At 45.0% G+C, this 53,620-nt stretch overlaps 13 non-coding genes across 13 annotated transcripts; all 13 read right to left on the bottom strand.

The window, feature by feature from the left end:
* Window positions 1–34,631: 34,631 nt before the first annotated feature.
* On the bottom strand, window positions 34,632–34,717 carry LOC119351114. Its single transcript, XR_005169651.1, has one exon. It is a non-coding gene; the product is annotated as a small nucleolar RNA snoR8a (small nucleolar RNA).
* Window positions 34,718–34,950: 233 nt separating this feature from the next.
* LOC119351486 lies at window positions 34,951–35,071 on the bottom strand. Its single transcript, XR_005169975.1, has one exon. It is a non-coding gene; the product is annotated as a small nucleolar RNA SNORD14 (small nucleolar RNA).
* Window positions 35,072–35,207: 136 nt separating this feature from the next.
* On the bottom strand, window positions 35,208–35,387 carry LOC119351634. The gene has a single exon (XR_005170073.1). It is a non-coding gene; the product is annotated as a small nucleolar RNA Z112 (small nucleolar RNA).
* Window positions 35,388–35,444: 57 nt separating this feature from the next.
* On the bottom strand, window positions 35,445–35,525 carry LOC119351077. Its single transcript, XR_005169618.1, has one exon. It is a non-coding gene; the product is annotated as a small nucleolar RNA snoR77Y (small nucleolar RNA).
* Window positions 35,526–35,606: 81 nt separating this feature from the next.
* LOC119351043 lies at window positions 35,607–35,703 on the bottom strand. The gene has a single exon (XR_005169589.1). It is a non-coding gene; the product is annotated as a small nucleolar RNA snoR31/Z110/Z27 (small nucleolar RNA).
* A 44-nt stretch (window positions 35,704–35,747) lies between these two features.
* LOC119351130 lies at window positions 35,748–35,841 on the bottom strand. Its single transcript, XR_005169665.1, has one exon. It is a non-coding gene; the product is annotated as a small nucleolar RNA snoR31 (small nucleolar RNA).
* Window positions 35,842–35,887: 46 nt separating this feature from the next.
* On the bottom strand, window positions 35,888–35,983 carry LOC119351500. The gene has a single exon (XR_005169988.1). It is a non-coding gene; the product is annotated as a small nucleolar RNA R30/Z108 (small nucleolar RNA).
* Window positions 35,984–36,062: 79 nt separating this feature from the next.
* On the bottom strand, window positions 36,063–36,166 carry LOC119351065. Its single transcript, XR_005169607.1, has one exon. It is a non-coding gene; the product is annotated as a small nucleolar RNA Z107/R87 (small nucleolar RNA).
* A 58-nt stretch (window positions 36,167–36,224) lies between these two features.
* On the bottom strand, window positions 36,225–36,311 carry LOC119351120. Its single transcript, XR_005169656.1, has one exon. It is a non-coding gene; the product is annotated as a small nucleolar RNA U31b (small nucleolar RNA).
* Window positions 36,312–36,402: 91 nt separating this feature from the next.
* LOC119351627 lies at window positions 36,403–36,498 on the bottom strand. Its single transcript, XR_005170069.1, has one exon. It is a non-coding gene; the product is annotated as a small nucleolar RNA Z43 (small nucleolar RNA).
* Window positions 36,499–36,589: 91 nt separating this feature from the next.
* On the bottom strand, window positions 36,590–36,683 carry LOC119351576. The gene has a single exon (XR_005170052.1). It is a non-coding gene; the product is annotated as a small nucleolar RNA snR60/Z15/Z230/Z193/J17 (small nucleolar RNA).
* A 68-nt stretch (window positions 36,684–36,751) lies between these two features.
* Window positions 36,752–36,828, bottom strand: LOC119351082. The gene has a single exon (XR_005169623.1). It is a non-coding gene; the product is annotated as a small nucleolar RNA U83 (small nucleolar RNA).
* A 207-nt stretch (window positions 36,829–37,035) lies between these two features.
* On the bottom strand, window positions 37,036–37,131 carry LOC119351626. Its single transcript, XR_005170068.1, has one exon. It is a non-coding gene; the product is annotated as a small nucleolar RNA Z43 (small nucleolar RNA).
* Between the last annotated feature and the right edge of the window lie 16,489 nt (window positions 37,132–53,620).

Consider the following 53,620-nt stretch of genomic DNA (forward strand, 5'->3'; position numbering starts at 1 on the left):
ATTATATTTCCTTCCTTGTAACCGACTCCGTGTAAACCCTAGCCCTCTCCGGTGTCTATATAAACCGGAGAGGTTGGTCCTTAGAAGGCCGATCACAATTACAATCATACCATCATAGGCTAGCTCCTAGGGTTTAGCCTCTACGATCTCGTGGTAGATCTACTCTTGTACTACTCCTATCTTCAATATTAATCAAGCAGGAAGTAGTGTTTTACCTCCATCGAGAGGGCCCGAACCTGGGTAAACATTGTGTCCCTTGCTTCCTGTTACCATCAGCCTAAGACGCACAGATCCGGACCCCCTACCCGAGATCCGCCTGTTTTGACACCGACATTGGTGCTTTCATTGAGAGTTCCTCTGTGTCGTCGCTTCGAGGCTTGATGGCACCTTCAATCGTCAACAACACGGTCCAGGGCGAGACTTTTCTCCCCGGACAGATCTTTGTGTTCGGCGACTTCGCACTGCGGGCCAATTCGCTTGGCCATCTGGAGCAGATCGATAGCTACGCCCCCGGCCACTAGGTCAGGTTCAGAAACCTGAACTACACAGCCGATATCCACGTAGACTTGATCTTCGGCGGCATCTGGCCTGTGCCAGGAGCGCCGGACAGTCACGACGAGCACGGCCTAGACTTGTTGTCGGACAATGCTCGGGATATCACCCCTGCAGTGGCCCCGGACCTAAATCCGGAGCAGACTGCGTGACCCAAGGACGGGTGGATGGACCCCGCTCTGCAGGCCGCACACTCATCGGCGATAGAGCCGAACCCAATCCTCACCCCTAGGGACGCCTGTGATTCCGTACCCCCGGACTCGTATCCGGTTGTAGGTTCCAGTTCACGCGCTCTCGAGCCCGCCGAGCCTGGCTGGGCTCCGGTTATGGAGTTCACCATTGCGGACATCTTCCAGTACTCGCCCTTTGGCGACATGCTGAACTCATTAAAGTCTCTTTCTTTGTCAGGAGGCTCTCGGCCGAACTATGTCCGGCTCAGGTGGGAAGCTAGCGACGAAGGAATTTGTTGCCCACCCACCACCCACTTCATAGCCACGGTCGATGATTTGACCGACGTGCTTGACTTCGACTCCGAAGACATCGACGATATGGACGACGATGCAGGAGAAGTACAGGAGCCACCGCTCACAGGGCGGTGGACAGCCACCTCTTCATACGATATATATATATATATATATATATATATATATATATATATATATATATATGGTGGACACTCCGAAGGAAACCAATGGCGACGAGGCAACGGAGGATAACCCCTCAGGGAGAAAAGCATAGCATGGGCGCCGTCGGCGCCACTCCAAGCCCCACCACAGCAATACCGGCCCCGGAGATGAAAGCAATCCAGATGGTGCTGAAGAGGAATACAACCCTGACCAGCCCACCTTCGAGCAGGCCGAACAGGAAGATGAGCAGGTCAGCTCAGACGAACAGGTGACCAACAGATATCCGGAGGAGGACAATTATATGCCCCCCTCCGAAGACGAGATTAGCCTCGATGACGACGAGTTCGGCGTACCCAAGGATCCCGTGCAGCAGGAGCGCTTCAAGCGCTGGCTTATTGCCACCGTGAGGACCCTGAAGAAGAAGCAACAGCAACTCCAGGCTAATCAAGACCTACTCACAGATAGATGGACTAAAGTCCTGGCAGCCGAGGAATACGGACTCGAGCGCCAAACGGCTGACCGGCCACCCCGTGGTCGGGATAAAATGGGATATGAGCCCGAATACCAGCCCGCACCCCCACGCCAATACACTACGGCCCGGGGCAACAGGCAAGACCTGCAAGACATACTGGAAAACAAAGCAGGACAGCCAAGATCGATCTACGGATCGCGGGGGCATGCCCCAGCGCGCGACGATGACCGTCACGCCGGACACATTATTAACAAGTCCGGCCGGGCCGAATACAGCAACCCAGACCAATCCGAACTGCATAGCCACATAGCCCAGCACAGAGGCGCCGCACACCCCGTCTGCTTCACTGACAAAGTGATGGATCATGAATTCCCAGAAGGGTTCAAACCCGTAAACATCAAATCATATGATGGCACAACAGACCCTGCAGTATGGATCGAAGATTTTCTTCTCCACATTCACATGGCCCGCGGAGACGATCTACATGCCATTAAGTATCATCCCCTTAAGCTCAAGATGCCAGGCCCACGTGGGGTCATAACAGTCAACGGAAACATGGACCGCTCTCTCCGTACAGAAGAGCATACTGCAGCCCTCGCGGCAGAAGTACAATGCGGCCTCCTCCGGCAAACCACCAATCTGGCGACGACAACCTCAAGCACCGTCAAGCGAGTCCGGAGCACCCCGCAACAGGATCACCAGGCACGCCAAGAGCGCGACTAGAAGTCCGGCCTCCGCTCAAATCCCATCAAAGCAGCATTCGCGCCACGCGTACACAATTACACACTCAAAATACCATGGGCACAGGCGGAGGCGCAGCAGTGGCTCAGTCAACAGTGCGGTATCACCGCAACATACCTTCATAACCTTTCCTTTTACCTTTCTGGACATTGCTTTAGTGCAGCCTCTTCAGAAGAGCCAGATTGACGGACTTACATAGGAGAAAAACAAGGAGGCAACAGGCTTTGTGCACAGAAGGAAAGACCCAGGTGGAATCTATTTACGATCGTTATACCTGTTTTATCTATCTGTACATGGCTTGCCCCTGGATAGGATATGTCAAATAGTCCTATTTATCTCCGCTTAATGCATTCATTGTAAACATACGCTTAAACGTATTATTCATCAATGGGAGATCATATATAGTGTCAGCTTATTATTCTTATTTGAGAATTTTTTTCTTACAAATGTTTTATATTGCATCCGTACACCTTGGTACGTTCAGTTTGCCAGGGGCTTCTTATGGTGCCCCATAATACGGCAAGACAAGTCCGAACACTTTCAACAGTGCGGCACCCCGAACTTATAGCACTATATGCATCAGCTCTGAATCATATCTTGGGTCTACAGTTGGGTGAGCCTGGCTCCCTTGTTTTGGTACCTTACATTCCGTTATATCGGCTAAGTTAGCGCAGGGAGAACTACTGCGATTGTGTCTCGGTTCTTCCGGACGAGCACCTCAGTAGAGAAAGCCAAAAACTGACCGGCATGATGTGGCGAGAGCTAGTCGCTGTTCGAGAGGTCTTAAAATCCTTAAAGATTTTTCCGCTTTAGGCGATAAATCAGCTTCGTCCGATCTAGGCGTATATAGCGCCCCAATTCGGCCTTCTGGATTCTAGGGGCTTCGTCGAAATTTAAAATTGTAGACTTCTGTGGCTAAGTGAAAGTTATAAAGCCGCATAGTCCGATTGCCTTGTTCGCTGTGCCGGACACCTCCTTAAGGGACCAAACATTTGGATAAAGAGTGTCTGGGTTTTCCACGAACACCCCAGTACTAGTTGCATGGGGGCGGAAGCCGACGACTGGCCTACTTTCAGAATTTTATAAACAGCCGCACAGAAGGTAATATTTTAAATCAAAAAGTGCTACATAGCGCAAGTAACTTTGTCCTTATATTACAAACATGATAGAAGTGAATTCGTTCTAAAATTGTGTCCCTGGTACATTCATCGGCCACGAGACGAGCGCCCTTCATAACTCCTTCATAATATTTCTCGGGATAGCGATGCGCCTTGCCCTCCGGCGGCCCGTCCTTCACCAGCTTCTCCGCATCCAGCTTGCCCCAATGCACCTTCGCACGGGCAAAGGCCCGGCGGGCACCCTCAATGCAAACGGATCGTTTGATCCCTTCAAGCTGTGGACAGGCATTCACCATCCGCTTGATCCGGCCGAAGTAGTTGGTGGGAAGGGGCTCACCAGGCCACATCCGGACTATGAAATCCTTCATAGCCACTTCGGCCGCCCTATGGAGTTCAACCAACTGCTTCAGTTGGTCACTCAGAGGCGTTGGATGTTTGGCCCAGCATACTGGGACCAGAACAGCTTCTCTGTTGAGCTCCCCTCCTGGGCACAGTAGAACTCCGCGGCATCTGATACGCTGCATGGCAGATCTGCGAATGCCCCTGGAGAGCTCCGAACTCGGGTAAGTAAAAGAAACGCCTCCTCCACATGTTTGCTTTGCATAAAGAATTTCTTACCCGCCGCTACCTTTTTGGCCTCCTGGATTTCCTGTTGTGCCTTCTCGGCTTCGGCCTTGGCGTCTTTTATACTTGCAAGGGCCTTCACAAGCTCGGCCTCTTTCGCCTTAAGCTCATGCTCCATGGACTCGAACTTTTTGCCGAGCTCCTGGAGCTCTTGTTATACCTCGCCCACTTTAGCATCTTGCTTTTCGCGCTCCTTGCATTCCAAGGCCACCATGTGTTCGGCCTCGGATAGCGCTTTCTTCAGATACGCCACTTCGGTGGCGGCCCCTGTTACAAAATCATGACACTTCATTGTTAGAATAACCAATTTTATCTATCCTTCATTATATGAGAGCGGGGCTCTTCGAGCTGCCTCCTCGTGAGGTCGAGCTCTCCCTACGCCTGCTCCAGGTCCTGTTTTAGTCCGGCGATCTCGGACGTACGGACAGCAGCGGCAAGCAGCACAGCCTGCTTATTCACATTCAAACTTATTGTTAGACTCCTGCGGATTATAATTGACCCTCTGTTTGGTCTTTCTTTCCGAACACCAAACAGAGTATCAGGGGCTACTACCTATCGGGTGGTAATTTCACACATTTTTATTACTTGCCTCAAAGCCTGTTAGGAGGTTGGTGCAAGCTTCGGTTAGTCCGCTCTTGGCGGACAAAACCTTCTGAATCACCACACTCATAAGAGTACGGTGCTCTTCATCCATGGAAGCGCCGCGAAGCGCTTCCAGCAGACAATCCAACGCCTCGGGCATAGCAGAAGTCCTCGGCACAGACGGCTCGCCCTCCTTAACGAGGGGCTGCCCGCCTGAGTCCGGAACCATGGGAGGTTCTGGAACAGTGTTCGGCTGAGAGTCCGGATTACTGCGGCTCTCATCAACATGATCCGCGGGGATCTTGAACCCCGTGTGTCCGACGTACGGAATGCCGCCTTGGGGCACCTCTAGAGCCACCTCCCCCCGCTGTGGGAGCCTTTGGGACAACACCTCTGTGTCATCTGCAGGCTGAGGAGTAGTGGCCGTCTGGAGTGAGTTCATCGCCGAATCGCTCAAGGACCCATCCGAAGACGACACCTCGGGATGGACCCTGGCCGGACTACATACAAGTTCAGCATTATAACAAAACTATGAAGCAAAATTACGATAGAGTGTGGATACTTACGATCGTACTAAGGGCTTCTTCCTGGGCAGCCACCCCTCCTCGCTATCGGCGGCGGTGGTGGAGTAGTCCGGAAGGGACACCTTTCCCTTCTTGGACGTCCCAGCCTCCCACTCCGGGGCGGCCTTCCTCTTTTTCTCCCCCCCAATACGGGGAGGTGGAGTTTCTTCTTGTTTTCCCCCGCCTCCACGGGAGGAATCTGCCTCGTCGTCATCGGACGACGAGGGTATGACGGCCTTGCACCGGGGGCCTCTCCTGGCCCCCTGGTCTACCCTCTCAGGCCCCCCGTCCTCTCCGGATGGGGCGGCCTCCTCTTCTTCTTCTTCTTCCCCTTCGGGGGAGGAGTGTGCCTCGTCGCCTTCAAATGAGGCCTCTGCTACGACTTTACACCGAAGACCCTTCCTGGTCCCCGGGGCCTTCTTCTCGGCCTTTTTCTCGGGTGCCTTGTAGGGCGCCAGAACCAGCATCTCCGTCAGGAGGGCATTGGCTGTACCTTCGGGCAGTGGAGCCGGATAGTCGATCTGCTCCGCTATCTCCACATAATTCTGATCAAATATGCACAATTACTTAAAGACTCCCCCACGAATACATTAAACTGAATCCGGTGGTAGTCAGAAAACTCACCGGACGAGGAAGCTGTGCGGCGTGAAGTCCACGGTCCTCAGATATGGGAGGAGGTACTTCGGAGGACTTGAACAGTGCCTTCCACGCATCTTTGTGCTTCATGCCATAGAGCTTTCGAAGCGTCTGGTGTTCGGACAGAACGAACTCCCGCAGATTAAACACCTGCCTTTGGCATGGAAGAATCCGGCGAACGAGCATGACCTGGATCACGTTGACAAGCTTGATGTTCTTGTCCTTAATATTCTTGATACAGTTTTTGAGTCCGGTCAGCTCCGCAGGTTCGCCCCAGGCCAGGCCCTTCTTTTCCCAGGAAGTGAGCCGCGTGGGGGTTCCGGATCGGAATTCGGGGGTCGCCGCCCAATTGGCGTCACGCGGCTCGGTGATGTAGAACCACCCCGATTGCCACCCTTTTATGGTCTCCGCGAAGGAGCCGTCAAGCCAGGTAACGTTAGGCATCTTGCCCACCATGGCCCCTCCGCACTCCGCTTGTTGGCCACTCATGATCTTCGGCTTCACGCTGAAGATTTGCAGCCACAAGCCAAAGTGAGGCTGGATGCGGAGGAAGGCCTCGCACACGATGATGAACGTCGAGATATTGAGGAAGGAGTTGCGGGGAAGATCATGAAAATCTATCGCATAGTAATACATGACTCCGCGAACGAATGGGTGAAGGGGAAACCCGAGCCCGCGGACAAAATGGGGAAGGAACACGACTCTCTCGTAAGGCTCCAAAGTAGGGACAACCTGTCCCGCCGGTGGGAGACGGTGGCCAATCTTCTTGGCCAGATACCCACCTTCCCGGAGCTTCTTAATATCCTTCTCCCGGACGGTAGAGGCCATCCATCTGCCTCCTGCTCCGGATCTGGACATCTTTGGAAAACCTCTCTTCAATGGAAAAGAAGAGTGCTTGGGCGTTAGGGCTCGAGCAGAGGGGAGTGAGCTAGTGGAAGGAGAAGGCGTGGGTAAAGAGGAAGAGACCTTATCTCTTTATAGAGATGGTAAAAGCTTTTTGCGCCTCCCCACTTGCCTGGTGGAACCCACCCACCTCCCACTCGCCGCGATTAGCGGTGTGGTTGGATTACCCATACCCATATAGATGAGAATCCCGTAATAAGGGGACATGATCTATGCTTCGACAAGACGTGTCAAAGAAACCGCCTTGCAATATGCGTTGTGGCTGGTTGAAGGAAAACGGTTCGAGTAATGACCCTACCATAATGACATGTTACGTCTAAAAAGTTGTCGGCGGAGTACATTTGTGAAGTATTGTTCTCTCTACGGTGATATATGAAGATCATTTTGCAGATCTGGACACGGTCTACGTGTTCGATAATTACCTTGGAGTATTCGGAGAAGGAACCCGCCTTGCAATGCCGAAGACAAGACTGCGCGCCGGACTCATCGTCATTGAAGCCTGGTTCAGGGGCTACTGAGGGAGTCCTGGATTAGGGGGTATCCGGACAGCCGGACTATATACATCGTCTGGACTATTGGGGCGTGAAGATACAAGACTCAAGACTTCGTCCTGTGTCCAGATGGGACTCTCCTTTGCGTGGAAGGCAAGCTTGGCGTTCCGGATATTATATTTCCTTCCTTGTAACCGACTCCGTGTAAACTCTAGCCCTCTCTGGTGTCTATATAAACCGGAGAGGTTGGTCCTTAGAAGGCCGATCACAATTACAATCATACCATCATAGGCTAGCTCCTAGGGTTTAGCCTCTAAGATATCGTGGTAGATCTACTCTTGTACTACTCATATCTTCAATATTAATCAAGCAGGAACTAGGGTTTTACCTCCATCGAGAGGGCCCGAACCTGGGTAAACATTGTGTCCCTTGCTTCCTGTTACCATTAGCCTAAGACACACAGATCGGGACCCCCTACCCGAGATCTGCCGGTTTTGACACCGACAATGGGAGCCAAGGACCAGAGGGGAAACCCTTCTCCCATCTAGGGAGAAGGTCAAGGAAGAAGAAGAAGAAGAAGAAGAAGAAGAAGGGGGGCTCTCTCCCCCTTGCTTCCGATGGCGCCAGAACACCGCCAGGGCCATCATCATCACCGCGATCTACACCAACAACTTCACCTCCTTCATCACCAACTCTTCCCTCCTCTATGCAGCGATGTAACCCCTCTTTTACCCGCTGTAATCTCTACTTAAACATGGTACTCAACGCTATATATCATTTCCCAATGATGTATGGCTATCCTATTATGTTTGAGTAGATCCGTTTTGTCCTATGGGTTAATTGATGATCGTGATTTGTTTGAGTTGCATGTTTTATTATTGGTGTTGTCCTATTGTTCCCTCCGTGTCGCGCAAGCGTGAGGGATTCCCGCTGTAGGATGTTGCAATACGTTCATGATTCACTTATAGTAGGTTGCTTGAGTGACAGAAGCATAAACCCGAGTAAGGGGGTTGTTGCGTATGGGATAAAGGGGACTTGATGCTTTAATGCTCTGTTTGGGTTTTACCTTAATGATCTTTAGTAGTTGCGGATGCTTGCTAGAGTTCCAATCATAAGTGCATATGATCTAAGAAGAGAAATTATGTTAGCTTATGCCTCTCCCTCAAATAAAATTGCAATAGCGATTACCGGTCTAGTTATCGATTGCCTAGGGACAAATAACTTTCTCGTGACAAAAAGCTCTCTACTAAAACTAACTTAGTTGTGTCTTCTTATAAACAGCCCCTGCTTTTTATTTACGTGCTCTTCATTATCTTGCAAACCTATCCAACAACACCCACAAAGTACTTCTAGTTTCATACTTGTTCTAGATAAAGCGAACGCTAAGCGTGCGTAGAGTTGTATCGGTGGTTGATAGAACTTGAGGTAATATTTGTTCTGCCATTAGCTCCTCATTGGGTTCGACACTCTTACTTATCGAAAGAGGCTACAATTGATCCCCTACACTTGTGGGTTATCAACTCATATTCCCTGAAAACATCCGGGAGCACCATAGATCGGGAGTTTAGCCGCTGCAAGCCTGTGTAGCCACCAAAAACCTCTCGGGAGACTGTTCCAGCACCCTGCCGGAGGGGGGATCCCTCACCGGTGGCCATCTTCATCATACCGGCGCTCTCCATGACAAGGAGGGAGTAGTTCACCCTCGGGGCTGAAGGTATGTACCAGTAGCTATGTGTTTGATCTCTCTCTCTCTCTCTCTCTCTCTCTCTCTCTCGTGTTCTTGATTTGGCACGATCTTGATGTACCGCGAGCTTTGCTATTATAGTTGGATCTTATGATGTTTCTCCCCCTCTACTCTCTTGTAATGGAATGAATTTTCCCTTTGAAGTTATCTTATCGGATTGAGTCTTTAAGGATTTGAGAACACTTGATGTATGTATTGCATGTGCTTATCTGTGGTGACAATGGGATATCACGTGATCTACTTGATGTATGTTTTGGTGATCAACTTGCGGGTTCAGTGACCTTGTGAACTTATGCATAGGGGTTGCACACCTTTTCGTCTTGACTCTCCGGTAGAAACTTTGGGGCACTCTTTGAAGTTCTTTGTGTTGGTTGAATAGATGAATCTGAGATTGTGTGATGCATATCGTATAATCATACCCACGGATACTTGAGGTGACATTGGAGTATCTAGGTGACATTAGGGTTTTGGTTGATTTGTGTCTTAAGGTGTTAATCGAGTACGAACTCTAGGATAGATCGAACGGAAAGAATAGCTTCGTGTTATTTTACTACAGACTCTTGAATAGATCGATCACAAAGGATAACTTTGAGATGGTTTCGTACCATACAATAATCTCTTCGTTTGTTCTCCGCTATTAGTGACTTTGGAGTGAATCTTTGTTGCATGTTGAGGGATAGTTATATGATCCAGTTATGTTATTATTGTTGAGAGAACTTGCACTAGTGAAAGTATGAACCCTAGGCCTTGTTTCAACGCATTGCAATACCGTTTATGCTCACTTTTACCACTTGCTACCTTGCTGTTTTTATATTCATATTATAAAAACCTATATCTACCATCCATATTGCACTTGTATCACCATCTCTTTGCCGAACTAGTGCACCTATACAATTTACCATTGTATTGGGTGTGTTGGGGACACAATAGACTCTTTGTTATTTGGTTGCAGGGTTGCTTGAGAGAGACCATCTTCATCCTACGCCTCCCATGGATTGATAAACCTTAGGTCATCCACTTGAGGGAAATTTGCTACTGTCCTACAAACCTCTGCACTTGGAGGCCCAACAACGTCTACAAGAAGAAGGTTGTGTATTAGACATCAAGCTCTTTTCTGGCGTCGTTGCCAGGGAGGTGAGTGCTTGAAGGTATATCGTTAGATCTTGCAATCGAATATTTTAGTTTCTTGTTTTATTACTAGTTTAGTTTATAAAACAAAACTACAAAAAAATGGAATTGAGGGTGCCTCATATGCTTCATCTTTTTAATGTCTTCCGTGAAAATAAGGATTCCGATATTTGTGCTCAATTACTAGAGGAAGAGTGCATTAAAATGTTTGGCACTAAATATTTGAATGATGAGCATGATTGAAATGTTGTTAGTATGAATTCCTTGAATATCCATTATGCTAATGATATACAAAGCCACAAGCTTGGGGATGCTATGTTTGATGAAGATGATATTTTTTGTCCCCCAAGTTTTGATGAGCAAATTTATTTTCATGATAGCATGCCTCCTATTTATGATGATTATAGTGATGAAAGTGGGTTTGGAAGAGTGTCAACTTTAGGAAGTAATGATCCCACTATTTTGGAGGATGTTGAATATTATTATGATAATTATGAAAGTGGATTTGGAGAGGTCATGACTTTATTTAGTGATGAATCCACTATTTCGGAAGAGGTTCCAATTGATTATGAGAACAAAGTTGCTATCTATGATGATTATTGTGATGGCTTGTATGCTATTAAGAATAATGATAACCATGAAACTTGTCATCATGATTTTAGTTTTCAATTGGATTATGCCTCACATGATAATTATTTTTGTTGAGTTTGCTCCCATTACTATTCATGAGAAGAAATTTGCTTATGTGGAGAGTAGTAAATTTTCTATGCTTGTAGATAATGAAAAGAATGCTTTATGTGATGGTTATATTGTTGGATTCATTCATGATGCTAATGAAAATTATTATGAGGGAGTAACATATGCTTGTAGGAATTGCAATAATATCAAGTTTCCTCTCTATGTGTTGAAAATCTTGAAGCTATGCTTGTTTTGCTTTCCTCTGCTAGTTGATTCTTGCCATAAGTTGTTTTCTCACAAAATACCTATGCATAGGAAGTGGGTTAGGCTTAAATGTTTTAGTCATATTCTTCATGATGCTCCCGTTATGTTTCAATTCTTATCTTTTATGTGAGCATCATTGAAATCATCATGCCTAGCTAAAAGGCATTAAAGAAAAGCGCTTGTTGGGAGACAACCCAATATTACCCCTACTGTTTTTGTGTGTTCACATGATTAAGCTACTGTAGTAATCATGTTTTATAGCTTTTGTTTCAATAAAGTGCCAAGTAGAACCTTTGGGAAGACTTGGGTGAAAGTTAATGTGATCTTTCTGTAAAAAAACAGAAACTTTGCCCTCGCGAGATTAGCTGCCATTTTTTACTGGAGAGCGATTTTAAGTTTATTATTTTTTAATAAGATTAATAGACAAATTCCTCACGTCCACCAATTTATTTCAGAATTTTTTGAGTTACATAAGTATTCGAAAGTTACAGATTACTACATACTGTTCTGTTTTTGACAGATTCTGTTTTCTATGTGTTGTTTGCTTATTTTGATGAATCTATGAGTAGTATCGGAGGGTATGAACCATAGAGTAGTTGGAATACAGTATATATTACACCAATATGAATTTAGAATGAGTTCACAATAGTAACTAAGTGGTGGTTTTATTTTCTTATACTAATGGAGCTTACGAGTTTTCGGTTGAGTTTTGTATTGTGAAGTTTTCAAGTTTTGGGTAAAGAGTCGATGGACTATGGAATAAGGAGTGGCAAGAGCCTAAGCTTGGGGATGCCCAAGGCATCCCAAGGTAATATTCAAGGACAACCAAGATCCTAAGCTTGGGGATGCCCCGGAAGGCATCCCCTCTTTCGTCTTCATTCATCGGTAACTTTACTTGGAGCAATATTTTTATTCACCACATGATATGTGTTTTGCTTGGAGCGTCAATCTATTTTATTTTGTTTTGCTTGCTGTTTGAATAATATCCCAAAATCTTAAATTCTTAAATGTTAGATAGTCTTCATATAGTTGCATAATTATTCGACTACTCATTGATCTTCACCTATATCTTTCGGAGTAGTTTGTCATTTGCTCTAGTGCTTCACTTATATCTTTGGGATATTTAAATTAGTGCCCCTGGTTCCATAGTTGTGCTCACTTTTCCCCATGCTCCAAACGTTTGCTCACTTTTCCCCTCTTCCTTAGCTGAAACTCTCACAAATGCTCATAGAGGGCATTTGCCGTCTTGACCGTCCATTGACCGTTAATTGTTGATGAGTGGGGCCGAGTCTTCATCTGACTGTTGCTTGCTGACGGGTGGGACCGCAAGGAGACACGTATTGGGCAGCTTGTCTGAATCTGAAACAGATCTAGACAGGCCGCACTGCACCGTGCTGCCCCGCCCCCTCCGCCGGCGTCGTGCCGTGTCCACCGCAGTTGTTTCCTCCACCCTATGCCCTATTCCATTCGTCGGCGACGCCGCGTTCCGCCAGATATAGCCCACCTCCCCATCTGGGATTACATAGCGATGTTGAGTGAGGACGCCCGGAATGCAGTCGACCGTGGAGAGGTGGGTCGAATCCGCGGCAGATAATTCATGGCTTAAACCTGGGTAAGCATTGTTTCCTCTTGAATTGACGTTCTAAGTCGTATTATAGGCCGTATTTGACTTCTGTTTGCTTGAATCGTTCGAATTTGTGCTCGATTTTACCCGGCTAACTGAAGCCTTTGTTTCCTTCCCCCAACAAAATAGGATTGATCCCGCGCTGGCTTTCCGGCTGGCGATTAGAATGGAAACTAGTGTGCTGCGTGGTACTAAACCGCATTTGATTTCATCATTTTTCTGTCCCAAAGTGGTAGAAACCAGCATATCTTTCAAAGATTTGCGAGCTGAGCTCTGAAACACCTATCCCTGGAGTGATGCCGATGTTGTTAAACTGAATTACTTCAGCAGTGACAAGCAAAGATTTCTCCAACTAACTTGCGACGATCATATGTCGTTGCTTTTTGCTGGGATTGTTGGCTGCCGATTCGGTAAACTCCAAATCGATGTGCTTCAGCCACGTGCAGAACGGGCGAAGGGGAAGGGAGTTCAGACATCATCTGTCTGTGCTAATAGCCAGCACCCCGGCACTCCTTGTAGGTCGACACCAAGTAAAGCAAGTGGTTCATGGAGCCACAACATGCCTGCTGCCAATTCTGGTTCCGATCCAGCTGCTGCTTCTCGTGTACCTTCTGCAGTTGGTGTAGAAGAAGATGCAGAACCTGACGAGGCAGTGCCTACAAATGATGATGAAGACGAGATGATGTTTCCTGAACTGGTCGATGTAGCCAGTCAGCAAGCAGTGGATGACAAATATATGGAGGAGCCCATCAGCCAAGCTAGGTTTGATGACACTGACGATAAAGAGAAGGTGGAGAACATGGACAGCTTAATCGAGGATGAATACGATGGTGATGACATGCCAACAATTGAGTGGAACAGGGAAAAACCTGAGCTTAGTGTAGGTACCATTTTCCAATCAATGGTGGAATGTCGGAATGCAGTGACAACATGGTGCATTATATCTGAAAACACCTATAAGATTAAAAGGAGTGAGCCAGCAAGGTTCACAGTTTTTTGTCCATATCCTAGGTGTAGGTGGAAGTTGCATACATCTCGTATGAGAAAGAGCAAATATATTCAGGTAATCCAAGTTCAGTTAGTAATTTAGTTTCTTATCGTTGAGTAAGGTTTCTTAACTGTTCTTTACCCTTTTATTTTGTTTCAGATAAATAAAAACCCACACAAGCGCACCTGTCCACCTATAGGGGGGAGGCCAAAACCAAGCTAGCAAAAACTAGGTGGGTGGCAGATGCTATATTGGATTGGCTGAGAGAAGAACCTAGACTTGGTCCAACAGCACTCCATGGGAAGCTTTTTGAGAAGTACAAGATAGAAATTCCTTACATGAGAATTTTCAATGCTAGGGAAAAGGCTCTTGACAGAATTAATGGTCAATGGAATGACAGTTTTCAGCTGCTTTACACTTTCAAAGCTGAAGTGGAGATGGCAAGTCCAGGGAGTGTTGTAGAGATTGACAAGCATACAGTCCCATTCAAAATAAAAGGGAAGTCATTTCAGAAGGAGTGCTTCAGAAGGGATTTTGTTTGTTTCAAGGCTTGCTGGCAGGGGTTTCTAGATGGTTGCAGGCCCTATTTGGCTGTAGATGCTACACATTTGACTGGAAGATGGAGAGGACAGCTAGTAGCAGCTTCTGTAGTTGATGGACACAACTGGCTATTCCCAGTTGCATTTGGTGTGGTGGAGGCAGAGTCTGAGGAAAGTTGGGTCTGGTTTCTGCAGCAGTTGCGCAACATTATAGGCACACCCCACAGGTTTAGCTATACACACAGATGCTTGCAAGGGTTTAGAGAGTGCAGTGGAAATTGTATTCCCTGGAGTGGAGCATAGGGAATGTATGCGACACCTGGCGCATAATTTCAAAAAGAAGTTCAAAGGTAAAGTTTATGATGAGAACTTATGGCCAGCATCATACACATGCAACAAAAGGAAGCATGAACACCATTTGAGAGTGTTGTATGCTCAAAATCCTCTTGTGAAGGAGTACATGGATGCACATCATGGCAAGGTGTGGTCAAGAAGCAAATTCAACGAAATCTGCAAAGTAGATTATGTGACCAGTAACCTTGCAGAATGCTTCAATTCAAAGTTCAAGTCAGTGAAAGGGCTCTTGTTGTGGCAAGCATTTGACAAGATGAGGCAAATGATCATGATAAAGATGGCTCTTCGCAAAAGAATTGCAGAAACACAATATGTTGGTCATCAAATGCTCCCGTCACTGATTAAGGCATTGCACTTGAAGGCAAGAGGACTAAAGATGAAATGTATTCGATCTAGTACATATGAGGGAGAGGTTACCTATACTGACACTAAAAATAGGGTATGGAGGTATCCTGTGAACCTAAGTACTAGAGAATGTACTTGTAGGCAATGGCAGATCCGTGGGAAGCCATGCATACATGCCCTACATCTGATGACCGTTATCGGGGGTGCAGATGGTGAAGTTGATCAATATTGCTCTGAGTATTTCTCTGTTGTCAAATTTATGGATGCTTATGCTGACAATGTGCCTGCACTATTGGGGAAAGATCAATGGAACATAGCATCCAGGGTTCAAACTCCACGCTCCTGTCATTACTAGACCACCAGGAAGACCAAGGAACCAGAGGATTAGAGCAGGTGAGGAGGGTCATCTACCAAAGAAGCGTGCTTGCAAAAAATGTGGAGTTTGGGGCATATTGCTAGGCTTTGTACCAATGCAGTGGATGCATCATTTGGAGAGGAGGAAAGATGGATAGCAGCCAATGCTGAGGAGAATGCAGCAGCAATGGCGACTGAAGATGCAGTGGAGAATGTAGCAGCAAATGAAGCAGTGGAGAATGCAGCAGCAAATGAAGCATCTTGGTATGTGTTTGCACCCTTTGTAGAATGCAGCTACCCTTTTGTTTGCATTTGTTCTCTTTTTTGCCTATGGCTTATAATTTTATTTACCAGCTCTAGGGAGAAAAGGCCAAGAGATGAAGAAGCAGAAGATTTTGAAACCATGGCCTTTGATGGTTTTGATTCTATAAGAGAGGAAGAGGAGGGCATAATTTTTCCAATTGTGCCTTTAAAGATTATTGAACCCATAGATGACCGTCAAATGGTCGTCAAGTGCTCGGCGAGTGCAACTACTCCATCGGCACCTCCACGAGGAAAACCCCAAGTAAAGCCCAAGATCAAAAGGAACAAGAGTCTGAAAGAAAAGAGCATCTCAACTAGGGAAACCAGGAGCAAGACGGTGAAGCCAGCTGCAAACACAAGGAGCAAGTCGAAAATTTGAATTAAGTTGTTGGGAAATGTTTGTGTTGTCAATTTGAGGGCGAGTGGATCGCTTAAAACTTGGTAGATTTGTATTAAGATGTTGGCATCTTAAAACTTGGTAGATTTGAGCTACTGTGAAAACTTATCAGTTGTAATAATGTTGCTTCTACTTTGGTTTCTTATTTGAGTCAAATTCAAATTTCCATCAAAATTTGAATTTAAATCAATATTTGAATTTGGGCCAAAATTTGGATTCGAGTCAAAGTTGAAGTTGAACATTGGAGGTTCATTGCTCTATGCGGTGTATTTGATCGAGCATTTGAAGTCCAATATTCGTAGGTGAACAGTCCGAATGAGAAATGTACTAGAAACGAGCTCGAAAGCTAGGGTAAACAGCCCTATTTGAAATCAAGTTTTTTTTAACCTTGCCTAAATGAGGCATATATGTTTTTATTAACACTTGTTCCATATATATAGGGTAAAAATGAAGTCTCAATATTTATTGATTAATATTCATATTACTACATTTTTTGAAAAAATATGCTTTTATTTCAAAACCGTCAAATAACATGTTTTAGATATGAAAATGAAAAAGTAAGTTCAGATCCTTCTTACTCACTCCAAAATGAAGCTATGGAGATTTTTCTGATTTTTTTCAATTATTTTGATTTTTTTTCAAACCCTAAACCCTCTCTCCCTATTCTACGAACTCTGAAAATGTTCATAGGTGATAGCTCATTTGTGTGAAGACTTTTTTCATGAAAATGACCTACACCAAGTTTATATTTTTTTTCTCATGACCTTGTCACATATGACGGCTATGTGCACAAGAATTACAACGTTTTGATTTTTTTTTGAATTTTTTAAAAACATTTGAACTTGATTTCGACAAATCACTTCAAAAAATGATTTTTCAAAAAAACGCCCCTATACCGAGTTTATTTTTTTTATGGTAACCAGGTCTCATAAATGGACGAACTACGTTTGTTTTATATTTTTGCAATTTTTTCTAATTTAGTTATGGCCATTTGAAATCTGGTCAAACCCTAATAACCCCGTTGACTCGCTCATAACCCCGCAGAAATGCTCCAAACCCTAGCATCGAACGTGCGCCATCGGATCCTACCAAGCGCCAAACACCACCCGTGAGATGTGGGGCAGGCATGCGCGATCCGCGTGATGCATCCTGATTGGCTACTGCACTGTCCTTCTCGGGTTTTTTACGATCTGCCCCACTTTACATATGAAATTGTATTTTTCGCACATGACCACCACATGTCAGTGTTAAGAGTTGGTTCAAATATTCAAACTACAAAATACAATGTGGCAAATCGTCAATATAGCTTCCCCTTCTCCTCTTCTCCATTTGACAGACAAAGGCATCGAGCAGATCAAGCAATTCCTCTGTTTCTTTCCCCATCTTCTCGTTCTTCTTCCTCTCGAGCAGTTCCTCTGTTTCTTCCTCTCGGGCGATATGTCAACCTCCTGGTCAGCCCCCCGTTCCACGTGGCCGGTGTATGGTCCAGTGCCTATGACTCGATGCACTGACTGCCCACGGACTGCACCACTGAAGCGGTTGACTTCGAAGGAGGAGAAAAATGGGAACTTTGGGCACAAGTTCGTCAAATGCGAGAGCAAGCTGGAGGGGCAGGTTAGATCTGAGTTTTCCTCGCATCCTTTATCTCTAATTTCTCAAAAAATATGTCAGATTTGGATTTAGGTTACATGATTTCGTTTTATGATCGTGAAGAAATGCCACCATTTCGAGTGGATGGATGATTACATCCAAAGGCTTCAAGGGTTGGGCTTGCTGGATTCGGGGGGGAATGCAATCCGCAAGTCTAATCTGCCCCATAACAGTGCCGCTTCGGCAGCAGCAGCGCGTCCGGAATACCCGATGGTGGTAGATGTCGAACTGAAGACGGAATTGAAGAAGATGAACAAGAACTTCAAGGAGCTTATTGAGTTGAAGAAGCAATCCAATCTGATAGCTTTAGGAATACTTGCTCTAGGAATTTTTTTACTTGATGGCCATCTCTCGTTAGAGATGTTTGTCTACTATTGTTGCCACTGTTTAGCAATCCAAGTCTGTTTATCTCAAATGCAACTCTGTTTAGTGCAACTGTCGATCTCTGAATGTATGCAGTTTACTGTTAAGTTTCGACACTTTCAGTTTCGGCAGAAAACAACTACCAGTTCAGTGATAGGATTATTTTGTTAGCTAATAACCTTGAGTGTTGGATCATACCTTAGCTCGTCAGATGACAGTAAGTAGTACTTGAGCAGCACAAGGTATATACATCAAGTTCATCTCTTCTCTGTCGCACTTGCCAAACTTTTGTCCTTGAGTTCGTCAGTTCTGCTAAAAAAACCTAGTTCGCGGGCCCAAAGAGAAAGCCCAGAAACAAGCGATGTTTCTTTTTTTGTTTAGGAAGGATTGCTTGGTTCTTTTTTGTTTCTAATTGCTTTTTTCATTAATTTGATTGCCCAATCTCTTCTATCTCATTGAGGAATTTTTTTGGCTTTCCTTTATGGGTCCCTTCATTTTTTTTGAATCAAAGTATTTGCAAACTGCAGTATTATTATGCCTAGCGAACCAATACTTCATGATTAGAAAAAGAGGTCTAACCCTCTTTTTATATACTTCAAACATAGTGTAGTTAAAACTACACTTTTGACTAAAGCCAAATATCTCAAAGTATTTGATACTTCAATATTTCTGAAAACCAAAGTATTCTTTGAAGGGAGCCCTTCTTTGAATACCTAAAAAATACCGAGCTCTCAAACCAAAGCCGTGTACAAATGTACAATATGTTCTTATTTTTAGAAGGCATCTATAAACACATCATTTTTAGTTTGTTTGGTTAATTTTTCCCACGCCAATTAGCCGTGTCTAAACTTGGGACAAACAAAATACAAACATAACAAAGCATTAATATAACACACATAACTTAACTTAGATAGGGTTGCTAGGGCAACATAAGTTCTTACATAGACACCGATAGATAATCCCTAATAATTAACCTTACATAGATAGGGTAGCTAGCTTGGGTAACACACACACCAAACTCACACTACAGAGTAGATAGATAGGGTAGCTAGGGCAACACCGCCATGTCTTCACCATCATCTTCACCTTAACCGCTGGCTTCACCGTCTTCTTCGCCGCCATCTTTAGTACTCCTCCTCCTCAAGGCCGTTGTCGCTGATGTAGTACGGGAGGTTGTGCATGCGGTTGCGAGCGGGGAAGACGCTCTCGAAGTCGGTGAAGATGTTATAGGTTGTGAATGCGATGAACTCGCACCCACACCAATACACCTTGCCGAGCAGGTAGTAGGTATCGAACCTGTTGGTGAAGTGGACGACGAGCCCTACCACTGGAGCGTTGGCGTGGAGACGCTGCTCCACGAGGTTGAACATGGGCGGCGAGCCCGCCGGGAGGTGGTGGAAGCCCACACGGAGGAACCCCCGTGCAAGCTCAGTGCTTCCCCTCCAGCAGGAGAACGCCCACACGCGGGGGGATTCCTCGACGACGACGTTGGCGGGGTACCGCCGTTCCGGCACGGTGGGCGGCGCTTGGAACATCGGCCCGTTGTACTGCTTCTTGCTCGCTTCGCTGAGTGGAACGGCTTTGGCTTTTGGGGGAAGAAGAGAAGTTGGAGGCGCAGATGGATCTGTAGAAGAAGAGGCAATGAAGGGCACTTTAAATAGCCGGGGGAGAAGCAGTGGGTACACGCGCAACTGGTGTAGATCGTGACTCAGTGCGTGCGTGAACCGATGCGATCATCAATTTGTGAACGTGAATCGATGCGAGCGTGCTTTGCGTGCTCTGCGTTGGCGGCTGCCTGCCTCCCATTCACGAGCGTGCGTGCAGCCTGCGGCATGAACCGATGCCTCGACATATGGACGCGACCGTGTGTGTAGCCTGCCCCTTCTGCCACCGGCACGTATGCCTGCGACGCGTGAAACGACCCTACGGAGCGACTGAATCCACCGGCAACCGTGCGGCACGGATCGATGCGTGCATGTCGGCGTGCATGCATGCGATTAGGTCTAGGTCCCTAGATGTGTGTGTGGCGGTGTTCGCATGCATAGCAGGCTACATCGATGCCAAAGCCGGGCATGCGTAGCAGGCTGCATCCATCCATAGCAAGCTTTTTTAATTGGGCTCCCTTTTTAATTTATTACCAACAAACTAACGGGCCCGTCCTATGAACACAAACACGGCCCAAACAGCGAAGCCACAGCCACAGTCAACAGAGTCCAACGTGGCCACACAAGTCAGTTAACGGCCAAGATGGCAAACGTCTGTTATGAACATTTGTCAGAGTTTCAGCTAAGGGAATGGGGAAAAGTGAGCAAAAGTTTGAAGCGTGGGGAAAACTGAGCACAACTAAGGAATTGGGGGCACAGATGGAATAAGCCCTATATCTTTTTAGAGCATGGTGGTGGTTTTATTTTGAAGAAATAGATGAACTCTCATGCTTCACTTATATTATTCTGAGAGTCTTAAACAACATGGTAATTTTCTTTGGTATAAAATTAGTCCTAATATGATGGGCATCCAAGAAGGATATAATAAAAACTTTCATATAAAGTGCATTGAATACTATGAGAAGTTTGATTCTTTATGATTGTCTTGAGACATGAGGATGGTGATATTAGAGTCATGCTAGTTGGGTAATTATGAAATTGAGAAATACTTGTGTTAAAGTTGGCAAGTCCCGTAGCATGCACCTATGGTGAACATTGTGTGACAAATTTGAAGCATGGGGTGTTCTTTGATTTCCTTCCTTATGAGTGGAGGTCGGGATCGCGCGATGGTTAACTCCTACCAACCCTTCCTCTAGGAGCATGCGTAGTAGTACTTTGCTTCGAGGGCTAATAAACTTTTGCAATAAGTATATGAGTTCTTTATGACTAATGTGAGTCCATGGATTATACGCACTCTTACCCTTCCGCAATTTGCTAGCCTCTACGGTACCGTGCATTGCGCTTTCTCACCTTGAGAGTTGGTGCAAACTTCGCCGGTGCATCCAAACCGCGTGATACGATACGCTCTATCACACATAAATCTCCTTATATCTTCCTCAAAACAGCCACCATACCTACCTATTATGGCATTTCCATAGCCATTTCGAGATATATTGCGATGTAACTTTCCATCGTTCCGTTTATTATGACATGCTCCATCATTGTCATATTGCTTTGCATGATCATGTAGTTGACATCATATTTGTGGCAAAGCCACCTTTATAATTCTTTCATACATGTCACTCTTGATTAATTGCATATCCCGGTACACCGCCGGAGGCATTCACATAGAGTCATATTTTTTCCTAAGTATTGAGTTGTAATTCTTGAGTTGTAAATAAATAGAAGTGTGATGATTTCCATTATTAGAGCATTGTCCCATGTGAGGAAAGGATGATGGAGACTATGATTTCCCCACAAGTCGGGATGAGACTCCGGAAGAAATAAAAAAAGAGAAAAAAAAGAGGCCAAAGAAGCCCAAATAAAAAAATGAGAGAAAAGGAGAGAAGGGACAATGTTTCTATCCTTTTTCCACTCTTGTGCTTCAAAATAGCACCATGATCTTCATGATAGAGAGTTTCTTATTTTGTCACTTTCATATACTAGTGGGAACTTTTCATTATAGAACTTGGCTTGTATATTCCAATGATGGGCTTCCTCAAAATGCACTAGGTCTTCATGAGCAGGCAAGTTGGATGCACACCCACTTAGTTTCTTTTTGATGAGCTTTCATACATTTATAGCTCTAGTGCATCCGTTGCATGGCAATCCCTACTCCTCGTATTGACATCAATTGATGGGCATCTCCATAGCCCATTGATTAGCCGCGTCAATGTGAGACTTTATCCTATTTTGTTTTCTCACATAATCCCTATCATCATACTCTGCTCCACCCATAGTTCTATGTCCATGGCTTATGCTCATGTACTGTGTGAGGGTTGAAAAGGTTGAAGCGCGTTAAAAAGTATGAACCAATTGCTTGGCTAAAACCGGGGTTGTGCATGATGGGAGCATTTTGCGTGACGAAAATGAAGCATGGTCAAACTATATGATTTTGTAGGGATAAGCTTTCTATGGCTATGTTATTTTAATAAGAGATAAACTGCTTGGTTAGCATGAGCATTCATGCCACAATAAAGACAATTACATTGAAAATTATGTTAGGTAGCATTCCACATCAAAAATTCTATTTTTATCATTTACCTACTCGAGGACGAGCAGGAATTAAGCTTGGGGATGCTTGATACATCTCCAATGTATCTATAATTTTTTATTGTTCCATGCTATTATATTATCTATTTTGGATGTTTACTGGGCTTTACTATGCACTTTTATATTATTTTTGGGACTAACCTATTAATGGGAGGACCAGTGCAAATTGTTGTTTTTTGCCTATTTCAGTGTTTCGCAGAAAAGGAATATCAAATGGAGTCCAAACGGAATGAAACCTTCGGGAGAATCGTTTTTGGAACAAACGCAATCCTGGAGACTTGGAGTGGACATCAAGGGAGCAACGAGGCGGCCATGAGGTAGAAGGGCGCGCCCAGGGGGGTAGGCGCGCCCCCCACCCTCATGGGCCCCTCGTGGGCCCTCGTGGCTCCACCGACCTACTTCTTTCGCCTATATATACTCATATACCCAAAAAACATCCGGGAGCACTATAGATCGAGAGTTCCGCCACCGCAAGCCTCTGTAGCCACCAAAAACCTCTCGGGAGCCAGTTCTGGCACCCTGTCGAAGGGGGGATCCCTCACCGGTGGCCATCTTCATCATCCCGGCGCTCTCCATGATGAGGAGGGAGTAGTTCACCCTCGGGGCTGAGGGTATGTACCAGTAGCCATGTGTTTGATCTCTCTCTTTCTCTCGTGTTCTTGATTTGGCATGATCTTGATGTACCGCGAGCTTTGCTATTATAGTTGGATCTTATGATGTTTCTCCCCCTCTACTCTCTTATAATGGATTGATTTTTCCCTTTGAAGTTATCTTATCAGATTGAGTCTTTAAGAATTTGAGAACACTTGATGTATGTCTTGCATGTGCTTATCTGTGGTGACAATGGGATATCACGTGATCTACTTGATGTATGTTTTGGTGATCAACTTGCGGGTTCAGTGACCTTGTGAACTTATGCATAGGGGTTGCACACGTTTTCGTCTTGACTCTCTGGTACAAACTTTGGGGCACTCTTTGAAGTTCTTTGTGTTGGTTGAATAGATGAATCTGAGATTGTGTGATGCATATCGTATAATCATACCCATGGATACTGGAGGTGACATTGGAGTATCTAGGTGACACTAGGGTTTTGGTTGATTTGTGTCTTAAGGTGGTATTCTAGTACAAACTCTAGGATAGATCGAACGAAAAGAATAGCTTCATGTTATTTTACTATGGACTCTTGAATAGATCGATTAGAAAGGATGACTTTGAGATGGTTTCGTACCCTACAATAATCTCTTCGTTTGTTCTCCGCTATTAGTGACTTTGGAGTGACTCTTTGTTGCATGTTGAGGGATAGTTATATGATCCAGTTATGTTATTATTGTTGAGAGAACTTGCACTAGTGAAAGTATGAACCCTAGGCCTTGTTTCAACGCATTGCAATACCGTTTACGCTCACTTTTAGCACTTTCTACCTTGCTGTTTTTATATTTTCATATTACAAAAACCTATATCTACCATCCATATTGCACTTGTATCACCATCTCTTCGCCGAACTAGTGCACCTATACAATTTACCATTGTATTGGGTGTGTTGGGGACACAAGAGACTCTTTGTTATTTGGTTGCAGGGTTGCTTGAGAGAGACCATCTTCATCCTACGCCTCCCACGGATTGATAAACCTTAGGTCATCCACTTGAGGGAAATTTGCTACTGTCCTACAAACCTCTGTACTTGGAGGCCCAACAGTGTCTAGAAGAAGAAGGGTGTGTAGTAGACATCACTGAGCTCCTAGAATGAGGTCGATAGAATGATCAAACTCCCGTGAGGGTGGCAGAACTTGAGGTTCCACGAACAAGCTGCTAAACTCTTCAAGCAACGCTTGTACTGCATGTGGCACTGGGGTTGTTTCCACGTCTGCCTTGACCTCCGCTACCAATAGTACGTGTGCAATGATTGTCCTTGTTTGCAACAAATTCAGTTGAGTGGACGAAATGGGTTCACAAACGATAACTGAGCTGTCTATCCCTTTTAGTTGCAACTGCTTGCCCTTGTGTTTAAAAGCCATTGATTTTTCAGTCCAGTTAACTGTCATCAGCCCTCGGGACTCGAGCCAGTCCATTCCCAATATGATATCATAGCAGCCGAGCGGAAATAGCTTGAATGTGGACCAGAACTTTTCTCCTTGGATCTGGTATCCGCACACTAGCAACTCCTTGTCACACAAGGTAACAGCTCCATCAGCCACCTTCACCTTCAGTGGTTGTTTCATTGGTTGCACCCCTGGCCAGTTCTGCGCAATTTCCGAATTTACAAAACTGTGAGAAGAACCCGAGTCTACCAGCATTAGCAGCACCTTGTTACCCACGCGGCCATGAAGGCGGAAGGCCTTGGGCGCCTCAGTGCCAGTAACAGCAGGAGCTGACAGCAAACATAAGTATTCTTCAGAGCTATCCACCTGCGCACTCGGTGATGGGTCTGGTGATGTTGGTGGCGACAGCATGCCCACCATCTCTTCCACGACATGCAACTACACCATGGAGGCGCAAGCATGTCCTGGCCCCCATCGCTCTCCACAAGTGAAGCATAATCCTCACGCTTTCCTGAAGTTGCGCAAGGCCTTGAGCTTGTCGTCCACTGACGGAGACGATTCCGCGGGCGCCTTGGCGATGTCGAGCCCGTGGCATGTCTCGAGTGGCGATGGAGTTGGTGAAGTGCACCCCGCATTTGTGGGCACCGGAAATGCGATAGTCAATGGAGGCAGTGAGATGAAATGCCCAGCTCGAGTCTAGGCGCTCCCCGGCCGAGAGGAGGCATTGCTCTCCTGCTCCAAACACACCATATCAACCACCTCTTCCTGCAATTCAACCAAAGAGACGGCAGCTTCCAAATCTTGGGGTCGATGAAGCATCACAGCAACCTTAATCTCATGATGTAATCCCTGTACAAACTTGGTAGTAAAGAACAAAGGATCCCAAGAGCTATGATGAGCCAATAGACTACGCATGGACAAATTGAATTGTTCAGCATATTCGAGGACTGAGCCTATTTGCTTTAGTTTCGAAAACTTGCGCAAAAGGAACTGAAACTCAGAGCGGCCAAATTTGTCTAGCACAGCTATGCAGAACCCCTCCCAGTTGGAACTCTTAAGATGCATTTTTGACCACTCTAACCATAAAGTAGCCGCCCACGTGAAGTGAACAATAGCCGTGTCCACCCAAACTTGCGGATCGAGCCCATTCACACGAAAAAAGGCCTCACAACAAAGACGCCAACCCGTGGGATTGTCGCCATCAAATTCAGGGCACTCCATGAGTTTGTTGCCAAAACGGCTGCCCGTGCCTCCATGACTACTGCTACCACCCAACTCAAGGGAAGGGGGAGGAGGAAATGGAATTCGGAACATACCATTGGCCAGGACCGGCGCAGTGAGGATCGATCCCTCACTAGCCGAAACCCATGGAAGTAAAGCCCTGCGGTGGCCAATGTGCCCGTAACCGTCGTCACTTTGCCCGATGTCGATATGTGGTGTGTCCGCCATAACGGGATCTGGCGTGGGCTTGTTGGCTGGCGAGGCACCCGACACGATCTTCTCCAACTGCGCCCAGATGTCACCGAGATCCTCCTGAAGCTGCCCAACTATCGCGTCCATGGTAGGCCGCCAGGTTGCGAGGTCCTGGACGACCGGCTCGAGGGCGACGAGCATCGGCTCCATCTTCACGACCGCCGGCTCCATCTTCACGACCGCGGGAGCCATCTGATCCAACGTCTGCTCGATCGATAGGAGGGCCTTGGTGATGCTACTCCACTCCGCCCAGGGTCGTACCGGGGAAATTGGAGGCCCTATGCAAATCAAAATTAGGCCCTATGTGTAAAAGAAAAACAATAATATCTTTGTCGACTGTTGTAGTTTTCCACAAAAATTTTACACCAGTTGGAAGCAGAAGGTTTAAAGGCATGTAGATAGCACGTACTTGATCTGCTTTTTTTTAGTTGCACCATGATGTTTTGGAAGAGCTGTGAGATTGAGAGAGAGCTGAGAGAGAAATGATGGATCGTGGTTAGAGAGATGCATAGGGTGGGATGGTGTAGTAAAATATTTCAAACAGTTCATTACTCTAGTACCTAATGCTTTAGTTAACACGTTGATTAACAAAAAATGGGGCCCCTCGGGTGCTAGGGGCCCTGTTCGGACGCTCCTGTTGCACATGCCCATATACGGCCCTGACTCCGCCGCCGCTTCCTCCAACTGCTTCTGGACATCCGTCCCCGCCATGATCCCCTTGAGGTTGCGGGTCTTCGGCGCCAGATCGAGGCGCGGTAGGGGAATTTGTTTTGGTGGGATTGAAGGCTATGATTACCATATGACACAGATCTAGGGTCTACGCAATTCGATTCACTCTCACTCAGCTGAATCAGAGGTACAATAATGTCTAGGGTTCTTCAGCAAGAAGGGGATCGGGATATGAGAGCCAGGAGGAGGGAGGAGATACATTTCCCAACGGCGCTGGTCAGTCTATGATCTCAACGATACCCTAGCTAGCTGCTCGCACTCGCCTTAAGTAGTCTCACTTGCTCCATACTGGCCCAGTCACTCGCCGGTTGGGCTTGACAATCCTCCTGGGCCGGTGTGGCTGTGTTGGGCCTTGGCCTTTAGTGGTTCCCGTGACAATGTGCTAGCTTCACGTAGGTGAGAATGCCCACTTTCATTTTCAAGTAACATGTTCAGATCACGTGAGACGGTGAGATAGAACCCTCTCGTTAGGGTTTCTCCTTCCCTGGGCGGCGACTGTTTCGCCCTGTAGGGTTATGGCTACCCTCCCCCCGTCTTCGCCGTAGGGCTACGATCGGACCAATCTCGGCGCACTCGAGCAGTGCGGCCGGTCTTGGCACACGCACCTTTGGTATGGGGTCAGGCTAGGGTTTGTTGACAACACCCGATTGAAACTTCTCGGGTTAGGGTAAACATGGTGGCGTCTGCTTCGAGTTCCAAGGCTAGGGATTTGGAGGCGCTCATGAGCGAGCTTGGACTCTAGGAGGAGGACATGGATGTTGTGGTAGTGGAACAGGAAGATCCACTGCCACCGGAGATGACTAGATGGATGGCCATAGCACGCGTCCACACGGAGAAGAAGTACAGCCAATATGGCTTCTACAAGACGATGAGAGCTACTTGGGATCTCGCGCAGCCAGTCCAGATCCGGCCCTTGGAGGAAAATTTGTATACGATGCAATTTGCTTGTCTGGGTGATTGGGAGAGGGCGATGCAAGAGGGACCTTGGAACTACAAGGGCAATGCAGTGATCATGGCTGAGTACGATGGATTCACGAAACCCTCGTTGATGAAGTTGAATACGCTGGAGCTATGGATGCAGGTGCACGATTTTCCTGACGGTTTCTACCCTCTCATAAAAGCTCTAGACAAGAAGGTAGGAGAGTTCGTCTACGCTGAACCTAAGTCGCATGACTTCGAGGGAAATTTCTATAGGGTAAGAATCAAGATTAATGTGTTCAAACCCTTGAAGAATGCAGTGAGCCTGGTTCACAAGGATGAGTGGCAGATTTTCAAGGTCAAGTATGAGAGGCTTCCTGATTGGTGTGCCGTTTGCGGCCACCTGGGGCACCAGTTCAAGGAACATGGGGACGCCATTCATCCAAAGTCGGCCCTAGTTTTTAAGGAACTCGGAGCAGATTGGTTCCGAGGTGCTGGTCCAGGCCCGGGGCAGAACCGTTCAGCAGGAAGAGGCGGCCGCGGAGGACGTGGAAGAGGCGCAGGGCGAACCAGCCAGTCAGGGGGATGGAGCACAGAATCAGATGATTACTTTGAGGAGGGCATATGCAACGTGACACCGCGATGACAGAAGCGAAGGACAACCGCAAGTGCGCCAAGGGCGATATAGTTGAGAAGAACCAATCATCAAACCCTCAGGCGCAGGTGGCTCTTGCAGCCCCTATGAAGACGGGAGATACAACTCTCATGCTCCTAGCACCACCCGTGGAGGTCAGTCCAAGCTCCAAGCAGGAACCCAAGCGGGCCAAGATTGTTGTAGCCTCCGAGAATGCTCCAAAACTCTTGCTAGCGGTCAAGTTTCAAGAGAGTACATCAGCGTCCTTTGATTTGGAGGGTCACCGGGAGCAATGAATACCCTGTGGGTAGAAGCACTTGCTGGAACTTTGCGATATGACAATAGTTTTGCTATAGATAGTCAAGGGAGGAGTGGGGGCATTGGTATTTTCTGGAACAACCCAATAAAACTGGAGATTCTTGGTTACTCTGTGTATCATATTGACTGCTCAATTCTGGACCCCGGGAAAGATCCGTGGCGACTAACATGTGTGTATGGGGAAGCACAAACCCAGCTGAGGCACCAAACCTGGACAGTGCTAAAAAATATAAGCAGTCTAAGCGCACTGCCTTGGCTATGCATTGGAGATTTTAAGGAAGAGTTCTGCGTCCGGATGAGCACGAAGGGGTGGGGCAGCGGAGTAATGCCTAGATACAGGGTTTTCATGACGCCATTGACGTGTGCATGCTGATGGACTTGGGGTACAAGGGCCGTTTTTGGATTTTTGACAAGAAGGTCGTGGGCGGCACTTTCACGCGTGTCAAACTTGATAGGGCGCTTGGATCCGCGGAATGGAGCGCTCAATTTCCCCTAGCTAGCTTGTCTCACCTAACGGCGGCTACTTCGGACCACTGTCCAATCTTCCTGGAGATCAACGAGCCTGGTGCGCCACTTGGACGTAGGGGCTTCGGGTATGAGACCATGTGGGAAACTCATGAACAATGGCAGGAGACAATCTTAGAGAAGTGGAGTTCAAAGCACTCGGGCCACACCGTAGAGGAGATTCGGCGCAAGTTGACTGCACTAGCTACAGACCTGTCAAAGTGGAACAAGGACACTTTTGGTAGCGTACGGAAAGAGATCCGACCTTTAAAACTTGAACTGGAACGCCTTAGGGGCGATCCTGCGAGATCGGGACCTTCACCTGTTGAGTTAAAAATCAATGACAAATTGGTCGAGTTGTATCACCGGGAGGAACTGATGTGGCGACGGAGGTCTAGGATCGAGTGGCTCGCTTCCGGGGACAAGAACACGCATTTTTTTCATCTCAGCACTAGCATCAGGCGCAAGAAGAATATGGTGAAAGCCCTGGCTAATTTTCTTGGAGTTCTAATTGAAGATCCTAGAGAACTTAGAGAGATGGTCAGCGACTTCTATCAAACTTTATACACATCTGAGGGTGTAACAGGACTTGATGAGGTCATGGCTCATGTTGCGGTTAAGGTGACAGCAGGCATGAATGATATTTTATGCGCGCCTTATACAAATGAAGAAGTGAAGGTGGCCCTATTCCAAATGTTCCCGACGAAGGCACGGGGACCAGATGGTTTTCCCGCTCATTTTTACCAGAGGCATTGGTCATTGTGTGGAGATGAGATCACAATGGTTGTACTTAGAATTGTCAGAGGAGAGGAGAGTGCGGAGAGCATAAATGATACGGTATTGGTGCTAATATCAAAGGTAACGAATCCAACTCTCCTTTCTCAATTCAGACCGATAAGCTTATGCAACGTCCTATATAAGATAGCTTCAAAGGTTGTGGCAAACAGACTCAAGCAAATACTTCCCGACATCATCTCTGAGGAACAATCGGCCTTTGTCCCAGGCAGGCTAATTACTGACAATATCATATGTGCCTACGAGTGTTTACATTTCATGAAGAGGTCTAGGGCAAAGAATAACAGCACATGCGCTCTGAAACTTGACATGATGAAAGCGTATGACCGTTTGGAGTGGCAATATCTGAGGGCTATAATGTCCAAGATGGGATTTGCACAGGCATGGATTGATATAGTGATGAACATGGTATCATCAGTGTCTTTCTCAGTCCTTTTTAATGGAGAGAAACTAGACCAGTTCAAGCCTTCAAGAAGCATTCGACAGGGAGACCCTATCTCCCCTTACTTGTTTTTTATTGCAGCGGAGGGCCTTTCGTGCCTTTTAAAATCCAGTTCTCAGTCATTAGTGCTAGGAGGAATCAAGGTGGCTCCAACAACCCCGGATGTAAACCACCTCTTGTTTGCAAATGACAGCCTGCTGTTTTTCAAAGCCAGTGTTGAGGGAGCGGATGCCGTGTCAAACCTATTGAATGCTTATTGTGGTGCTTCAGGCCAAAGAATGAATAATGACAAGTCCACTATATTCTTTAGCAGGGGGTGTCCTCAGGCGACCTGCGACAGTGTGAAACTTGATGTTCAAGTCCACAAAGAATCTTTGAGTGACAAATATTTGGGAATGCCAATAGATGTGGGGCACTCAAAGAATGGCACTTTCAAATACCTTCGGGACTGTGTGTGGGAAAAGGTCAAGGGGTGGATGGAGAAGCTTTTATCTTCAACAGGGAAGGAAGTGCTCATAAAATTTGTTGTTGAGGCAATCCCTGTTTACTCCATGGCGTGCTTCCGGCTGCCGAGAGGCTTGTGCAAAAATATCACATCCATCATAAGGCAGCTCTGGTGGGGTAGCAAGCAAGGCAAACAGAAACCAGCATGGGTATCATGGGAGATCATGACTAGGCCAAAATACATGGGAGGGCTGGGCTTCCGCGACCTTGAGATGTTTAACCTCGCTTTACTAGCCAGACAAGCGTGGAGAGTGTTGAATAATCCTAACTCTTTGAGCTCTTTGATTCTGAAAGCAGCATATTTTCCCGAGACAGGAATATTGGAGGCCGAATTGGGTGCGCACCCTTCGCAGATATGGCGTGCTATAATTGATGGAAGGGGCATAATGAATCAAGGAATCATTAGGAGAATCGGGACGGGAGAGGATACGATGATATGGGAACACAACTGGATTCCGAGGGATGGTATCCCTAGGCCAATAGTTTCTTTGGTTCACGATCCGAGTGCATGAACTCATAGAACAAACAACAACCACGTGAAAAGAGGAACTGGTCCGATCTGTATTCATACCTATTGATGCCGAGGCCATACTCAAGATCCCATTATGCGCAAGGAGAGTGGATGATTTTTGGCGTGGAGTAGAGAAAAGAGAGGTATGTTCACCGTATGTTTGGCATATCGCATGATCCAGTGCACCAAGCTAAGCCACGAGAATTGGCTATATGGTACCGAGGGTCCTTCCAGCATCGAGGAGAGTAGCAGCTGGACATCTCTCTGGAATACCCAGGTTCAAAACAAAATTTGTGTGGTCTTGTGGCGGCTGGCAAGGGAGTCTATACCCACATATGATATACTACACCACCGCAACATGGCTACCTCATCGGCGTGCCAGATGTGTGGGCGGCGGACTCCTGGAGACTCGCCTTGCTCGACTGTGCAATGGCGAGGAGCGTATGGGCCCTAGCACCGGAGCACTTGGTCGGCCAAATGAGTACCTGCGACAACCCAAGTGCTAAATCATGGTTGTTCACAATGAAAGACACATTATCACATCAGGAGTTCACCAGACTTAGAGTCACTTTGTGGGCAATCTGGAGCTCGAGGAGGAAACTGATTCATGAAGGGCTGCACCAACACCACATGCAATAAATGCTTTTGTGGCCTCTTCTATTAGCGATCTTCAGGTCCTAGTGAAACCACAAGGGGAGCCTAGGGTGGCTCAACCACGTCCGAAACCAATGGGTACCACCAAAAGAAGGAACATGCAAGATCAATGTTGATGCTGCACTCATGAGAACCAGACCCGTAGGGGCGGTAGCAGCGGTGTGTAGGGATCGTCAGGGAGTTTTTTTGGGCGCGTCCACGATTACCTTTCATGGCATTGATGATGCTACGACGCTTGAAGCCTGGCTGTTCGGGAATCATTAGCACTGGCGGATGATCTGTATGAAAACCGGGTCTCATGGCCTCAGACTGCAAAGTGGTCATTGATGATATTGGACAGAGGTGTGCAGCGGTTTATGGAGCTATCATTAGGAGATTGTAGATCGTTCCAAGAATTTTGTTAATTCCTTTTTTAGCCATGAGTTTAGGAGTTCGAATGTCGAGGCTCACAATCTAAAGAAGCATGCTCTCTCACTTGGTGTTGGCCGCCGTGTGTGGTTAGGCAACCCAAGTGATCTATTTTTCGTCCCTGTAAACATTGTAATGAATTAAATAAAAGCTTCGCGAGATTGTCTAAAAAAACCGTATGTGAGAATAAATCCACCTAGTAGCTAGTCTGCCTGCTTCCTTGTACGCGAGCATCTCCAAATGTGGTCTTTGTACGTGGACGACTCGCCGGAAAGCAATCGGCAAGCCGCCGTAGTATACAACCCACCGTACATATGTGTTCCTTGACGGAAAATACTTGTCATCGCTTCTCCGTCTGGAAGGACAAGCATTCAGGGCTGGTCGCTCTTATGGATACCTGTGAGCTGTGAGCTAGAGTCGGGAATCGAAAAGGATGCTTTAATTCTTCACTAAAGTAACATCCATACACGTACCAAACTCCGAATTTCAGAACTGTGAGCTAGAGTCGGGAATCGAAAAGGATGCTTTAATTCTTCACTAAAGTAACATTCATACACGTACCAAACTCCGAATTTCAGAACTGTGAGCTAGAGTCGGGAATCGAAAAGGATGCTTTAATTCTTCACTAAAGTAACATCCATACACGTACCAAACTCCGAATTTCAGAACGTTCCCGCCAAGGTCTCTAAATGGGAGAATAGTTTCCAGTGAGATCATCTATTCCGTCTCTTTGGCGGATTCAATCATGCCTTGGAGAGACGTACGACGCTTGATCAGGGCCTGTGCTAACAGCCGCTGCTCTGCTCTCCGCCGTCGAGGCATCCGCCGCCTCCACGTCTAGCGCCAGTTTTGCATCCGCGTGATTGAGGAAGAAGGGTCTGACACGTAGGGTCCCCATAGCAGTGAGAGTAGCCTGCAATCCCGGCCGGGATTGTTGCATTCCTGGTGCACCAAACATGTCCAACCCATCTCAAATTCAAGGTTTAAAATGGACTTTTTTTTCCCACAGAAATCGGGCCGCAAATGACAACCGCCGCCGCTGACCAAATTCAAAGCACTCCATCTCCCCGATGAATCGAAAAGGATGCTTTAATTCTTCACTAAAGTAACATCCATACACGACGCAGTAGTGAAGATGGATTCTGCAATGTGGGACATGACTCTCCTGCTACTGCAAGGCTGCTTCAACCTAGTCCATGTCGCTTCCCTGACGTTCTGGTGAGCACGGGCGCCAAGCCGGATTCTCCCTGCCGCCGGCCAACCCATTTAAGCGTAGTTGTTGCTTCGGCCGTGTGTCTCCACCGGCACGACCACTGCATTGGCCGCGATTCTGCCCGACGGGGCCAAGACCCATTACGTATGGTGAGACCACCATCGAGAGCGTTGGATAATGTTGGTCCATCCAAGTAATTACTTGGTTATATGGTTTGTATTATGTGGTGGCGTTGGATAATGTTCCAGGATATCTTGCTGAGCAACATCATTCAGATGGATATATATTGGACAAGCTGCGTTAGGGCTGTGTACATAAGAGGCATACTGTATTATTATTGGACAAGCTGCGCCAAAAGCACATTTCAAAAGTTTGGTCGTATTTGGTAACCTGTTTTTGAATTTCCAGGGAAGCAGCCTATTGGGCACCAGTATCCTAAGGATAAAATTGCACCATCCTGCATGACACGCAACTCAAGCACAACATCTACCCCGAGAGTTCAAATGAAACTGCTGTACCAGCAAACCAAGGACTGACACTAAAGAGAAAACCCTCCTTCACCTGATCACGGAATTTGAGTCACACTAAGTTTCATTGTCATGTCTCATGTGCCTCATGCCATACAGTGATGAGCATAGTTGAAGGTAATGTTCGCCAAATCTCAAGAGATCCTCCATGGTTGAAATCAAGTGGCACATAAGGATTTTAAGACACAAAAGCAAGCCCGATGTCCTCGCCTGACGACATGTTTTTTAATGGCACAGTTGCATTGAAATTCATCAGCATAGATCACTAAACTAGTGATAGAAGAAATCTCAATACATCATCTCTATTACAAAATGGAAGTACATTTGATGGACGGTTTTACAGACACAAATGCATGACAACATAGCAATGGACCTCACTGAAAATGAGCAGTATAGTGGTATTTGGAATGATTCTCCAGTTGTGCTGCCTTGGTCGTGATAAAGTACACAGAACTGAGCAGGGCTTCAGTTTCTAAATAATCTGCTAGCAGACTTGCTAATGGAAAAGCATCTCCTGGTCAAAATTAAAAAACTGCATTTTAAACAAAAATAATTAAACAGCAATGCGGTATTGGTGCTCAGATTCTATGGGAGTCATTCACAAAGATATCACTGCTGCCCAATCACATCTAACTAGATTGTTCCATAAAAATCATAACGCAACTCTCAGTGAAAACAAAGAAGAAATAACATAATAATACGCATTGAAACAAGAAATAGTGTCCATTGATGCTCAGATTCTATGGGTGTATAGATGTCGTTCACAGGGATTTCCCGTCAGTACGAGGAATGTTTTATAATCACTGCACCAAAGAAGGATCAATTGACTCATCAACAACAACAAAACAGAGTTTAAACTGCAATTTGGGGGCGAGCGTAACCCAAGATCCATCTGGACGGATTTGTGCTTTAAAAGCCACCTGAACTACATCTCAGGAGCGTTGTTAACTCAGATGCTACAACAGCAGCCGAACATTCAAACAGTGCTCCCCACATTACATGATGAAACATCGAGCAGAAGACAACAAAGTATGAGGATATTCATATGGCTCAGACATCCAAGGAAGGAATTAGCAGCATTAGCTCTCAAGCCTGGCTGGGCGAAAGATCTTAGGCGGCATCTGCGAATGTTTTGAGAAACAAGCCTTAAATTTATCATCATCGCCAGAACATATCCTCAAAAGTGATCAAATCGACAAATAACTTGTGAGCCAATACAAAAATATTTTAACCACAATAGCTATACCAACCAAAATAAAACTAAGGTTCAACACACAAACAACAGAGCAAACAATATGAGAGAATCCCTCAGAGACCCATTTAAAATCATGCACACAGCTGAACCAAACCAGGTGCAAATGGAGATTCCAGCCCTGACCAAACCACAAAGGTAATAGCCAAGGAGGACATGTGCAGTGGTGAGAAACAGCTGCTGTTTACAGTGTCATACGGCACTTCCTGGTCTAAGAATCATCACCGGGAAAATTTAAGTTAACAAAATTAACTATATAATTAAAAAAGAAAATCATACGCTACTGGTTTTGTGCCTCAGAAAGCCGCAAAAATATCGTCATTCAAAATCAGACGGTAATTCCAACATAAAGCTAATCATCATAGGCTTCATTTACTTTGCAGGTCTCTAGTGTAATCATAATCGCTGTCCAGCTGACAAAAAACTAAAACAATGACTAAGATAACATGGTGTATCATCAGAATATAAAAGCCTTCTCATCCACAGGAAAATAGGCACTGTGTCAGAAGGTGTCCTAAGATTGAATAAGGTTTCATCACTTGATACAGACGAAATCTAGAAGAAAATAAAAACTAGAAACTGATCTATATAATGGATTCAGTTGCAAAGATGACATCACATAGGCAGCTAATGCAACCCCTCGGATCAAGTGTTGGATTATGCATCAATACCTCCTCACAATCCAAACAGATCATCGACAAAAATAACAGCAAAAATGATTGAAAATATAGCTGCTCAGTGGTGGCAATGTTTAATTGGTTCGATTCTGCCAGCAATGTCGTCAATGCTTTCAGAAGAGGGAGCTTGATATCCTCATTGCAACTACACTCTCCAAACGAAACACACACATCAAACAAAAAATAGGAATAAGAACAATGAACGGCAGATTCAAAATAAAGGGTATGAGATGGCTCGGTTCAGCGGGATAATCGGCATACAAATCAACTCCTGAGAGAAGACCTGTAATTTGGTCTGTTGAGCTTGAATATTTGCAAATCGTCACTGCCATCACCCAAGAATATTGAGTAGAAAGGAAAATCAAACCAACTATCTAAATTTTAATTTGCTGAGTCAGATTTAATAGTATGTCAATCAGCACAGATCCACCTAAGCGGAACCTAAGACTGGGGCGACAAATTTGAAATCATCATCCTCATAACTACAAAGATCTGCTAACTATGTTCCTTCTGTACCGTACAAGATTATTTCAGTCTAAATGAATTTCAATTGATAATATGTAAAATGAAGACTCAGAATATGGGTGGTGATATAGCAGGATGGTCGGCAAGGCAAATAAATGCCAGTTACGACGAACGAGACCAAATACCAATCTTCACCGTCCTCTACAACAAATGCAGACATGACGTTGAAAAATAATTAACAAGCAAACTAACACACGAAATGTTGATTCTCAAGAAAAAGCTGAAGGGTTCTAAGGTCATCAGATAGGAGCGAAAGACTAATTTTGTTCAAGTAATCACGATTTGATCATATGAACTATGCACTTGTGATCATCATCCGACCTTAGCAAACCAATAATTCAAGAGAAAAAACAAAACGCCAAGAAAATGACAGAAGGATTAAAGGGATCGTGATGCCTCAGAAGGAAGGCAGTAGGTTATGTAATCACTAGTGATTCATTGAGAAAGGTTCACACTAATCATCATCAGCACCACGAAACCACAAATAATCGAAAATTAAAAAATGAGCAGGATCATTGGCCTCATAGAGAAGATTAGATCGTTCCACATGAAGAAAATTCGGACATATGCTTGTCTATAAATTTATTTTAATCCTCGGCCAGCGATAAACAAGGAAAAAACAAGAACAAATCAGCAGAAGAGTGTTACTCGGGGTGAGGTAATTCTAATCAAGAAGAGGACTCGGAATATGGGTGGTGATATAGCAGGATGGTCGGCAAGGCAAGAAGATGCCAGTTACGACGAACGAGACCAAATATCAATCGTCACCGTCCTCGAGCCAGATGCAAAAATCACCACGGGAAGAACAAGAACCGAAAACGGGTTGCAGAACAAGAAGGCAGGTCGAGATCTGATGGGTCAGAGGGAGAGGAGGGGGGAAGAACCTGTTTGCTGGGGTGGATGGGAGGTGGCGGCGTGGGGAAGAAGGGCATCTTCGCCGCTGCTTATATAGAAGGGTTCTGGGGCGTTAGGGTTTGGCAGGGGCGCCGGGCCGACTTGTGCCGTTGGATTGATCTGCTCGGGCCGTAGCCCCAGAACTAACGGGCCTGACGAACCCATCCATCCAATCCGCTAGTTCCCGCCTGACTGTTTCTTTCTTTTCTTAAAAAAAACTGACTGTTTCTTTTTTCTTCTCAAATATAGAGAAAACTTCTATTTTCCAAAATTTGCCTGGGCGCAAGTTCACTAGGAAATGAAAATATTAGTCAGGGAAAGAGAAGTTAAAGTACCAGGTAGAAAGGTAAAATTGTATATGGCCTTTAGATTTTTCACTCATCATCTGTGGTCGGTGTCACAATGGAATTACGACGAAGATTACTAGGCGTGCAGAAAAACGTCCATGTGATCACGAGCACTGATGATACAATAGCAAGAGGGCGAAATAATGCTGCGGTTTTTTCAAACAAATCGTTGTGAGAAGGTAAATTAGGCCAAGAATCTGTGGAAGGACACCTCAGACAGTAAGGCATCCCAATAAGACTTTTTGTTCTCGCAAAAAAAGTGACACATTTGTTAAAGTTGAAGGCTAAGTGATACTACAAACAGCCATAAGTAATAAACAATTACACAGCCGTAAAAACTAATGCAAGGACAACTACGTAGAATATAGGGTGGTACGAGAAAGTACATGCCAATTGTACATATTACATCGGATAAGAACCATGTGTGAGCAGTGGCGTAGCCAGGATTTTGGATTAGGGTGGTCCAATTGATATAAAAAGTGTTTACAACACGAATACAACATACCAATATACTAACAGAGGCTGGGCTATTTAGCTAAGGAGACAATGCCCCCCCCCCCCCAACCTCTACCTCTAACAAATTTTGTCTAACTCCAACACTACATACTAGTATAGTATGATTTATTAAAAGAACGCATTGATAAGTTTTATTCTACAACTCATACTGTGTCTTCGCCTCTCCCCTGACAGATTTTGCTTAGCTTCGTTACCGAGCACTAGTATATAATTTATGAAAAGATCATATCAATATGATTGATTTTGCAACAATTATATGACACATCTAATGTACACCATGACCCGAGTTTCCATCACCTAACCTCCTACTATAGACAAACCGACAATTTAGTTTTATCACTTTACGTTTACGTTATTTACTTCCTACGCTCATTACTATGTTTCAACCTCTAGTTACTTGTTTTCCAATATGAGACTAATCTTTGCATATACCAAAACAGTTAATTCACACCAGACCTGTAGCCACTTGCGTGTGACAGAAACACCCACATTACCACTCGCATCCACTCTTCTTTTTGCAACAATTCTAGAAAAGTTGATTATTAACTGTCAGTTGGAACAAATACCTAATGATTCAATTAGTTCATTTTACCAATTATCGATTGAAAAAAACTTTCAAGCTTGCACTTTCAACTTGTTCAAATCTTCATAGCAAAAGCAAATTATACTTTCAGTTAAAGGAGAACAAAAATCTTACTTTAGATTGAAGTAGAATAGAAAACAAGTAGTGCTCAGCCTAATAAGGATGTGCGTGTGCGTTCATGCGCCCTTTGCTAGTCGCTTATGACCTGTCCGCCGCTGCCACCCACCAGCACGAGCGCCCTTCGTCGGTCGCCTATCTGTTGCCGTCGGCGGGTCCCCTATCAGCCTGGTCCTGTTGGCTGATAGGGCTCGCTAAACGCTAGGGTTCGAGAGGAGAGGAAGTCTGAAAACAAGGAACATCTTTTGGACTAGACTCGACCGAAAAACGAGCGTCGGCTGACTAGCATACAACAGTACAGAGCAGACTTAACCAAACAACTTAATCTATTGCTTGTATATGGACTGAGAAGCTGACTTGAGTCCGATTATATTTTTTATGGAGTAGTATATACTACACTAATGGACTCAATTCCAGGATGGTCCATGGACCACCCTTGCCACCCTACAACTACGCCACTGTGTGTGAGTCACCTACTTCTACTTAATTACATGTCATCCTGATCCTCATGCATGATAAATCGGTCAATACATTGGGTCCATGATTTTGTTCGGCGCAATCGTGTGGTATGTGTTACAAGTTTTTTTTGTTATAAGTGAACAAGTATGCAAGTAGTTTTCCCCAGACTCTGCTCCCCCCCGTGTGCTTCTAAAGCAAAATATCAAATAAGATACCGAGGGGAGAGATTAAGAGGGGGTGGTCGAGTCCTTTGTGGTGTGTGCCTCCGGGTGTGTATCAATGCAAGTGCAATTGGATTCACCTACTTTTTCTGAAGTTTCAATGTAAATAGTGGTTGATATCAATAAAGCTACCAGCGTTGGCCTTCCCCGAAGCAAAAGACTAGTATAGACGTCCTTGGTCGATGATAGACAATGAAAGTCAGGGGGTGTTTGTTTCCAGGGACTTTTTGTTGTAGGGACTAAAAAAGTCCCTAGCAAACCAAACAGGGTGGGACTTTTTCGGGACTTTTTGCTAAAAGTCCTTAGAAGCACCTCCTTGAGAGTCTTTTTTAAAAAGTTCCAGGGACTCGAAAAAGTCCTAGGACTAGAGAAACAAACACCACCTCAGTGTGTTCTTTAACATTTAAGAGGAGCTTACCTTTTCTTTGGAAACTTCATGTATGGTAACTTGTACACGATTGTAAGAATTCATTTTTTTGGTAATCCACGCATACACCACTCCATGAAAAAACTAAGTTAAGGGCTACACGAATAATTTTGGAACAACGAGTAAAGTCGCACCTACTAGTCACATTTGTATTTGTTTCCTCTTTATAAATACTAGGATGTGAGTGGTGTCATGACCATGTAGTCAGGCATACAAACATAGGTTGGTTCATCTGCTCGTCCAACTTCATATCTTTAAGTGGGAAAACTGTTGTACTAATTGCTAATCTAGAGTGATTATGCTTTAGGAATGAGCGGCGTTGGAAAATACAATTGAACTACCAACACTCAGTGCATAAACTGAAACAATGACTACCCGAAATATTTTTTGTACAACGAGTAGAGTCGCACCTACTAGTCCACCAGGTCTCCTTGTCCTCTTTACACATACCAGAGATGTGAGTGCTAACATCAATGGCTCCAGTACACCTCTGCCGCTGGTTAGAGTGACCTAATCTCTGGTGGCAAGCACGTCCTATGCGATAAACATGAGAGGTCACGATCATGTGCAACGCAACCATGGTTCTCAAAGCCATGTTGGGAACGAACTGATGAATGTTGTGTGTGCAGCAGGAGAAAGTCATGTGTATACCGGGCGGTTACACCCGAATTGGTGAACCATGCATGCAAAAAGGATAAGAATGCCATGAAATTGTCCATTGAAAACACCTAGGTGGTCGCCACTTGCGTCAAATTGTGCAAAGTTTATCAACTAATTATTCGAGTGAGTCTTCCAAAGTCAAGGATTCCACCATTGTTGGTCTATGATCTACAATCGGCTGACCAATAGGAGGTCAATTAGTCCAAGAATTCAATGTAAGACACCTCAGGCAAGCTTTGTTTTTTATTACAGCAAGGCAGCTCAGTAGACATTGTTGATGCCGCAAGCTAATTTCGACCCCAAAACAGCAGAAAACAATTAAACAATAGTAAGGAAATACAAGTACAACTAAGAAGCATCGGGGACGGTGGAACAAAGACAAAGTCCAAGACAATAGTACGAAATCCGATCAGCGACGCGTGTGAGTCACCTACTTCTTAATTATAGATCATTTGATCCTCAGGTGTGACATATTGCTAGTGCATCGTGGTCGGGATCTTGTTTGCCAAACTGGCGTGATCTGTGTTGAAACTTTTACTTGGTATCGACGAACGAGTATGCAAGAAGTTTGTCTCAGCTTCTGCTCGCTCCATCGCAGCCTGTGTGGATTGCCTACAAATGTGGATATGGATCCAAGGGTCGACAAAATCTGGAGCATCAACATACCACCAGACACAGCGATCGCAGCAAAACAGTTTGGAAATATGTCAACATCTTTTCATATACCTCTCAAGCAGATCATCAAACAAGATTTTGAGAGGAGAGTGTAGGAACTACCAATGCCTTCACGCACAGAAAGATTAGGCATTATCACATCCTTTGAGTTCACCATGAAGGATACAAGTAAATGTCCACTTGACCAGAATAGCTCTGTTATAACATAATAATGGGATATTGCACATTCAGATGAGGCAAAGCTATGCCTTGGTGAGAACGAACAATAGAAAGGTTCATTTTGAGTATTTTGTGGGTATTCCTTGCCATCCTTTACAACGCAAACTAGTCAAATTTGTTGATGTCGAAAGCTAAGTGGTACTCTGTACATTCAGAAGAAAACAATTAAACAATAGTAAAAAAAAGGATACATTTATGACTACGAAGTATCTATGGTGGTGCAAAGTATAAGCCAACTATACAAATTGCATCAGAAGCAATGTGTGTGAGTCACCTACTTGTACTTAATTGCACGTCCTTCTAATCCACAGGCGCGACAAATCGCTACTACATTGTGTTCATGATCTTGTTTGGCGAAATCGTGTGGTATGAATTCAAAGTTCTATTTGTTATCGATGGACAAATATGCAAGTAGTTTTCCCCGACTTTTGCTTGCTCTCCAGTGATCTGCTTGGATTGTATGTGGATGTGGATCTAGGGTTGACAAAATCCAGGGCATCGACATACCAGCATATACGACGATTTTTGCGGAACATTGTGGAAACATGTCAACGCCTTTTTTCACATGTTTCTGAAGCAATTATCAAATAAGGTACCGGGAGGAGAATTTATGAAGGAGTGTCCAAGACCATTGTTGTGTGTGCCTCTCAGGTGTGCAGCAATGCTAGTAAAAACAGATTCAACTAATGTGGTTGAGGCATACACGGGCCAAGAAACCATAAAGAATGAGGCTATGCTGATTTATAATATTGTGTGGCATTAGCTGGACTTATCGGGGAGCCGGGGAGGTAGAGTTCATCGTTACCAAGGGAATTAAATGGAGAGGCACCCACCATTGTCAAGTCTTGCTTTTCTAATCAACTTTCATGTAATAGAGTTGATGAACCACCTAGTATTTGAATCAATAAAGCTAGCAATGATAACCTTCCCTAAAAAAAAGACTCGGGGCATCCTTGGTGGATGAGAGACAATGAAAACTGGTGTTTTTTTACATTTATTAAGAGGAGCTTACCTTATCTTTAGAAATTCCATGCGTGGTAACTTGTTACAAGATAGTAAGATTTCAATTTTTGGTAAGGCACTCAGTACTATACACCAGTCTGTGAAGATCTGAATTAATAGCTTTTTTTATAAATGGAGGGGGACCCCCGGCCTCTGCGTCTGAACGATGCATGCGGCCACTTTATTAATTATTCACACAAGACCTTACAAAGTCATACAACAATAAGACTAAAGCCACCGTCTAGACAACATCTGTCGCTACTCCTATCCAGTTGATGAAAGGATGTTGAAAGTGCGTTATGTCGACTAGAGGGGGGGGGGTGAATAGGCAATTTTTATGAATTCTTCACTGAGGAATTTGCCGGTGAGGAAATTCCTTAGCGAAGAACTATTAGCAGCGGAATAAGTACTCAGAAGTAAGCATAACAGAATACAAGCATGGTCATCATGATGAGATGAAGACTAGCACAGAGTACAGAAAGCGTAATCACAGGATAGCATAAGATGAAGACAAACAGACTGAAGAAATTGAACTGAGGAAATTGAGAAAGTCTTCAGTCAAAGTCTTCAAACACAGATATGAACAAACACTCAACACAGTAATGAGGAAATAAAAGGGTTGAGGAAATAGAACCAGTTAGGTTGGTGAAGACAATGATTTGGTAGACCAGTTCCAACTGCTGTCTCAGTTGTACGTCTGGTTGGAGCGGCTGAGTATTTAAACTCGAGGACACGCAGTCCCGGACACCCAGTCTCTGAGCATGCAGCTCAGGACACCCAGTCCTCACCGTATTCTCCTTGAACTAAGATCACGCAGATCTCGTCCAATCACTCGCGGTAAGTCTTCACGCGACTTCCAAACCTTCACAGACTTGGTCACTCGGCAATCCACAATTCCTCTTGGATGCTCTAGACCTTGACGCCTAACCGTCTGGAAGAAGCACAGTCTTCAAAGGTAACAAGCGTCGGATCCACGCAGGATCAATTTCTTCAGTGATGCTCAATCACTTGGGTTTGTAGGTGTTTGGATTTTTGGGATTTTCCTCACTCGATGATTTTCGCTCAAAGTCCTCGGAGGATGGGTTGCTCTCAAATGACAAGTGTCAAGTTCTCTCGGAGCAGCCAACCAGCTAGTGGTTGTAGGGGGCGGCTATTTATAGCTTAGGGAGCAGCCCGACATGATAAGACATAAATGCCCCTCAATGATATGACCGTTAGGTGGATAAGATATTTTGGGACAGCTGGCGCGCAGCACAGCAACGGTCGGAAATTTGACTCTCAAATTCCTCAGGGCTATCATGTTCCTCACTGTGTAGGTAATCCGCACTGGCGAATTCCTAACTCCTCAGTCAGAGCAAATTCATCAGCGACCAGAAGAACTTCGTCTCTGTCACTGAAGAAAGTGACTGAACTGTATGAGATTTCCAAAGGCTTCACTCGAAGGGATTGGTAGGTGTAGGATTTTGAGTTGAGCATCACATGGAAATTTTTCCTTAGTATTTCCTCGACCCCCTTTAACAATACGGTGTTTCCTATGACTCAAGAAAGAGAAAATGAAACTACGAAAACAAAAGTCTTCACGCTTCATGTTCCACAAATGAATACCAAGTCTTCAAGGTCACACCAATTTCTTCACTTTCAAAGTCTTCAAAAAGTCTTCAGAATATCAAAGTCTTCAGTTGAAGAACTTCATTTTTAGGGGTCGACTTTCTCTGTAAATATCAAACTCCTCATAGACTTATAGACCTGTGTACACTCACAAACGCATTAGTCCCTTAACCTATAAGTCTTCAATACACCAAAATCACTAAGGGGCACTAGATGCACTTATAATCCCCCCCTTTTTGGTGATTGATGACAACATAGGTTAGTTTTCAACGGGGATAAATCTATGAAGTGTATACACTGATATTGAGGAATTTGATTACAAGATATAGTAGAACTCCCCCTGAAGATGTGCATAGTGAGGAATTTGCTTTTGAGGCAATGCACATTTGAAGAGTTGAATCATGGAGATCTCCCCCTATATCTTGTAATTCATACACGCATTTGATATATAATATGAAGAATTTGAAATGCATGATGAAATATGGTGCCTGATGAGATTCATCATGCGTGCAATGTCATTAACGAGGAATAAGCATGCAAACATAATGCAACAAAAGTATCAGCGCACCATCGGGTTTAAGATTACAACTCGATCCAAATAAGAGTTTCTGAAGAACGAGAGTTGTAACTTAAAAAAATGCCCTTAATATAGACCCGCTTGAAGACTAACTCAGATTTCTCCCCCTTTGTCATCAAATGACCAAAAGGATTGAAACTGAGGACTAACGCCCCTGAAGAATTTCAAGTTGATGGAGGAGCGCCAGCGTTGTCGGGGTTGTTTGTTGTAGCAGGGCCTGCCGCAGTGTCGTCCAAATCTTCATACTCATCAGTCTCGCGTGATGAAGAATAGGAGCTGGCCACCAAGGAAGGAAATTTGACCTTCTTGAATTTCTTCGGTGGAGGTGCAGACCAGTCAAATTCTTCCTTGAGACCCATATTCTTCAGATCTGCCGCGCTGTAGACATGAGAGAGAACAACCCAGGTACGGTTGAAGGTTTCATGGAGGTAGTATTGGTTTTTCTTCACTGCATTGTGTGTTGAGGTCATGTTGTGAAGAATTGAACCAAACTGACGCTTGACCCATTTGTGATTGCGATCAACCTTCTAATGAAGACTGAGGAGTAACTCACGATCAGTCATCACCCTGGGAGCTGTGGCTTGATGATTTTGCTTGGCTGAGGTATTTGCAGCAGAGTCATGTGTGGCAGAATCGTCATTGGTAGAGTATGATGCTGCCTTGCGAAATTGACCATCCAATGGACGAATGCCTTCATCGATCACAGCAGCGGCCTTGCCTTTATCATCAGCGGATGAAACTGTCCGTTTGAGGACTTCAATGGGAGGCAAGTAGCTACCGTGGTTCAGAGTGTCAGCTTTGTAATTCAGTGAAGATCTTGCCCTGATGAATCTCATAATCCAAGGAGCATAGGGCTTCAGCTCGAATGGTGACATAGCAATATTGGCCAGAGTCCTCATGAAGAAATCACGGAAGTTGACGGGAACGCCATGAATGATGTTGAAAAGCATATTCTTCATGATGCCAATGACTTCTTCATCATTTGAGTCGTGGCCTTTGATGGGACTCATTGTCTTCGTTAGAATTCGATAGACAGTCCGAGGCACATAGAGTAATTCCTTGACGAGGAATTTGGTTCATGGGGCCTGCCTTGGCTTCAAAGGCTTCATCAGTACTTGCATATAGTGATCTGAAAGTTCTGCTTCATTGTAGACACAGCGAGCACCATCAAGTGGAGGACTGAGAGGAAGGACACGAAGCAATTCAGTTGCTGGTGCCTTGTAGTGAGTGTTTTCAGACATCCAGTCCAACACCCATGAGTTCATGTCTTCAGCGTCTCCGGTGATGTGCAGAGTTGCATAGAATTGAAGAATGAGTTCTTCATTCCAGTCACAGATATCAATGCAGAAATTCAGAAGTCCTGCGTCGTGAAGAACACTGAGGAGTGGCTCAAAGCCGGGCAGAGATTCCATGTCCACATGAGGAATATGTGCATGATCGAAGACTTTGTCTTTGGCGAAAAGCACTGAGGAATAGAAATTGGCTTGGCTGGCAGTCCAGAAACGCCTCTTCCTTATGCGAGCAGAATCATATGGATTATAATCAGTGAAGAATACGTGCTCGGCAAAGAAATCTTCAGCCTTGAACTTCTGTTTGCTTGAGAACGGATCCTTTGGCTTTGGCAGAGGGGTGTCAGTGAGTTGCATTACCACCTCAGGAATCGCGAGCTCAGGTTCTTCAGGCTGAGGAATTTCTTATTCCTCAACAGGTGCAGTCCGAGGATCAGCAGCAGTAGGTTCATCAGCACTAGTGGCTGGAATTTCTTCATGGACAGATGACGTGGGATGAGTTTCTTCAGAGCCCATTGGAACTGTTGGTGTAGGAGACTGAGGTATCTGTTGAAGTGGGGTGAAGAGTGGAGAATTTGGATGCTGACTTTCCCAAAAGTCATCGTTCATCACTGGCGTTGTGCTTCCAATATCCACATCTTCTTCAAGTTCCTCAACACCGGCCTCTTCAGCTGTGAACTGAGGCATAGGCGAGGAAATGATTGGGGTTGAAGGGATTGCATCCACTTCAATTTCTTCATCAATCTGCTCTGAAGAAGCAGCAGAATGATTTTCTTCATCAGATCCGCTTGGGATCTTATAGTCTTCTCCAAAAGGAACAAGATCCTTTGATGGCATGGAGGAAATTGGAATGGCATCAATTGGATTTTTGAGTGAGCTGGTCATTGGCTTCATTTTCTTCGCAGCCGAAGAGTTTGACGCAGCTGATGCCTTCCTTTTCTTCGCTGCAGCTTGCTCTGCAGCCTTGGTCTTCTTCACATCGAATGCACAAGGAAGAATTAGAGTTGGTGTAGGCGCAGATGGAGCTGAGGAATCTGGTTGATTTTCTTCAGGCGCAACTGATGCAGTTGCCCTGATCACTTCAGTTTCTTCAGGCGCACCACTAGTGGATGCCCTGGCAATTTCTTCAGCGGCTGGAATTTCTTCACCAGCCCTGGAACGAGCTTGTTCATCAGCAGGCTGAAAGTCATCAGCGGTGCTGGCATGTTCTTTAGCAGGCTGAGCAGAGTCTGCAGCCTGAAGATTTTCTTGTTGTGATGGGGCTGCAACATTCGTGAATTTCTTCGTCAGATTGACGAATCTCACTTTAGCTCCTTGCCAATCAGCATAGTAAGCATCAAAGTCTTTGCTGAGGGCTTGAATTTCAGATTGAGCCTGGAGAAGTTCCTCAGGTGTCATTCTGACAACATTTTTCTTCAGGAGCTTCTCCTTTTTGTATTGAGCTTTCTTGATCTCTCTTGCCTTTTCAGACTTCCATTTCTCTTCAGTGATGAAATGGGACAACATATGACTCTGTCCAGGAGTCAGATGAAAATCAGGCATTGGGGTGTTCGGATCCTTGTGCCAGAGATCAATGTAATCGAGGATTTTCCTTGGATCCAACAGCAGTGGCACAGATGTGCCTTTGGCTCTAGCGGCCTTCACCTGTCTATCTCTGATGATTTCTGCAAGTTCTTCATCAGAAGCTTCATCATCAGAAGGCACATGGAATACGACCTGTTTCTTCTTTGGACTTGGCCGAGGACCTCGTCCAGCCGTTGCTTTGGTCTTGAATAGTGTGGGGCCAGATGATGAAATTGGTGCAGCTGAGGAACTTGCCGAAACACCAGAGGCAATCGAGAAACCAACAGTCCTTTGACATGTAGCCAGATGCACAGGAGCTGAGGACTTTGAAGGAGCTGTTGAGGACTTTGGTGGAGCTGTAGCAGTGTGAGGAATCTGTCGTGAGGGCATTGCTGAGGAACTTGGCCGTGAGGGCGCTGTTGGTGAAGCACTTGGCTTACGAGCAGGCTTCTTTGGCATAGATTTCCTCGGTTTGACCGAGGCCTCAGTAGAAGTAGCAGTGGCAGAATCCTCATTGAATTTCTTCACTGCCTCCTTGGCCTGTCTTGCCATTTTTGCTTGGCGCTTAGCCCATTCTTCAGGAAAGTCCTCACCATGTTTGATGCTTGTGGGGTCAGCAACTTGGCCAGGTGCCAATGGAGCTCTTGGGCATGGAGGATTGAGGGCGAATTTCTTTATGTACTTTGGAGTCACATATCTGTATTCCCTCCATTCCCTTGCCCATCTCCGTTCAATCTTCTGAATGCGCACCTTGCGCTGATTTTTGTTTTCTTTGCCAAATTTTGCTTCATTAGGTGTGCAATAGTCAGCATAAATTTCCTCAGGGATTTCAAATGCAGTCATGACCTCAGGTTTCTTTCCTCCTTTCTGTGGCTTCTTACTGTCTGCCATATTCTTCAGTTGAGGAATTTGAACAATTGAGTTCTCTGAAGAAGTATGCAGTTTTTCTTCGAGGAACGCTGCAAATGAGTTAAGTTGATGAGAACCTAGTGATTCAGTAGCAGACATGAGTACCTGTGAACAAAGTACAGGTGCGAGGAATTTGGAGAGGTCATATGCGTTCTCAGAAGGTTTTTCGAAAAGAACAAGTTTTGAGGAATTTGACCAGATGAGCCTTGAGGTATTTCACTAAGCGTTCTTTGTCTTAGGTTCTAGAGTTGTACAGATTGAAAATCCACACAATTGAGGAATCTTGAAGAAAAATGATGCTTAGAGAAACTAATCAAGAGCATATAACGTGTGAGGTGTTCATATGTGTGAAGATTTGAAGAATAAACACCTTTGAAGATTTTCAGGAAAGCTTGAGAATCAAGGCGAGTAATAAAAGTAACTTTTAATTTACCCGAAGTGAAGAACACGACGAACTGAGAAGAACAGATGGGAAGTTCGTCAGGTTAGATCTTCCTTGCCCTAACTCGGCGGAGGAAGACAGCTACGGCGGCGGCGGAGTGAAGATTTCCGCGGTTGGCGCGAGTACGACGGCGACGAGGTCGAGGCAGCGAAGCTCTTCCTCACCGGCGACGATGGACTAGCGGCGGCGCTAGGGTTTGAGGAGCTCGAGCGAGAGAGAGAACGGTCGAGCGGAGTAAATGAAGTGAGGAAGGGGAGAGGGGTATTTATAGACACGGTGAAAAACTGTTCGCCCGAAGATTTAGGACGAACGTGCCCCTGCCCTTTCTCCTTCACGCGACATGTGTCACCCACGTACTATTAGTGGAGATCATGTATGATCGTGGGTGAATAGAATAATGCATCGTGGGATGCAGAATAGTTTGTGCGGTAAAACCGAAAATTTGGATAAGATTTGTTTTAAAGTTTCGTTCGCAAATTCTTCAGCTGACAAGGACACAATGAAGATTTTGAACGAGTTTCAAATAGAACGCACATGAAGAATTTGTGAATAGATTGGGTTGAGTATAGCATAGAGGGGGAAGGGTCCGATCACATTCACTTAGCAGAAGAAGCAACTTGAAGAAATAGCTATAAGTGAATGCTGTAGAGGACATAAACTCATATATATATACCCAATGAAGAAAAACGAAGGAAACAGTGAAGATTTTGAAAAGTTGAAGAATAAAAAAAACTGAGGAAAAACTCAAATTGAAAATTTCAACTTTTTGTGGTGGCGTGACCCACCGTATAAGAATGATGATTTCAGACACCGCGTACAATTGTCGTAGGGCTCTGAGAATCAAATTCTTCATTAATTTCTTCACACTTAGAGTGTTATTCTTCATTGATTGAAGAAAAACGTTTCTTCATGTGTTGCACATCTAAGTCATCAATTTTGCATAAGTGTTAGGATGTGTGTCCTTTTCAAAGAACATTCGAAGATTCTAAGATATTTAGCTCACACCGCAACTTGCTAAATCTCTTCTCATCCAAGGGCTTAGTGAAGATATCAGCTAGCTGTTCTTCAGTCTTCACGTGCTCGATGGAGATGTCGCCCTTCAACACATGATCACGAAGAAAATGATGACGAATCTGAATGTGCTTTGTCTTCGAGTGCTGAACTGGGTTGTGAGCAATCTTGATGGCACTCTCATTGTCGCAGAGGAGAGGCACATTCTTCGCGTTGATGCCATAGTCCTTGAGTGTTTGCTTCATCCAAAGCAGTTGAGCACAGCAAGAGCCAGCAACAATGTATTCAGCTTCCGCAGTGGACAGTGATACGCAGTTCTGTTTCTTCGAGGACCAACAGACCAAAGATCGTCCGAGGAAATGACAAGTGCCAGAAGTTGACTTGCGGTCCACACGATCACCAGCATAGTCAAAGTCAGAATATCCAATGGGATCAAAAACAGAGCCCTTGGGGTACCATAATCCTAGTGTTGGTGTGTGAGCTAGATATCGAAGAATATGCTTCACAGCCTTATGGTGTGATTCCTTCGGTGCAGCTTGAAATCGGGCACACATGCAAACACTAAGCATTATATCTGGCCTAGATGCACATAAGTACAATAAAGAACCAATCATGGAGCGGTATACCTTGTGATCGAAGTCAATACCATTTTCATCAGTGCATAGATGGCCATTTGTGGGCATAGGAATTTTGACGCCTTTGCAATCTTGCATGCCGAATTTCCTCAGTACATCTTTGAGGTATTTCTCCTGAGATATGAATATGCCATTGCGCTGCTGACGAATTTGAAGACCTAAGAAGAATTTCAACTCACCCATCATAGACATTTGATATTCTTCACTCATCATATATGCAAATTCATCACTATAACGTTGGTTAGTACAGCCAAAGATAATATCAGCAACATATATTTGGCACACAAACAGTTCACCATCATAAGATTTAGTAAAGAGAGTAGGGTCGAGTGAACCAGGTGTGAAGCCATTCTTCACGAAGAATTCCTTCAATGTATCATACCACGCCCGAGGGGCTTGCTTGAGGCCATAGAGGGCCTTATTAAGTCTGAAGACTTTGTCAGGATTCTTTGGATCTTCAAAACCTGGGGGTTGAGCAACATATACTTCTTCCTCAAGCTTACCATCGAGGAATGCACTTTTCACATCCATTTGATATAAGATGATATCATGATGGTTAGCATAAGCAAGTAATATGCGAATAGCCTCAAGTCTAGCAACATGTGCAAAAGTTTCATCGAAATCAATTCCTTCAACCTGTGTGTAGCCTTGAGCTACCAGTCGTGCCTTATTCCTCACCACAAGGCCATTTTCATCTTGCTTGTTGCGGTAGATCCACTTTGCGCCAATGATATTATGCTTGCAAGGATCTGGGCGTTTGACCAGTTCCCAGACATTGTTGAGCTCGAACTGATGTAATTCTTCTTGCATAGCCTGAATCCACTCCGGCTCCAGAAATACTTCATCTACCTTAGTGGGCTCTGTGGTAGAGACAAAAGCATAGTGCCCACAAAAGTTAGATAAATGTGAAGCTTTTGAGCGTGTGAGAGGACCTGGCGCTTCAATGTCATTGATGATCTTGTCAACTTGTACTTCTTTTGCAACGCGAGGATGAGCTGGTTGTCGCTGAGGAATTTGGTCAGCATTTTCTTCAGCACCATTTTCTTCAGCATTATCTTCAGGTGCATCAGCTCGACGTTCTTCGCGTACTGGGATGAATTCTTCAGCAAGTTCTTCAGTAGGAACGACATCCTCAGTTGCCTTGAACTTGATAGAATCCTCAGGTGCTGGTTCATCTAACACAGAAGGTAGGTGCTCTCTTTGCGAGCCATTAGTTTCATCGAACCGCATATCTACAGTTTCAACAACCTTGTGAAGAGCATTGTTGAAGACTTTGTAGGTGTGCGAGTCCTTTCCGTAACCAAGCATAAAACCTTCATGTGCTTTCGGTGCAAATTTAGAATTGTGGTGAGGATCTCTAATCCAACATTTAGCACCGAAGACTTTGAAATAACTCACATTGGGTTTCTTGTCAGTGAGGAGTTCATAGGCCGTCTTCTTGAAGAATTTGTGAAGATATACTCTGTTGATGATGTGGCACGCAGTATCAATTGCATCAATCCAAAAATGATGAGGCGTTTTGTACTCATCAAGCATAGTGCGAGCCATCTCAACAAGAGTTTTGTTCTTGCGCTCCACGACGCCATTTTGCTGAGGAGTATAGGGAGCAGATAACTCATGAGTAATACCAAGTTCATCAAGATAGTCATCAAGACCGGAATTCTTGAACTTAGTTCCATTGTCACTTCTGATGTGCTTGATCTTCACACCAAAGTTTGTTGAAGCCCTCGAGGAAAATCATTTGAAGACTTCCTGCACTTCATGTTTGTAAGTAACAATGTGTACCCATGTATATCGAGAGTAATCATCAACAATGACAAAACCATATAGAGATGCAGCATTAGTGACTGCTGAGTAATGATTAGGTCCGAAGAGGTCCATGTGAAGCAATTCGAATGGACGAGTAGTGGTCATGATAGTCTTCACTGGATGCTTGGCCTTGGTCATTTTTCCAGCTTCACAGGCTCCGCATAAGTGATCCTTGAGGAATTTGACATTCTCAATGCCAATGACATGCTTCTTCTTCGCAAGCGTGTGCAAATTCCTCATGCCTGCGTGACCAAGTCGTCGATGCCATAGCCAGCCTTCTGAAGCTTTTGCAAGTAGACACACGGCTGGTTGTGGTCCTGTAGAGAAATCAACAATATACAAGTCTCCTCTCCTAAAGCCTTCAAAGACTTTGGAATTGTCATCTTCCATAATCACAACACAGCGATACTTGCCAAAGACAACAACCATATCAAGATCACAAAGCATTGAGACTGACATGAGGTTGTATCCTAAGGACTCAACAAGCATGACTTTGTCCATGTGTTTATCCTTAGAGATTGCAACCTTACCAAGACCCAGTACCTGACTTTTGCCTTTGTCAGCAAAGATGATGTGCTTTAGATGAGACGGTGATAAGGGAGCATCCATCAAAAGATTCTTGTCACCAGTCAAGTGATTTGTACATCCACTATCGAGGACCCACTCAGTGGTTTTGGGTTGATCATCCTGCAAATGAATTAGTGTAACTTACAATCTCATATGCTTCATCAGTGAAGAATATGATATCAAGTTCATCAGATGAATTTCATCAAACGATAAACAGATATAGCAGTATGAGGACATATGAAATGAAAGTTCATTTCATCATGATTAGCCTGCGTCCTTTCAGGCAATTTTTGTCAGGTCCCCAGCAAATTCTTCAGACGTTAAAGCACGTCTGGAGACCTGACTTTGCAAAAGAGATTAGTTCTTTTTCTTCACCACCCACATCTGAAGGGGTGGCAAAGAGTTCATCACTCTGCGAGCACCATGAGAGAATGGTGGCATAGAGGCCAAACCATTTCGTTTCACATAAGAGGGGTTAGAGTAAGCATATGAATAAGCAGAGAAATTCTTCGAGGACTTATGAACATAATGATTTGAAGAATAATGTGCATATTCATAGCCCTTAGCTCTACCCTGCGAAACAGAGTTGTTAGCACGATGATAATCATATGAGGACTTTGATCCATTAGAGGAATTTGATCCACGTGAGGAATTTGGTCCATATGAGGACTTGGATCCATATGAAGAATTAGGTCCATATGAAGAGTTTGATCTGGGGTTCCTGTTCTTCAC

Source organism: Triticum dicoccoides, chromosome 1B, assembly GCF_002162155.2.
Source record: "Triticum dicoccoides isolate Atlit2015 ecotype Zavitan chromosome 1B, WEW_v2.0, whole genome shotgun sequence".
NCBI classification, from domain to species: domain Eukaryota; kingdom Viridiplantae; phylum Streptophyta; class Magnoliopsida; order Poales; family Poaceae; genus Triticum; species Triticum dicoccoides.